General features: G+C 40.1%; 1 protein-coding gene and 1 non-coding gene across 2 annotated transcripts; both read right to left on the reverse strand.

Moving 5' to 3' along the window:
• Window positions 1-8,851: 8,851 nt before the first annotated feature.
• MUC13 (mucin 13, cell surface associated) lies at window positions 8,852-36,193 on the reverse strand. Its single transcript, XM_020899484.2, has 12 exons — window positions 36,052-36,193; window positions 32,795-33,928; window positions 29,009-29,131; window positions 27,640-27,746; window positions 23,786-23,841; window positions 20,055-20,218; window positions 17,130-17,255; window positions 16,688-16,814; window positions 16,004-16,041; window positions 14,302-14,386; window positions 11,324-11,525; window positions 8,852-9,784 (listed from the first exon to the last, which is right to left on the reverse strand). The coding sequence occupies exons 1-11, from the start codon at window positions 36,101-36,103 to the stop codon at window positions 11,324-11,326; spliced, it is 2,214 nt and encodes a 737-aa protein (XP_020755143.2). The 5' UTR covers window positions 36,104-36,193; the 3' UTR covers window positions 8,852-9,784.
• Window positions 36,194-37,147: 954 nt separating this feature from the next.
• TRNAR-UCU (transfer RNA arginine (anticodon UCU)) lies at window positions 37,148-37,220 on the reverse strand. The gene has a single exon. It is a non-coding gene; the product is annotated as a tRNA-Arg (tRNA).
• Window positions 37,221-72,089: the final 34,869 nt, after the last annotated feature.

Here is a 72,089-nt window from a genome sequence, read left to right on the forward strand (position 1 = left end):
CCTATCAATAATTACCTTAAATGTAAATGGGTTGAATGCCCCAACCAAAAGACAAAGACTGGCTGAATGGATACAAAAACAAGACCCCTATATATGCTGTTTACAAGAGACCCACCTCAAAACAAGGGACACATACAGACTAAAAGTGAAGGGCTGAAAAAAAATATTTCACATAAACGGAGACCAAAAGAAAGCAGGAGTCACAATACTCATATCAGATAAAATAGACTTTCAAATAAAGGCTGTGAAAAGAGACAAAGAAGGACACTACATAATGATCAAAGGATCAATCCAAGAAGAAGATATAACAATTATAAATATATATGCACCCAACATAGGAGCACTGCAATATGTAAGGCAAACGCTAACAAGTATGAAAGAGGAAATTAATAGTAACACAATAATAGTGGGAGACTTTAATACCCCACTCACAACTATGGATAGATCAACTAAACAAAATTAACAAGGAAACACAAACTTTAAATGACACAATGGAGCAGCTAGACCTAATTAAATCTATAGGACATTTCACCCCAAAACAATCAACTTCACCTTTTTCTCAAGTGCACACAGAACCTTCTCCAGAATAGATCACATCCTGGGCCATAAATCTAGTCTTGGTAAATTCAAAAAAATTGAAATCATTCCAGTTATCTTTTCTGACCACAGTGCAGTAAGATTAGATCTCAATTACAGGGAAAAAAATTATCAAAAATTCAAACATATGGAGGCTAAATAACATGCATCTGAATAACCAACAAATCATAGAAGAAATCAAAAAAGGAATCAAAGTATGCATAGAAATGAATGAAAATGAAAACACAACAACCCAAAACCTGTAAAAGCAGTGCTAAGGGGAAGGTTCATAGCATTACAGGCTTACCTCAAGAAACAAGAAAAAAGTCAAATAAATAACTCTACACCTAAAGCAACTAGAGAAGGAAGAAATGAAGAACCCCAGGGTTAGTAGAAGGAAAGAAATCTTAAAAATTAGGGCAGAAATAAATGCAAAAGAAACTAAAGAGACCATAGCAAAAATCAACAAAGCTAAAAGCTGGTTTTTTGAAAAAATAAACAAAATTGACAAACCATTAGCAAGACTCATTAAGAAACAAAGGGAGAAGAACCAAATTAACAAAATTAGAAACGAAAATGGAGAGATCACAACAGACAACACTGAAATACAAAGAATCGTAAGAGACTACTACCAGCAGCTCTATGCCAGTAAAATGGACAACTTGAAAGAAATGGACAAATTCTTAGAAAAGTAAAACTTTCCAAAACTGAACTAGAAAGAAATAGAAGATCTTAACAGACCCATCACAAGCAAGGAAATCGAAACTGTAATCAGAAATCTTCCAGCAAACAAAAGCCTGGGACCAGATGGCTTCACAGCTGAATTCTACCAAAAATTTAGAGAAGAGCTAACACCTATCTTACTCAAACTCTTCCAGAAAAGTGCAGAAGAAGGTAAACTTCCAAACTCATTCTATGAGGCCACCAACACCCTAATTCCAAAACCAGATAAAGATGCCACAATAAAAGAAAACTACAGGCCAATATCACTTATGAACATAGATGCAAAAATCCTTAACAAAATTCTAGCAAACAGAATCCAACAACATATTAAAAAAATCATACACCACGACCAAGTGGGCTTTATCCCAGGAATGCAAGGATTCTTTAATATCCACAAATCAATCAATGTAATACACCACATTAACAAATTGAAAGATAAAAACCATATGATTATTTCAATAGATGCAGAGAAAGCCTTTGACAAAATTCAACACCTATTTATGATTAAAACTCTCCAGAAAGCAGGAATAGAAGGAACATACCTCAACATAATAAAAGCTATATATGACAAACCCACAGCAAGCATTACCCTCAATGGTGAAAAATTGAAAGCATTTCCCCTAAAATCAGGAACAAGACAAGGGTGCCCACTCTCACCACTATTATTCAACACAGTTTTGGAAGTTTTGGCCACAGCAATCACAGCAGAAAAAAGAAGTAAAAGGAATCCAGATAGGAAGAGAAGAAGTGAAACTCTCACTGTTTGCAGATGACATGATCCTCTACATAGAAAACCCTAAAGACTCTACCAGAAAATTACTAGAGCTAATCAGCAAATATAGTAAAGTTGCAGGATATAAAATTAACACACAGAAATCCCTTGCATTCCTGTACACTAACAATGAGAAATCAGAAAGAGAAATTAAGGAAACAATACCATTCACCATTGCAACAAAAAGAATAAAATACTTAGGAGTATATCTACCTGAAGAAACAAAAGACCTATATATAGAAAACTATAAAACACTGATGAAAGAAATCAAAGAGGACACAAACAGATGGAGAAACATACTGTGTTCATGGATTGGAAGAATCAATATTGTCAAAATGGCTATACTACCCAAGCAATCTATAGATTCAATGCAATCCCTATCAAGCTACCAACGGTATTTTTCACAGAACTAGAACAAATAATTTCACAATTTGTATGGAAATACAAAAAACCTCGAATAGCCAAAGTAACTTTGAGAAAGAAGAATGAAACTGAAGGAATCAACCTGCCTGACTTCAGACTATACTACAAAGCCACAGTCATCAAGACAGTATGGTACTGGCACAAAGACAGAAATATAGATCAATGGAACAGAATAGAAAGCCCAGAGATAAATCCACGAACCTATGGTCACCTTATCTTCGACAAAGGAGGCAAGGATATACAATGGAAAAAAGACAACCTCTTTAACAAGTGGTGCTGGGAAAACTGGTCAACCACCTGTAAAAGAATGAAACTAGAACACTTTCTAACACCATACACAAAAATAAACTCAAAATGGATTAAAGATCTAAATGTAAGACCAGAAACTATCAAACTCCTAGAGGAGAACATAGGCAAAACACTCTCCGACATAAATCACAGCAGGATCCTCTATGACTCACATCCCAGAATTTTAGAAATAAAAGCAAAAATAAACAAATGGGACCTAATGAAACTTAAAAGCTTTTGCACAACAAAGGAAACTATAAGCAAGGTGAAAAGACAGCCCTCAGATTGGGAGAAAATAATAGCAAACGAAGCAACAGACAAAGGATTAATCTCAAAAATATACAAGCAACTCCTCCAGCTCAACTCCAGAAAAATAAATGACCAAATCAAAAAATGGGCCAAAGAACTAAACAGACATTTCTCCAAGGAAGACATATAGATGGCTAACAAACACATGAAAAGATGCTCAACATCACTCATTATCAGAGAAATGCAAATCAAAACCACAATGAGGTACCATTATACGCCAGTCAGGATGGCTGCTATCCAAAAGTCTACAAGCAATAAATGCTGGAGAGGGTGTGGAGAAAAGGGAACCCTCTTACACTGTTGGTGGGGATGCAAATTAGTACAGCCACTATGGAAAACAGTGTGGAGATTTCTTAAAAAGCTGGAAATAGAACTGCCATATGACCCAGCAATACCACTTCTGGGCATACACACTGAGGAAACCAGATCTGAAAGAGACACGTGCACCTCAATGTTCATCGCAGCACTGTTTATAATAGCCAGGACATGGAAGCAACCTAGATGCCCATCGGCAGACGAATGGATGAGGAAGCTGTGGTACATATACACCATGGAATATTACTCAGCCATTAAAAAGAATTCATTTGAATCAGTTCTAATGAGATGGATAAAACTGGAGCCCATTATACAGAGCGAAGTAAGCCAGAAAGATAAAAGAACATTACAGCATACTAACACATATATATGGAATTTAGAAATATGGTAATGATAACCCTATATGCAAAACAGAAAAAGAGACACAGAGGTACAGAACAGACTTTTGGACTCTGTGGGAGAAGGCGAGGGTGGGATGTTTCAAGAGAACAGCATCGAAACATGTATATTATCTATGGTGAAACAGATCACCAGCCCAGGTTGGCTGCATGAGACAAGTGCTCAGGCCTGGTGCGCTGGGAAGACCCAGAGGGATCGGGTAGAGAGGGAGGTGGGAGGGGGGAACGGGATGGGGAATACATGTAAATCCATGGCTGATTCATGTCAATGTATGACAAAACCCACTACAATATTGTAAGGTAATTAGCCTCCAACTAATAAAAATGGGGAAAAAAAAAAAGTGAGCAATTTCAAACACGGCTTTTGAAAGAACTATCTCACCCAAGGTTGTTTTTTTGCAAGCCACAGGAGACAGCACCACCTACTGGCCATGTAATTTGCCCAGGGGTTAAGAAGGGGGAAAGAGGGTGGCAGTTAATTCAGGGGTAAAACTGCCCCAAAGATTTAAGTTTCCAGCTGTTTTGGTGTTGATGCCACCTGGATGGCTGAGTCCCTTCTCCATAAAGAGGCTCAGAGCCCACTGAAGCTTTCTTGTTCATAAAAAACTCCTGATCTCTAGAATCTCTGGAGAAGGAATGAAAAATAATGTGATCTGGATTTTGACTGTAAGTAGCCGAGCCACTGGTCTAGAGCAATGGTTCTCAAACTCCCCCATGCATTTGAATCACCTGCAAAGCCTCAACAAGCAGGATACGCAGGCCTGATCTAGACCAGTGAAGCACTCTTGGGTGGGACCCAGGTATCAGTGACTTTTAAATCTTCTCAAGTGACTCCAGTGTACAGTCAAGACCTGCTTGGGGCAGTGGCCCACCCCCAGCTAGTTTGCCTGATGCTCATCTCAGCCTTCAGGCTGAAGCAGAGATCAGCAGAATGACGTGTGTGTGCTCCTGTGCTGTCCCGGGGCTGTGATCAGAGGATGCCTTCCTCGGGGTCAGAGAGGCTCCCACATGAGCATCTACACCCCATTTTTAAAAAACAGCTCTATTGAGGTCTAATAAACTTCATATACACAGGTTATAATTCAAGTTTTGCTATACCCGTGAATAGTTATGTATGGATAGGACTGCTTTTTAATACACTGTCTAGGTTTGTTACAGCTTTGCTCCTTGGAAGAAAAGCTATGACAAACCTAGACAGTGTATCCGTACAGTCAAAGCTATGGTTTTTCCAGTAGCCATGCATGGATGTGAGAGTTGGACCATAAAGAAGGTTGAGCACTGAAGAATTGATGCTTTTAAACTGTGGTGTTGGAGAAGACTTTTGAGAGTGGAAGATCAAATGAGTCAATCCTAAAGGAAATCAACCCTGAATACTCATTGGAAGGACTGATACTAAAGCTGAAGCTCCAATGCTTTGGCCATGACTGAGCAACTGAACAACAACAAATACCCGTGAAACTTTCACCACCATCAAGATAATGAGCATACTCTTCGAGGCTGAACTGAGAGACTCCTGCTTTATACTGTTTCATAACTTTTAGTATTCTATGCAAGGCATTGTGCTGGGTGAGAAAGAAACACAGACTTACCTAGGGCAAGACCTCTATCCCGGGGAAGCGAGTTCCAGGTCTCAGCTGACACAAGGGAGGTGATACTTCTACTTAAGAGGGCTGCGTAGAGAAGAGGAGGATTAGAGAAAGTTGGTCAGAGGAGATGGTGGTTTAGCTGTTCTAGACAGATGGAGGTGTATGTTAGGCAGTTGAAGGAAAGGGGTGTGTCAAGCGTAGGACACAGCATAGGCCAAAAGTGGAGGCAGAAGGAGGTGGCATGTTTAGGGAGCAGTTGGTGTACCAGTGTTAGTGCACTGCTGGGGAGGGGACGAGGCATGGGGTGGGCAGGAGTGGCAAAGCTGGAGCTGTTGGTGCCACAGCAGGAGTGATGGAAGGAGCCACAAGGAGTCTGACTGGATTCTCTGAGCTTCATTCTCTCAGGGCAGAGCCCCCGAGAGCCCTAAGCAAGGAAGTGCCATGATCAGACTCACATCTTAGAGAGTTCATTCTGAGAGCCCTCTAGTGTTGCAGGTCAGTTAGAAGACCTTTGCAGAAGTCCCAGTGAGCAGATGGAGAAGGCAACGGCAACCCTCTCCAATACTCTTGCCTGGAAACTCCCATGGACAGAGGAGCCTGGTAGGCTGCAGTCCATGGGGTTGCTAAGAGTTGGACACGACTGAGCGACTTCACTTTCACTTTTCACTTTCATGCACTGGAGAAGGAAATGGCAACCCACCTCAATATTCTTGCCTGGAGAATCCCAGGGATGGGGGAGCCTGGTGGGCTGCCGTCTGTGGGGTCACACAGAGTCGGACACAACTGAAGCAACTTAGCAGCAGCAGCAGCAACAGAGAGCAGAAGCAAATGAATTACAGCATATTATATAAGAATCAAAAGCAACTTTGGAGGCAAGAGCCATTTTCATAAACATTATACACATATATATTTAGAGCATTATTTTTATTCACACAATAGCAATGAAAGACTCCCAAGAATGAGTGTACTCTGGTCCATGAAGCCCAGAGTTTTGAATGTCCCAGGACCTTTGAGAAGTGATGGAAACTGACATAGTGTATTGAAGAGGAGCATGAGACAGGTGGGACTCTTAAAGAAGAAGTTCAAATAGCCTACTTTTAGCACTAAATCCAGAATCATCTTCAAATGTAAAGGAGGTAACATGCGTGTCAGAACTAGAGTCTGTGATGACAAGTTACAGTTGTTCAGTTGCTAAGTCGTGTCTGATTCTCAGCAACTCAATGGACTGCAGCATAGTAGGCTTCCCTGTCCTTCACTATATCCCATAGTTTGCTCAAACTCATGTCCATTGAGTCGATGTTGACATCCAACCATCTCATCCTCTGTCGCCCCCTTCTCCTCTTGCCCTCAATCTTTCCCAGCATCAGGGTCATCTCCATTGAGTCAGTTCTTCACATCAGGTGGTCAAAGTATCAGAGCTTCACCTTCAGCACTTCTAATGAATATTCAGGGTTGATTTCCTTCAGAATTGACTGGTTTGATCTCCTTGCTGTCCAAGAGACTCTCAAGAGTCTTCTGCAGCACCACAGTTCAAAAGGATCAACTCTTTGGTGCTCAGCCTTCTTTATGGTCCAACTCTCATATCCGTACATGACTACTGGAAAAACCACAGTTTTGACTATACACACCTTTGTGAGCAAAGTGATGTCTCTGCTTTTTAATATCCTGTCTAGGTTTGTCATAGTTTTTCTTCCAGGTAGCAAGCATCTTAGTTTCATGGCTGCAGTCACCGTCCGCAGTAATTTTGGAGCCCAAGAAAATAGTCTGTCACTTTTTTCATTTCTTCCCCATCTATTTGTCATAACATGATGGGGCCAGATGCCATGATCTTTGTTTGTTGAATGTTGAGTTTTAAGCCAGCTTTTCCACTCTCCTCTTGCACCTTCATCAAGAGGTTCTTTAGTTCCTTTTCGCATTCTGCCATTAGGGTGGTATCATCTGCATATCTGAGGTTGTTGATATTTCTCTGGGCAACCTTGATTCCCTCTGTTGATTCATCCAGCTTGGCATTTTGCATAATGTATTCTGCATATAAGTGAAATAAGCAGGGTGACAATATACAGCCTTGATGTACTCCTTTCCCAATTTTGAACCAGTCTGTTGTTCCATGTCCAGTTCTAACTGTTGCTTCTTGACCTGCACACAGATTTCTCAGGAGGCAGGTAAGATGGTCTGGTATTCTCATCTCTTTAAGAATTTTCCCCAATTTGTTGTGATACACACAGTCAAAGGCTTTAGTGTAGTCAACGAAGCAGATGTTTTTCTGGAATTCTCTTGCTTTTTCTATGATCTAGTGGATGTTGGCAATTTGATCTCTGGTTCCTCTGCCTTTTCTAAATCCAGCTTGAACATCTGGAAGTTCTCCGTTCATGTACTGTTGAAGGCTAGCTTAAAGGATTTTGAGCATTACCTTGCTAGTATGTGAAATGAGCACAATTGTATGGTAGTTTGACAAGTTACAGTGGTCAGTCAATTTTAAGTTATGTCTGCATTAATTCTATCAACTCATTGATTGATAACATATGTCTTTACTGTGGGCATTAATAGCTCATATGAGTGTGTTTGTTTTATTCTGTTCACCAGTTAGCCTTGAGAACACAAGAGTAAACCCTAGCTGTATCGATTCAGTGAGGCTGCTTTCACCTGCAAGAAGAGAAATAATTTTCAAACTGGCCTAAAAGTAAAATCTAAAGCCTTCAGCTATGGTCTGATCAGAGCACCAGCTCCATTTCCCCATGATTCTCTCAGTTTTGCCCTGTATGTGTCAGTTCAGCAAAACTGAAGCAGTTCAAGGCCTCATAGCTCAACCTCTCTCTCCAGAACTCTCTCCTCCCACAAGTCTCCTACCAACATTTAAGCTTTATTCTAATTGTATCCACTTAGGCCATGTGCTCACTAAGTCGATCACTGTGGCAAGGGGGCATGGGATTCCACTGAAAGGCTTGAGCCAACCAAGGCCTACATTTGAAGCTGAGGGTCGGGGGGGTTGGATCAGTCCCATTCAAAATGCTTGGTTGCTTCATAATGGAAGAGTGGTGGGATATGCAGGGGAAGAAGCCAGAAATGTCTACTCTATGATTAAAAAAAAAAAATTACGTTGGGTAGGGACTTCTCTGCTGGTTCAGTGATTAAGAATCTGCCTTCCAATGCAGGGGATGAAGGTTCGATCCCTGGTTGGGGAACCGAAATCCCACACACCACAGTGAAGCTAAGCCAGCACACCATAACTACTGGGCCCACGTGCTCTAGAGCCCGTGTTCCACAAGAAAAGCCCACATACTGCAATAAAGACCCAGTGCAGCCAAATTTTTTATTTTTAAATTACCTTGGGTAATGCAACCGCACCTAATGACCAGATGTTAATCAATTTGGTTTACCACATGTCAGGTTTGCTATTAAAAGTGAAACTTAACTACCATTTGCATCATCCCAAGTCCCAAACACAAGGAAGGACACCTAGCTTTTAAAGACACTTTATTTGTTATCTTTTATAGTTAACAGTCAAGAACAAATAATAATAATAATAAAAAATAACTTGCAAGGAGACAGAACATTAGACAGAAACAAGGATGCTGTTAACATTAAAGAAAGACTGTGCTCGAGGTGACTGTCCCCATTCTTGGCTGTGTGTATGTTGGTGGCCGCTGCTGAGCCTCTGAGGGAAGGCCGAAGCTTTGGTGAAGTACCTCTGGAATCTGTATCGCAAGGCTCAAGGGACATTTTCAGTCCAGGCCTTCTAGTTGACATTAAGAAGGTCCTGGATTGCCAGTAACTGCTCCTCAAAAACTAAGAGACATGTCTCTTTTTCTGTCCCCTGGGTGTGAGGCCAGGTCACAAACTCCCGGCAGGGGAATGAAATCCCTATATTTGAGGAACAGAAGTAGCATCTCTGTTTTAACTTGCCAGAGAATGAACTTGAGCACCTTGAAGGATGGTATCTCTTCCCATTGCCTGGGACCTCCATAGCTGGTGTGTAAGAGTCTTCCAAAATTACGCCACTTATCTGCAGTGTATCAACTCCAAGCAACATTCTTCTAGACTCTTCCAGGAGTGAATAATCCTGGGGAGCTTCCTTCCAGATAGGAAATGGTTATTGTTGCCCCACCAGGAAGAAAAACTAACCATTGTCCTGACTGGAGCAAATCAACTATCTTGCAAATGCTCACAGTATCTATATGCATTTAATTTCATAGGTACTTAGTTAGCAAACAAGCTGTATTCATTGTAAGTAGTCACAACTTCCATTCGGAGAGGCTAGATGTTGGATGGAAGAGAAGTACCAAAGGCCAGATCTTCAAGGCTGCTCCCTTCTCCATCAGTCTTTTGAACATTCCAAATAAAAGCTCATATGTTAGGTTGAGGGGCTGTGGATGGATCCAAATTCTTACAAAATTCTAGACAAAATGAGAGAGGGGAGGGAAACTCTTAGAAAGAAAGTATTCCAACAGAAACGTATAAGAAAATTTAGTTTCATAAGTGATTAACATTGTTTTAAATATTATTGAATAATATTATTCAAATAGCTCTTTATGCACTTTGGCTTATTTGATCTTTATCCTCTGAAGTAGGCTTCATTTAGTCCATTTCACAGATGAGTAAACTAACCCAGAGAAGTCAAATAACCTGTCAGAGATCACACAGCTCAGAACAGGAAGGGTCAGATTGTGAACCAGGTCTGTCGGATTCTAAATCCCATGCGTACTCAAGCACTAAAGGCCTTTCTTCAGAGGTAATACTTGAAGTAAGCATTCCACCAGTGTAGAGAAAGGGAAGCTTGAAGTGAGTTCAACGGAAGGTTCACCTCAGGTAGGACCAACAGGCGTCTGTGGGACATCCTTTCTCGACTACTGCTGACTGGACCCTGTGTCCAACCCCACATGGTGCGCTTTGTGCAAATCACCCCTTCATGCATACATGAAACACTTAGAGCCCATGACTAAAGGAAAATCAACCATGAGATTTTAAAATAAAAACAACTCAGATTTTCCCAGAATATTCAAAGTGCATTAAGACTCTCAAAGGATGACCTGCTCACTTGGGCCACCTGCAGAAGCTGAGCTCAAACCTGGGAAGTGGGGATGTTGTGACCCCTTCCCCGGCCCTTCGCCCAACCTCCTAGGTCCTCCTTCTCAGCCTCTTTATTTTTCTTCTCTCCTGGGAGGCCTCACCCCTCCTTCTTCCTCTTTCTCCCCACTCTTCCTCTTTTAAACAAGTCATTTTTCTTCTTGCCTCTTCTGTTTCCCCTTCCTCTTCTCCAGCCCCTTCTCCTTTTCCTTCTGACTTGTCACCCTCCTTGCAGGAGTTTCCTCTGACAGGCTTTCTCCTTTCAGTATTTCATTTGGTCACACTGAGCAATGCCGGCTACTGTTCTCTAATACAGATCTCACGAGGACAAGCTATTTACCTTGAAAGTCCTCCCAAGGGAAAGAAAATATTACCAGCCTCACTTGTTACTTTAGAAATTGACCAGGTTGCCTTGTGGTCTGGGTGGGAAGGAGAGGAGAGATTTGCCTTTATGTGGGCTGTCTGGAAAGGACCCATGTAAACAGAACCATGCTTACATCCAACAGTCCTTCCCAGGCCAGACCTAGGTTGGGTCCTAGGGCCTTCAGCAGTCTAGGAATTATCATCACAACCACTGGAGTTATAGCCCAAGAAATATATAATTTAAAGAGACCTTAAGGGCATCTGAATTAAGCTTCCCTTTTTACACCTGAGGAAATAGATGATGAGAGAAATTAAGTGGTATGTCTAAAGTCATATAGATGGTCAGTGTTAGGGACCAATTGGTGGCTAATTATAATAGCTTCCTGATTAAAAATAAAAAAGGTCTACGGGGCAGCCAGGGTTGCTGCTGATATAGTAGCCAGGTACCAAGTCTGCCCTGGGGCATTTCACTCAACAAAGGCAAATAGAAAGCACACAATACTCACCTAATAGTCTGGTCCGGGTAGAATACCCGGCCTTGTGTAGGGGTTCTCTGGCTGGTTGTCTCTGGGCAGGTTCACCCTGATCTTAGGGAAGATGCTCCCCTCTGCGCCTAGATTGCTAAAGCCAGTCTCCTTGAGTCTCAGATTTTGTGAGTCCTTCTCAATCAAGGTCTCTTCTTCCCCATTCTTGCCTTTGTTCTTTAACCTATAATTGGTAACAGAAATTAAGATCTGACAGTGGCGGCAAGTTCCTTGAAGCAAATGTTAATATTCTTTTCTCAATATTTAAATTTTTTTAATAATTTCAAATTTACATGTAAGTTACAAAAAAAAAAAAAAATTACACAAAGCTCCCATACATCTGTCACCCAGAGTCCCCAACTGTTAACATTCCTGAACCATTTAAGAATAAGCTACAGACCTGATGTCCATTACTGGTAATACTTTAGTACTTCATGCAGTGTAGATTCCCTGACTCTCCTCATAAGATCCATGTAACCATCTATTAATAATTCTGCCTGTTATATTACATTTTGCTAGTAATGTTAGTATTCTTCAGTGCGCCTTTGAATTACTTATGGAAATGATAATAAAAGTTAAAGAAAAAGGATGATTTGTGATACAGTTTTTCATTCAAGCAAAGTCAATTCTATAGTAGCACCTCAATGAATAAGATGAATTCAAGGCATAAAGGTCTTAAGGAGAAATAGAAGTTTCCCAGGATCTGCTGCGAGCCCTCAAGGACCTCAAATGTAAGCATTCAATGCCAAGTGAAAAGATTTGAGGTGAGGGAGGCACTTGCCTCCGCACCAGTTAACTCTGATCATGACCCTTCTCTCCTTCTGGCCCACAGTCACCCACAGTGCTGCTCTGTTAGAGTGGGCGGTAGGGCCAGAGGCATCCGTAAAGGCCGCAGGGCAGTCCCAGGCTGACTCTCAGACACTGGGGTGTTGTACAGGAAGACCCACTCACCTGCTGACCCTGATAGCCAGCCTAGCCCACCACAGAGTTCTTCCCTGTGACAACACTCCTGTCTAAGGTGGCTGAGAAGAGGCTCCCTTCCCTTAGGAATGGACAAGACATTCTAATTCTTGGAGGGCTTCGGGAGTAATGAATCCAAGGCTGAGCTAAGAGCAAAACCAGGCTCTGCAGCAGGAAGAGGGAACTGAGAACCAAGGCTGTTTTCCGGGACACAAGCTCTATTGCAGCTCCTGAGGGCCCTGGAGACCATGGCAGTGAGCCAGTCCACCATGGAGGAGGCAGCCTCACTCTGGAGATGAATGTCCTGGCCCCCCTCCCCCTGGGAAAGGGAAGGCCATGTTCCCAGTTCCCAGCTTGGCATCCTTGCAATCAAGCCTCTGGGGAAGAGTTAATAACAAAATGGAGAGAAAGAGAAAAAAAAAAAAGAAGAAACAAAATATTTTAGGAATGAAAACTATTTGTCCTCTCATATTACAGTGCAAGAAAACCTATTTGCCAAAATATAAGCTATGAGCCAAATGCTACTTTTAAAAAGTAGCTTTTCATTTTTTTTTTTTTAATCAGAGTGGCTCCTCACTTGGCATATCTAGAATGGAATAGAAGATAGCATTCCATCCCTGTTAATGGAGGGAACTTATCTAAGTGTAGAATGAATGAATGAACCCTATTTAAGTTTTTTAAAAGGGTACTTAAGGCACCAAACTGAAAAAACACCGTGCAGAGATAATGTTTCTCCTTAAAACCCAGGAGGCTCAGCTGAGGTATCTTTGTCCTTGTGTTAAGTCACTCCATCATGTTCAACTCTATGACCCCATGGACTGTAGCCTGCCAGGCTCCTCTGTCCATAGGATTCTCCAGACAAGAATACTGGAGTGGGTTGCCACTCCCTTCTCCAGGGGATCTTCCTGCCCCAGGGATCAAACCCAGGTCTCCTGCATTGTAGGCATATTCTTCATCATCTGAGCCACCAGGGGTGTTAGGCTATTTGCAGTGAAATTCTGGGCAGGGGTGACTTGATGAAAATTACATTTGACAGTATCAATGGAGTTAAATATTGCCAACAAAATAGTTTTTTGTTTGATTTTTTTTTTTTCTGAGCAAATAAAGATTTCATCGTCATCGTGTCATGAAGTCCCTCATCATGTCCGACTCTTTGCGACTCCATGGACTCCTCAGGTGACGGTTTTTCAGGCAATAGTACTGGAGTGGGCTGCCATTTCCTTCTCCAGGGGATCTTCCCGACCCAGGGATCGAACCTGGGTCTCCTGCATTGCAAGCAGACGCTTTACCATCTGAGCCACAGGGAAGCCCTAAATAAAGGTTTATTGTAGGGCAAACAAGGAGAATGAGTGGCTCATGCTCAAAAATTCCCAAACTACCCAAAGCATTTTTAATGACATCAGAAAATGGTTGCTATGTCACTTTATAGGCTTCCCTGGTGGCTCAGATGGTGAAGAATCTGCCTATAATGCAGGAGACCTGGGTTCAGTCCCAGGCTTGGGAAGATCCCCTGGAGAAGGGAATAGCTACCCACTCCATTATTCTTTCCTGGAGAATCCTGTGGACACAGGAGCCTGGCGGGCTACAGTCCATGGGGTCACAAGGAGTCAGACACTACTGAGCAACTAACACTGATGTCACATTATAGTATTAAGCAAAAACAAACCTCAACAAAAAATTTAAAAGCACAAAAGATACAAAATTCATTTTGAACAGTAGCCAAAAACCTAGAAGGATGTATTCCAAAATGTTGGTTGTTTCATGGTGGTGAGTTTTATGGGTGATTTTTTTATTCTGCTCTCTTACACATGTTCTATTTTCTTTAGTGAATCATGTGTAGCTTATAGAATCAGAAGAAAGTTCTGACGATGAAAGGTCAATGGTATCAGAGAGGTCTCGCCTTATTTTCCTTCTCTTGCCTGGGAAAGGCTGGGTGTGTTTGGAAACCAGAGTGTAGTGCTGGTGGCTGTGACCCAAGAAAAGGACACTTTGTCCCATACCTCATTGAGACGATAAGTGTAATCACCATGCCAAGAATGACGATGCCAGCAATGGTGCCCACGATTGTGAGGATCAGCTGAAATGCTGAAAGGGAAAAGAGAAGAGTAGGAACAGCTTCCCCCAAGCAGAGCCCCCCGTCTACTGCACAGGTGCCAAGAACACAATGGGGCTCTGGTCTGTGACCCCCCTTCCAGGGCCAGGATGAGTGGGTGGCTCACTTCCTTTAACCCTCTGTCCACCGTCACCCCCACCAGTGTCTTTAGAACTCAGTCAGAAGAGACAAACTTGCCAGACAAAAGAAGACCGTAAAGACAAAGGAGGCCATGGTAGCAGGACCTTCCTGGGCTTCATAGGGAGTGGGATCTCACCTGAGGTCCACTCACCTGAGGTCCTTACCTCTGCTGCCTTGCCTGCCGCCATCACTGATTTTGCTGATAAACTTAGGGGAACTACGTTGGAGTTAAATTTGTCACTAATAGAGGAGCCAGGTAAAGGCTGGATGTAGTTGGTGAGGGAAGAGTCTGGAGGTTCATTACCACTCAGTCTCCTGTAGATCTGCTCTGTCTAGTGCTCCTGAGCACTTAAAACGTCATCCTGGTATAGCATGTCAGTGTAAAGTACACAGCAGATTTCAAACACATAGTATGAAAAAACTGCAAAATATCTCTAATAATTCTTATATTGATTGCCTGCTAGAATGATACTATTTTCCATATAGTGAGTGAAATAAAATTTTATTAGAAATCAATTTCACCTATTTCTCTTTACTTTTAAAAATTTACATAGAATTTTTAAAATCTGAAATTAAGTCTGAAGCTCAAGTTGTATTTTTATTGGTGAGTGCTGCTCTAGATACCTTTGATTCTTCCTTCTCCATGACTGCCCTTTATGTCACCTCTCACTAACCAGGATGCATGGGGCCATTGATCATCAAGTCTTGAAAAAAGCCTCAAAGGTCATCTGATTCAAATTTCTCATGTTATAGGTAGAGACACTGAAAGCTCAGAAGGAAGAAATGACTTATCAAACCCAGGCTCACAAAAAATACAGTAGAAAAGAAAAGCATTTCTAATCACTAACTTTGTGACTGGCTGGGAAACTAACAGAAATATTTCCTTCACCTTGGGTCATTGATCGTTTAGTTCATTATATAAAATTTTAAACATAATACAGTTAGTATTGTCCCAGTCTAGTGAGGGTAGGGGAGGAGAGGGAACAAAGCAACTGAATTTACAACAACATATTCCAAACTTGGAAAAAGGAAAAAAATTGTTAAAAAACACTAGTAAAACAAAAGGATGATTTGAGTATTTAAATGTCTGGTTTCTAGTTTTGCTCCACTATGAACATAAACATTTTTGGATTATACTGGTCTTTACCTTTTCTGGTAGCAGACAATGAATATTTAATCTAATGCAGGAAATGAATACAATGTTGGGACAAACTTATTTGGCCTGGGACAAGTCCAGGGGTTCCAGCCTGTCTCTTGGGCTGAGTTCTATTGTTTCCCATAACTGAGAGGCTCTACCTATGACCTAAGTGTGGGCATGGACTGGCCTGACCCAGAAGACAAACTCCAGGCAGATTTTTCTCTCTCTTTATGAAAAAAGTCAGAGACTTTGGGGGACTGGACAGAATTTTGAATGTGGTCAATGTCTGTTTCTCAGAAGCTTAATAACAAAGCAAGCCTTTTCTACTCACAGTCTTTACAATTGATTCCATTGTAGCCAAATGCACACCTAAAATACAAAAAGGAATAGGAAACTGTGGTAAAGAACCTTATGAAAGCAGGTCAGAGTTCCTACCCGACCTCCATGTCTTCCATGCATCCTTCTTTCATTGTCTCCTCCCTGTTCTGTCTCCTCTTTCTCTTTTCTTCTTTCTGCACCCTGATCTTCCAGGTAAGTACCTTTCATGGCTCTTGGGAAGGCTGAGGTGGCATACAATCCTGTGTGGTTCCATTTGCTACCATCTGAGTGCTCCATCTTCAGAGCACTGGGAGGATCCATCGGTTTGGGTGAAGCTGGTTCCCAGAGGCCTAGCACTTAGTGGGACCCCTCAAGCTGTGAGACCACATGGCTCACTCTGCTACTTATTTGCTGCCATGTGAGCGGGGACTTGCCATTCATATTCTCTGAGCTTTAGTTTTATCACTTGAAAATGGGGGAATGAATACATTCCTGAAGTTGTTATTTGAGAAGCAATACCTATTGTAGTTCCCAGCACACAGATAAGTTTTCAAAAATTGATGATGGTGGTGGTGATGCTCTGTACCTTGTGCCAGTGAACCAACTTCCCAACCTAAACTCATACATACATTATAAGCTCTGTCCTTTTCGCCTAGACTTAGCGATGAAAAGATGAAAAAGGTGTGATTTCTCTTACTTTTGACAAATCCCTTTATTTTCCTCGTAGCCTGGCAGGCATATGCAGACAGCACTCGTGCTGTTCTTCACTAGGCATTGCTTCTTGCTCTGTTCATTGCAGGTTTCAGGACATGTTGGACCCAAAGCTTCAAAAGAGAGTGATTTCTGGGTAATTTTCAGAAACAGCCTCTTCAACCCCAAAGTGACACGTCGCAGAATGTAATTTTTTACATTGCTTTTTCTGGGTGAAACTAGGTGCTCAGTGGCTGTGAAGTGGTATGTGGACCTCCTCACCAGCTCGTACCCAAGGCCCCCTCCAGGCCCATAGGACAAAAGCCAAAATTCACATCCCTCAGACTCTGAAATGCACATGGAAGCTTGAGCAGGAAAGTGTGTACTTTGTGAGAATGCAGAAGGAAAGGGGAAGGAGGTGAACCATTTGAAGCAGATGGAACACTTACCAACACACATAAGCATCTGTGGGTTTGGTCTCACCAGCCCCTCTTGGCACTCACATAGTGAACCACTGTCACAGTCATTTTGGTCATTTGGTTTTTTACAACCATAGTAATCACACCGATCTTGCTCTGAGAGGCACAAATAATTAAAAGACATACTTAGCAAGACAATATGGATAAGGTAACTTGTGAAAACACCCTGTTCCATTGTGGTCATCACTGCCTTTTAACACATTTTGGGATTCAACCAATGAAAATCCAAGATTCTGAAATTCAGCTCGCCAGTGGGTCTCTTCTGTAAATATTTCCTTATATTATTCAATTAAAATTAATTCAATCCTATGCAGTAGAACTGTGTTCAAATTCTCTTTTGCATCTAGCTCTTTGCTGGGTTCTACAAAGGACACAGTAGCTGCCTAAGTTTTGGACCCCATCTTCAGAGAGTTACATGTTTGTACCCAGAGAAAGTTGCAACCAGCAACTTGTAGCACAGACTTTAAGTACAATGGGAATTCAGGGACTCAGATAGCTAAAGATAACATGGAGAAGGTGGAAATTGGGCTAAGTCTTGAAAGAGAGGAAAGATTTTAATAGTCCAAGGCAAAGTCTAAGTGAAGTAAACAAGGGATGAAAAGAAAGAAAGGATTGTTGTCTGGGACTGATGGGACTGTACTTGGGCAGGAGAGAGGCAGTGAGGTGAGGTGGAAGAAAATAGAATTCTTGGCTCTGCAGTTGATTGTCTGGAGGCTTTTTGTTCAATCATTTGATTTTTGGTGGGTTCAAGGTCCCTTCTACCTGTGAAACAGGGCTAATGCAAGTGTCTACTATAGGAGACTCAACAAATAATCATTCCTTTGTTCATTTATTGGTATAGCAGAGTTAGAAGGCTAGGTTAAGGCCACTGACTTTTATTCTACAAGTCTGAGAATCCATTGTAGATTCTGAGCAGAAGCATGGCCAAGAGAAAACCATCTTTTAAGAATGTTAGTCTAGAAACAGATTGGAAGGCATTAGGGTCAAAAAGATGAATCTGAGAATGGATTAGGGGGAGAGAATAGGAGCAGGTAGAAGATATGTGGTTACTCTCTTCCAAACATCCCAAGCCTGTAACTAAACTTCCTTTATTGCCTGCTGTTTGAAAATGCCTCTAAATAAAAACTCAGAGAAAGAGATTTTACAACTGTTGACACAGAAGACAGACTCTGTCTTTGCAGCTGAAATAAGAGAGCAGCAAAAGGTGTTTTTCTCTAAAAGTTTTGGGCTCTCCCTTCCACGTGCTGGGCGGTTTGTGCTCCTGTGGCCATCTTTAGCTGGCATTATTTGATAATTTGTTAATATATCTGAGAGCACATGCCTGGTCTCAGAGTGGAGAGATGCCAAGAGGAGTTGTCAAAAAGAGCAGTTCTTAGAGCTGAGGCCGATGGTTTCAAGTCTGCCAGGCTCAGAGCTAAGGCAGTTCAAGTAGAGCCAAATGAGAGAACTGCAAAGGGAACCCTAACTTTATCTTGAAGAACACACTGGATATTTTCATTTGATGACCATTATGAGTGGTCAATCCCCAAGCTGATCAGGACTCTCAACTTCCTCACACTTGCTAGAAATCTCATCTAGCCAAAAGCAAGATGTACAGTAAGGTTTCGTCTTGCGCTGCTGACAATTTCATCTTCCAGGTGGGTATAGCTATTCTGACTACATGAATTGCTACTCTGGACCAAATTTTGACCCCCAAGGAGAAATTTATTGGCAGGCAGAAGTGACTGGTTCCTTGGAAGACAAGGACCAAGTGATAGCCAGAAACAGGAGTATGTCTTTGAGAGAGTAAATATTGAAATGTTCAGAAATGCTAAGGTATAGTTCCATGGTATGAGACTCTGGAAGATGAAAACAGTTCAGGAAAGTAAGAAGCTTTGAAAATGTAATCCTATGCATGAGACAAGTGCTCGGGCCTGGCGCACTGGGAAGACCCAGAGGAATCGGGTGGAGAGGGAGGTGGGAGGGGGGATCGGGATGGGGAATACATGTAACTCCATGGCTGATTCATGTCAATGTATGACAAAACCCACTGAAATGTTGTGAAGTAATTAGCCTCCAACTAATAAAAATAAATGAAAAAAAAAAAAAAGAAAGAAAATGTAATCCTAACTGTGCAGCTGCAAATGACCCCCAATGAGCTATTAAAAAAAAAAAAAAAGTGGGAGAAGCCCAGGTAATTTAAGAAACTGGCATGGTTTGCACAGGAAGTTCTCAGAGGAGAGACATAAACAAAATATAAAAAGAAAGTCCTGAAACCAAAGGTGGAATATTAAAAGTATGACAGTCCAGAGTCCCAAATGAGTTCAGGCTTGTTACAAGCAAAACCCAAAACAACAACAACAACAATCCAATTACAAAGAGCAAAGGGCTAAAAATAAAAAATGAGCAAATAAAAAGTGTGTGTGTTTTCCATGTCACAGGGGCTCATAGAAAGGCCAGGCCTGGTTGGTGAGTTTATAAAACAGCAAAAGTGAACTGTTATAGCTCTCCTGTGGGCATGTGCATCTGCCTAAAGGGGAAATTGTGTAGGTAAACTTTCTATAAGCATTTGGAAAGCTGTAACTTGGTACAGAGCTCTCTTATTTCCTCCTTTCTTCATCTTTCCCAGTCCAGAGGCTATTTATCCAAGGCTACCTTCGAAGAAGAGGAAGAAACTAGTCAGTTTGATGACTTAGGGGATGGTTATAAATGAGCAGAAGTCAAGTGACTGGGGAAAGGGAGGGAGGAAGAAAGGACAGGTTCAGAGAAAACTCAGAGATGTCTGTGGATAATTATCTGGCCCCCTTCACAAGTAAAGTAAAAAATTTACTTATAAAAATTTACTTCTATTTATTTATAATAGAAAATGTAGATAAGTCTTTAGGTAAATGTTGAATAAAATTATTTAATACTTACGGTCATATCCTGAAAAGTTACTTGGTTGTGCTTTAATTGCATTTCTAATGGCATTTGATATGGTTGTCTCATTTTCCTTTGTAGTTTCTGTAAAAATGTTTACTACTGCTACGTCAACACCCTGGTTACCAGCACGCATTTCAGATCTTGCTGAAGCGGATGTGCTAAAAATGAAATGAATCCATCACTTGATGAATTGAACTAAAGCATCATCAAATTGGTCTTCAGACCTCCCTGACTCTCAAATCTCCCAGAATTAGTCCCAACCCATCGTTTTATATCCACAGTTGAGGCTCAAAGAGGGAGGCCTGGGGTTGATAAGATGGCCATTTATAGACTTAGAGATCTCTATTCAATATGCATTCAGAGGAAATCTAGGACTACAGTAAGGTCCTATTGGAAGACACTTAGAAAAATTGTGGACAATCATTTCTAGGTGCCTGGATTGAACCAGAGGTAGAATCAGTGACATGTGAAGTAGTAAGCTGCCATTTTCTGTAGAAAATCAAGAGCAGATCTCCTGATGAGCTGTAAAATCTCAGATTTGTGCCTTGAGAGAGACTAAGGGGTTTGTGCTCCTTTCTGCACACAGAGAGGGCAGTAATCAACCATATTGAGTCTGGATCATTCCCAGAAAGGGCCCAGAAAACCAGCAGGCAGCTTCAAAGTGTGTGTGTGACTAGGCTTGGGCACACCTGACCCAGAGGAGAACTGATCCCAAGAAAGGAGGGGCCGTGGGAAGCATCAGATGTGCATGTGTGCTAAGTTGCTTCAGTTGTGTCCAACTCTTTGTGACCCTATGTACCATAGCCCACCAGGCTCCTCTGTCCATGGGATTCTCCAGGCAAGAATTTTGGAGTGGGTTGCCATTCCCTTCTCCAGGGGAATCTTTCCAACCAAGTGATGGAAACAGCATCTCTTTAGGTCTCCTGCATTGGCAGGCAGGTTCTTTACCACTAACGCCACCTGCGAAGCCCGGGAAGCATCAGAATGTAATACTAAATCACATCACCTTGCTGCAAGACATCATAAGTGTCTTTCCCTCTCTCTAACTAGCACTACAGTTTCGGGTCCTGAGATCGGCTGTGCCAAGTTCTAATTCTTTCATTTATCAAAAACAAAAACAAAAACAAAAACCAAGTGATACAACCACTGAGAGAGAAAAAAAAAACAAGGACTTTAAAAGATTTCTTCCCACTCTGACTTGTGGCCATGTGTTTTTAAGACTCAGGATATATTTTTGCAGTCCTATGTTTTCCTATACTCCATTCAGACTTTTGAATAAATACAGAAGTTTGAAAACACAGCCAACCCTACTTAGATAATATTTGCAGCCATATGGGTTCTGTGGAACAATCCAGAAAATCCAAAACATGAATCAAATTCTGTTTTTAGGAATGATTACCTCAAAAAAAGGAGTCCAAAAAGCAAAGTGGGCTTTACAATCTTAAAGTTTCATGACTTGTTCATGGTAGGACTCAGAGGTAACAGAGGAAGGTACCAGGCAGTGAGAAAGGGGTACATGGTACAAACTCTTCTTTATCAGTTGAAAGATGACCAGAGATCTATGGTATAATTTTGCAGTGGGGCTAGGGAAGAAATGCCATCCATAATTCACTCATCATCTGAAGAACCTACTAGCATACAGTTCAGGAGGCAAGACATTACTCATGGAACAGTTCAAGGATAGGATGGAGAGGCCATGTACTCAAGTGACCAAAAGTTGTCATATACAGAAGCAGGGGAGAAGGCAATGGCAACCCACTCTGGTACTCTTGCCTGGAAAATCCCATGAACAGAGGAGCCTGGTAGGCTGCAGTCCATGGGGTCGCTAAGAGTCAGATTCGACTGAATGACTTCACTTTCACTTCTCACTTTCATGCATTGGAGAAGGAAATGGCAACCCACTCCAGTGTTCTTGCCTGGAGAAGCCCAAGGACGGGGGAGCCTGGAGGGCTGCCGTCTATGGGGTCGCACAGAGTCGGATACGACTGAAGCGACTTAGCAGCAGCAGCAGCATACAGAACCAGAGCACTAGCCTCCAAGTTTAAGAACCCAGAGATCTAGACCCAGGGGAGCCGCCATCTTCTGTGGCCCAAGACCAGTCCTAACTTCCCTCAGCCCAAGTGTCCTCTGTCCGAAGAGAGATTGGAGTGTAGGAGGAATTCTGGGGATCCTTCCAATTCCAACATTCAGGCAGTAAATAAAGAGCTTGGGGATTCTGAGGAGAGAGCACTGATCTGGAGCCTAAGAAATGCCCTCTGAAGTGAGACTGAGGTCCATCTGCCCACCACTGCCCTCAAGCTGGGGGAGTTGCTCCTCTCAGGACACTGAGTTCACAGGTAAGGTGTTGTCACCAAACTCCCCTGGCTCCCTTTCAGTAACTCCCTAAAAATGGAAGGAGTGCCACAGTTTCAGGGAACCACTCCCCACCAAATGACTCCATGGGACCAGCTCTACCATCACACTTGCAGGGTCCCCTATTCTGGAAGGCAAACAGATGGGAACTAATACATGTTGAAACTGACTTCATGCCAGGTACTTTGCACAGGGAAGCTTTCCAACAGTATCTCATTTGCTCCCCACAGGGTTCTGGGAAAGTTGATCAGAGTAAACCAGATATACAGATTAGGTAATAAAAGTTCAGAGAGGTTAAAACACCCACCCAGTCACACAGCAATAAGGTGCCAAGGCTGGGATTCAAGGAGAGGTTTACCTACTACTTACTGCTGTCATACCTCGCTGTTCCTGCTTTTATCCAGTCATCCTGATGCATGAACTCCCTGTTGTCCCCTAAACCAAGCCTAACACCCTTCAATGATGTATAGCCTTCAGTAGTTGTCTGCTGTGTCTCCAGCCTCCAGCCACTGTGTTGGGGCCCAGCCTCTCTGCCTGCTGCCTGTACTGTGCCTCCCGTTAAACTGCCTCCTGGCTACACGTGCCCCTTGCTCATCGCCCAGATCAAAATTCACTACTTTTAGGGGGTCTTGTCTTAATTCATCTTTTTCCACAAAGGATTTGACAAAGTTTATGAATATAGATGTGATAATAAAACCACAGAAATATAAATACATTAGAGCTGCTTTTTCTGCACGATTCTGTTTACCTTAGAGTTCTTTCCTCAGCCTGCAGCACTTGTGTATCAATACGCTTCAGAGAAGGCCAAGATGGAATCACTAACTTCTTGAGAATCCTCTACCTCTTTGGGTTTCCAAATAGCACACAGCCCTGGTCACTACATGCTGATACACTCACTGCATGCCTGTTCTTACTATAGAAAGAGCTCAGAACAGACCCTTCAGTGACCAGTCATGCGACTGGGGTCATCCTGTCTGCCTCATTTCCCCCTATGAAGGAAGAGATGGCCATGAACCATTCATTCTCCTCTGGGCCCCCTGGGATGCACATTCCAGGGAATGGCCAGGTGTGGTTTGTAGCCAAGGGATCAAACCGAACAGATTCATGTGATATCCTGGACCACGTGAGCAAGTTGCTAAGTAGCCAATCACAGGGACAGTCTTACTATCCCCAGGCTACACTCTGCCCACCCAGGCCAGGGTCAATGTGCATCTGAGTCAGGGCCCTTTGTGGTACTCAGACTGACCACCTCTTCTAGACTTGTGACTGGCCACCCTAGGACTTCAGTTCCATACGGGGAATGCAAGAGGAGACTAAAAGTTAAGGAACACAGCCTGCTTACAAAGTACTCTGTGGGTCCACAGCAAACTTACCTTACTTTAACAATTACAGTCTGTCCGTAATCAGAAATTTTAAATGTATCTTTAAACTGTGGAAAAGAAGAACAGATTTAATAACAACTACAGCAAGGGGGAAAAGTAATAGTATATCTAGATTTTTAATATAAACCCATTTCTAAACTCATTTATGTAACACAGCAAATTTATTCTTTACATGTGCTGTGACACCTTTCAGCAATTTTTGCTCTAAAATAGGATGATTCTGGTATAAGTCAGAGCTACCCAGGAAAAAGATGGAAACCCGAAGCACTCAGTCAAATCAATACTCTTAAATATAGGGTGACTGACTTGTTTTCTCTTTTCAAATCATGTGAAGTTTTGCATCTTTGTTAGACTTACCTATATGCATACTTCATACACTCATCAATTTACCCAAGGAAGACTAAAATGCTTACCTTCCCAAGGCATTATGCCAGAGACATAGATTACCAAGATGGGCAGACCTAGCCTATGATCAAGTTACACCATGTGACCTCAGATTACACCATGAAGCTGACAGAGGTAAGTGCCAGAGACAATACAATCTACCATGGAAGTTCAAAGAAATGTTCTTCCAGTCTCAGAGCACAAGACACGGCTTCATAAAGGAAACAGGCCATAAAGCATTTCAGTAGGTGGCATGGGTCCAGGGAGTAGACGAGGAAGGAATAGCTCACACCAATGCTTGGGAGCCGTGTGGCTCAGAAGACAGCTGAAGCATCAAGTTTCTCCACTTGTCAGCATTTGCAAAATTTGACTTCTTTGAACCTCACTTTCTCACTGGGAAATTTGAGACAGCAGTAATTCCCACTGAATAGGGCTCTAATGTGTAGAAAATGAGATAGAATACATGATACATAGCTTTGTGAACTGGAAGGGGCTCCAGCACTGGTAGATCTTATTAGGCCTGAGTTGTGTTCTAAGAGTAGACAACTCTAGATACTTGTAAACAAGTGGCCAGAGATGAAGCTGGGACCTCTGGCAGGGGTGAGGTAGAGGTAGGGTGGAGGTCTCAGCTAGAAAGTAAGTTATTTGATGCCAAGAATGGGTTCATTTTCTCTTTCTTATGATACCATCCACACCTGCCCATCCCCAACTTCCATCCCATAGCACTCAGCATAGGGCCATCTCCATGAAACAATCAACAAACACAAGCTGACTGATGATTGAAGAAATTAAATATGAAATCATAACCTTTGACATATCTTCCTCTCTTTGGACCCCAGTCTTGATATTTATTATATGAATTTTGGACTGGGTTGGTGCAACTTTTTATAATTCAAGAATTTTATTATTTTTGCCACACTTAAAAAGATCATGGAAACCAGTGTAATTTTAACAGATAGTAAAACATTTCTCTTATTCTAGTCAAATTCAAATAAATTTGATACTCTAGTTAAGGCTGAGCAGCTTTGTATCCAGAATATGTCTGTATTCTTTTTAATTCTTTTAAATATCAGGTTCTGTAAACCATCAGAGCACTGGAGTCTACTTAGGATCAAGTCCATTGAATGACCTCCAAGGTTCTATCCAGCTCCACTGTTGACAATTGGCCATTTAAATTTCTTAATCTCCAAAAAAAAGATTTCGAAAATTAACATCTGCATAGGAAAAACGTTTTCCTTTTCTTTTTTCCTTCTTCCAGGTCATCCTTCATGAATTTGAGGATATACACTTACTGATCTGAAGGGCTGAAAGGCTGGGCCTGGGGGCAAGGAATTATGCAAACAGGCCTGCCAGGCCCCACTGCACAACAGAGCCAGCAGGGGAGGAGAAGCAGCCCTGAGGGTCAGGCAGGTCTGGGTTCAAATTCCTCCTCCTCACGCACCAGCTGGGTGACCTTTGGTCAGTTTACTTAGCCTTCCTGATCCTTGACTACCTATCCCATCTGCTAAACAGTATCTTAGTACCAACTTCCCCATGTGGCTACTTTGAGAATTAGAAATATACGTAAAATGCCAGGTACAGCACAACAGGGAAACTTCAAATCCCTATGCAGCCTGTCCACTTGGATCTAGCTGGGGACAAAACAGACCCAAAGAGGCTTCTCAGGGCCTGAGCTGGCACTGCCCCGGCCACACTGTCTGCTAAGAGGACATTAAAAAAAGTAAACTGTCTTTCTTTTTCCTATCTCCAGGAGTTGCAAAGGAGTTCTGGCGTATCCCTTTCAGATTAAAAGTTTCTTGGATATTATAAAGTGCTCTATCCCCTCCCTGGCACCTCTGGGACCATTAGCATCTGACTGAACAAGTCACTAAACTAGTCTCTGAAGACCAGGGGCCTAGATCTGTAGCAGGAAAAGGCTTCTGGATACTCATATACCCAAATAATGTTGGGAAATGCACTGGCCACAGTAGCCAGTGCTCAGTAAAGCCACATGAGACAACTGAAGGATTCCCTGGAAATGGAAACATTGGTGTTGCCTATCCTCAATGTGCCAAATATCGTCTGAGCAGGAGATTGGAATGTAGATCCAGGGTAAGAAGCTCAGTCACGGCCAGCAGGCCCCTCATGCACAAGAGGTAAGGCAAAGGGGCTCAGGCAAGCCCGGGATACAGCAGACACAGCTTTGATCGCTGCAGTGCCAGGCGCCGGCTGTTTGGTCACTATCTGTAAGATCATCTGGATAATATTTTTTCACGTTTTACCAATTCTAATAACAAAACTCTTTTACAATGATGCAATTTCAAATGGAAACACACAGTCATAGAGCAAAATGTTATTTTTTTAAAAAAATTTGTATAAAATGCTTTATTGGTTTCTTTAAAAACACAAAAACCATAAAGCATGGTACCTTCTACTTTAGAGCCTCTAATCTAATCAAGTTTCATTTGAAAACTGAGAAGACAAGATTAAGAGTTAAAGTGTCATGCCAAAAGCACGCACAACTAATAAAACAAAACTCTGACAAACCTCACATTCATTCTCATGCCGTACTCCAAGGATCTTTGACAGCTTTTGATTTTTGACTTAAAAGAGGTGTTTTTCTCCTCTTTACCTAATTTTTAATCTGTCACTAGATGCTGTTATTCTGTACTTTGTGGTCCATTTTCATGGCCACCATGCTTCCTGGGCCCCCATTAAGGCATTAGTTTTTAAAAGTCTTTCTCCACCTAGAGTTCTGAGATATATTTCCAACCTAATATTTTTCCCTTCAAAACTAGAGTTCTGAGTATATTTCCAACCTAATATTTTTTCCCTTCAAAACTAAATTTTGAGAAACACTGACTGGACACCCTCTCTGAGACCTTTCAGGCCTTCCTGGCATATGTGGTTCCAGAATAGAGATCTCCATCCCCTCATGTCAACACACTCACAGTAATCAACATGAAATGAAGCCGTTGTTCATTTTGACCTTTTTGACAACTGGATAAAGAAGTAATGTTTATTAATTCAGACGCAGTTCCTCTTCCGGACATTAAAGAAGCCAGACTAGTCTAGAAATGTATGCAAATTTGACTATAAAAGAAAAAAATACAATTTTTCAATTTTTTTCTCTTCAATTCTATGGAAATCATTTCTTTTAAAACAGCATTAATCAGCCTCTGTAAGAAAGAGTACGGCATGGCTAGAAGTGGCTTCTGAAGGCCCTCAGCCGTGCCAGCTATTACCTCTGGTTGCAGGATCACAGGGAGGCCCCCAGGTCCTAGAGGAAGAACCCAGGCAGCCAGGAAGCAGTGGTGCTGGGAATTTGGAACAGCTACTGTTTACAGACCAATAAGGGTGCATTTCACTGTTTGAAACACTGGGATAGCTGTACCAGCCTGTACCACCCAAATGCCAGTCTATACAAGTCAGTATTAGAATAAAGAATATTTATAGAGGAAGGATGTTTGGAAAATACTTACAAATGTAGTAACTAGAATGTATAATTCCTGATACAGCATAGAAGTTTTATTTTCCAATGCAGCTGTGTATGATATTTTGACCTTAATAGTACCAGGGAATATCTTTCCTGAAATTCAAGCAGAATTTTTCTGTGATATTCAATGTAAAGAAGGTCTATTTTGCTTAAAGCATAGATTATTTTTTAATTCTAAACATATGACGATACTACAGTAATTCTGAAAGTATGAAAAACATTACCCCAAACCCAACCTAACCTATCACAATTATTCTCATTTTGGTATATTTCTCCCAGCTCTTTTGTGTATGTGTGTTTGTGTCTAATTTATATCATTATAATTGCAAGTTTATATCATGAGTCCTCTTTACTTACTCTTAATAGTAAACATTTTTCCAAATCATTACTCAGTCTTCATAATTATCATCTTAAATGCTATATAATATTCTATGAAACACATCTTTCCTTCATTGATGCAGTCACTCTTTGTTTTCAATGCTTTTAATTATTCAAAAGGAAAAAAAATTTGCACAAACATCTCAATGCACAAAACTTTTCTATATTTGGGGTCATTTACTTAGAGTGGATCCCGGAAATGAGATTACTCATGCTAACAATAGGAACAGCCTTTGAAACAACATTTGGCCTTGGGGATATCTCTAATCCCTGTGCCAACACAATGCATTCATTTCCAGTGCAGTTGGCAAGAAGGGATATTTCTTTTTCATAAAACAGACAAAAACATATAGCTCAGGAAACAGCCTTGGACTTTTTTAGCACCCAGCTGATCTAACCAAAAAAGTGTAGCGTCAGTTTGCTGTTAAAGTCCATTTGCAGAGCTGAGAAGTTCTTAAGTTTCCAAAAATAAGATTTGGTGTTATGGTACAAGCAAATCCTATAACAAAAAAAACTGAGCCAAAGTCAGAGACCAGGTTCCTGGCTTGTCTGACTCTGTCGTTATAGGAAATCACCTCATTTTGCATCAGTGTCCCCATGTAACAGCACTGCTGTGTATTTATGCAGTCTTTGTAGTTGTACACACCTACACCTATCATTTTACACACCTACCTTTCTACACCTATCATTTTCATTTTGACCCCATGGCACTGATCCTTCAGCCAGATTAAGTGAAGGGACCCATTCCCTCCCATACCTCTAGAACTAGTTCACATATCTGAGTTGGTCCATTTCCTCTCCCACTAAGTTCCACTGAGATAAAGACAGAAACTTTTTTTCTGCTTGGCTGGCCTTTGTTGCCTCCAAATTTTCCTCTCCGTTTAATATTCCAGAAGCTCTTTTTGTCATTATTTTAAGTTTTCTATTCCCTTTAGGCCTGAGATGCATATCTCCATTGTTCATCCTTTGTAACTCACCTTTATTGCATGTGGAAGAATTATAGTAATATCCCTCTGAACACAGGCAAACATAATCATCATGCAGATTAACACACAAAGAACCACCCTGACAGGAATCCTCTTTGCAAGGTGTGCTGTAACCTGAGATACAGTAGAAAGAGATTAAAAATCCACAAGTAACAATAAATAACACCTGGAAATATACTTTTAAATCTTCGTGTCTCCCTCCTGGGCACTTTCTATTACTTGGCCGTGTTACGCCATGGTATACCCTTAGAACAGCTAGAAACAAACAGATATTTTCTTATGTTTCTAGGAAGATTGTTGCTAAAATTCTAGAGCCAAGCACTTGTCAACAGTAAAGGTCAGAGGTTGGTGAGTAACAGTCTGCTCAGAAAGAGATTCCAGTGTTCTAATTCCAAGGAGTAAGGAAATACTTTGGATCTCACAGATCCTCCAGAACTTTGATGTCTGCTCCTCTAATACTAGGTGAGATGCTCCAAAACCATTTTAGAGAAAGCACCATATTTTTTTAGGAAGAGATTAATGACTGACTTATAGGGAAGACCAGGCAAAAAACTCCCCGCCCCCCCAAACTAGATATTATACTCTGGTTAGCATACATGGTATACAGACCTATGAGGAAAGGGAAGGGAACAAAGTGGATTAACTCAGTGAAAATTCTAAGAGGAAATGATGAAGGGCCATTCTACTTTCTGGCTTTCTGAGTGGATGACTGAATAAATGGTGAGAAGAATATTACTATGGTTTCTACATCACTGGCTAGGATTCCTAGACCAGACAGTGTGCAACATCTTTCCTATCTTTGGAAAACTGATGGGATCTGAGAAGAGAAATCACCAGTTAGCCAAATGGGGATTTTTGACTAGCCATTTCCCTCTGTCAAATGAAATGATTCTGAGCTTTGATTTCAGAATAGATTGAGTGACTGACAACCTTCAGAGTTGTCTTAAAATTCTTATGGTTCCATAGGTGGAAATAGTTGCTTAAAAAAAAAAAACTACATATAAGGTACAATGTATATAACATGGTCTCTTTTTTATTGAAGTATAGTTGATTTACAATATTAGTTTCAAGTGTACAGTATAGTGATTCAGTATTTTTGCAGATTATACTACATTAGAAATTATTATAAGACAATGGTTATAATTCTCTGTACTATATAATATATCCTTGTTGCTTATCTCTTTTATATATAGTAGTTTGTATCTGCTAATCTTATATTCCTAATTTGTCCCTCTCCTCTTTGGTTTTTACCAAAGTTTGTTTTCTCTATCTGTGAGGCTGGAGAGGAGGGAAATTTAGTTTTTACCGCATATACTTTTGCCCCATTTAAGCTCTTTTTCCCATAACTATGGGCCTAGTTCACCTTTATTAAAAAATATAATCGTGCTAGTCAGGAATTCTCATATTGGTGGGAATATAAAGTATAGCCATTTCAGAAGACAGGTTGGCAGTTTCTTACAAAACTAAACTTAATCATATGACCCAGCAAGTGCAAGCCTTAGTATTTACCCAATATAAATGCTAAGTATTCACTTAGTATTTACCAACATTTTTCCACTCAAAACCCTGCAAATGAATACTTAGAGCAGTTTTATTCATAATTGCAAAAACTTGGAAGCAATCAAGATGCCCTTCAGTAGGTAAGTGAATAAACAAACTGGTACAGCCAGACAAGGAAATATTCATGTTCAGGCCTTGAAAATCAACATGGAGGAAACTTAAATGCATATTGCTAAATGAAAGCAGACTATCTGAAAAGGCTACATACTGTGTGATTCCAACAACAGGACATTCTGAAAAAGGCAAAACTATGGCAACAAAAGATCAGCAGTTGCCAAGGGTTAGCAGGGAGGGAGGGGTGAATAGGCAGAGTACAGCAGATTGTTAGGAAGGTGAAAATAGTCTTTATGATGGCTACATACCATTCTACATTTGTCCAAACCTATAGAATATACAACACCAATAGTAAAACCTCATGTAAACTGGACTTTGGGTGATTATGATGTGTCAGTGTAGATTCACCAGTTGTCACAAATGTACCCTCTGATGAGGAAAGTTGATAATAAGGGAGGCTGTGCAGGTATGGGGGCAGGGAAATATGGGAAATCTCTCTACATTTCTCTCAATTTTGCTGTGAATCTAAAACTTCTCTAAGAAATAAATTCTATCTAAAAAGAATATTTTTAAGAGTAAAAGAAAAAAAAGAGGCTACCTGGACACGGGAGGCATAGTGCAGTATCTCACAAACAACAATAAGGGTCAGCACTCTAACAGGGTGTTAACCAATATTCTAAGTAAAGTAAATGGCTTTTTAACAAAGCCTTAACCACACCGCAAGGAAGGTTTGGAAAATCCTAGGGAAGAAATCAAGTGCAGAGCCATTTTGTATATACCGGTCAGATAACTCCTGGTGTGGCTTTCTCCTTGGCGATAAAGGACAGACTCGGTATTTCTGTGTGCCAGGAATAAAGTCACAGGATGTTACAGTGGGAAAAGGATTTTGTGGCTATTTAGTTCAATCATCTCTTATTACAGGTGAGTATGTTGAAGCCAAAAGAGAATTGGTTTGGCCCATGCCCCACAGTTAGTGTAGGGCCAGAACACAAGAAGGCTGCCTTACTCTGAGAGAGGGTCTAGGGGAGCAGAAATGGCATAGAAAAGCTCTCTTTCCTGACTACAGGGGAACCGATTGTGTAGCTGTGTCCCTCCTTACCTAGCTTTCACAGTGGCCCCTCCAAACATGAAAGAAGATTGGGAAGCAGGTTTCAGTGCAGCCTCTGGCTCCATTTCCTTAATCATTCATTTCTTAGATCTACCAAAAAGTACTGAGGAAGCCAAAAGAAGAATGTATAGGAAGACATCAACTTGCTCTTTGACCCTGGGCAAGTGGCTGCCCTCACTGAGCCTCAGTCTCCCTAACTGAGAATAATAGGGTTTATCCAGATCCTTTAAACATAGGTGTGAGGACTCTTTTAGACCAGGGGTTGGAAAACTATGACTCATAAGCCAATTCTTGCCAGTCCTCCTCTGTTTTTGTAAACTAAGTTTTATCAGTACACAATCAGCACATTCGTGTGTATATTGTATATTGGCTGCTTTGATGTTGATATGGCTGAGTGGGGTAGTTGTAACAGAGATCTTATTATGGCCCACAAAACCTAAAATATTTATTAGTTTGCCTTCACTGATAAAGTTTACTGACCTCCATTCTATACCAAACTTTGGGAAATGAAGCGAGTGTTTCCTGTTTCAATAACTTAGGCCGAAGGTCAATCATCATCTCTTAGACAGTATCCCTAAACACCTGTCCTTTGGACCATAGCCCTGGTAATGTCACATGTTTTCAATAACATTTGATGAAGAATCAGGGTAGAACTGACTCCTTTCTTCAGTAGACCAAGGTTCTAGTAGTGGGACTAGAGATCTCATCAGTGCTTATTAGCATCTGACCTCAGAGAAACAGAAACTATAACCAAAAATCTCCTAAGAAAAGGGAAGCTACAAAAGCAGCTTTCACAAAGTCCAAGTTTATAAAAATATTCCACATCTGGCAAATAGCTTGAGGAAAGAATAGAATGGAACTGCAGGTAATCTTTTAGCATCTCTGCCATCACTATTAGCCTGTGTGACCCAGACTTTTTAATTCCAGGGTTTTATATCCAAGGACACCTTGGGTTTCTTTATACACACTTCCCTTCTCTGGAAGAACACACATACATACCATCCTTCACAATGCTGTGACTCCTTAGTGAGGAGCTTCGAGGGACTTGCTCTTACCTGTAGTATGTATGGTAGCAGTAGATGTTTTTGAGGGGGTAGCAGGAATTGTACTACTTGTGGGAGAAGTAGAGGTACTTGTAGCAGTGTTAGGAGTTGTACTCTCCGTGGTAGCAGTAGATGTACTTATGACAGTAGAGGTTGTAGTACCTGTGGTAGTTGTACTTGTGGTGGTAGGAGTTATAGTAGATGTGGTAGAAGTAGGTGTACTTGTGACGGTAGTTGTAGTGTCTGTGGTAGTTGTACTTGTGGTGGTAGGAGTTATAGTAGATGTGGTAGAAGTAGGTGTACTTGTGACGGTAGTTGTAGTATCTGTGGTAGGGGTTGTAGTATCTGTGGTAGTTGTACTTGTGGTGGTAGGAGTTATAGTAGATGTGGTAGAAGTAGGTGTACTTGTGACGGTAGTTGTAGTATCTGTGGTAGGGGTTGTAGTATCTGTGGTAGTTGTACTTGTGGTGGTAGGAGTTATAGTAGATGTGGTAGAAGTAGGTGTACTTGTGACGGTAGTTGTAGTATCTGTGGTAGTTGTACTTGTGGTGGTAGGAGTTATAGTAGATGTGGTAGAAGTAGGTGTACTTGTGACGGTAGTTTTAGTATTTGTGGTAGGGGTTGTAGTATCTGTGGTAGTTGTACTTGTGGTGGTAGGAGTTATAGTAGATGTGGTAGAAGTAGGTGTACTTGTGACGGTAGTTGTAGTGTCTGTGGTAGTTGTACTTGTGGTGGTAGGAGTTATAGTAGATGTGGTAGAAGTAGGTGTATTTGTGACGGTAGTTGTAGTATCTGTGGTAGGGGTTGTAGTATCTGTGGTAGTTGTACTTGTGGTGGTAGGAGTTATAGTAGATGTGGTAGAAGTAGGTGTACTTGTGACGGTAGTTGTAGTATCTGTGGTAGGGGTTGTAGTATCTGTGGTAGTTGTACTTGTGGTGGTAGGAGTTATAGTAGATGTGGTAGAAGTAGGTGTACTTGTGACAGTAGTTGTAGTATCTGTGGTAGGGGTTGTAGTATCTGTGGTAGTTGTACTTGTGGTGGTAGGAGTTATAGTAGATGTGGTAGAAGTAGGTGTACTTGTGACGGTAGTAGCTGTAATATCTGGGGTTGAAGAGGCACTTGAGGATGCATTGTGTTGGACCACGGCTGGAAGAGTAAAGATATCAAGTTTCAGAAAACAAAACACTGAACATATAATGGTAGTTGCAATTATTTAATACTAATTAGTACCTAATCCAGGTTTTCCTGAAAATAAATGCAGTGGACTATATTAAAAATAAAAATACATGACTACTTCTAAAAAAACCCGACATAAATGAAATTAAAAATTGAACAGACAAAACGAAAAATGTTACTGGGGAGTTCTCTGGTGGGTGGCCTAGTGGTTAGGATTCCGGGCTTTCACTGCCATGGCCTGGGTTCCATTCCTCATCATGGAACTGAGATCCTACAAGCTGTGCATCATGGCAAAAAAAAAAAAAGTTACTGAAAAGTACGATGATGGTAGTTGGCCTCTTAGCTCAGCTGGTTAGAAAAATATGAAGTTAATATCATTTATTGTATTAACTGTTATTAATTATAATTTATTACTATAATGTGAAATATAATTATATATTAATATCAACATATATTATTACGAGATGTAATATCATTTATGTCTGTAGTTGCAGAACTGTCAGAGTTTAATATTCCTCATAGTTCTTAGTGAGGACAATTGAAAATGCCACCAGGGGACGCTGTTTACCACCTGTAAGTGGCTTCCTTTTTGTCCTTAACAGTTCATGGCAATTACACCAATTTTCCATTATAGGACATATTAGTTGAGGGATGGTAGAGAAGGGGGTATGCTTAAACAATGATGAAAAATACCCCCATTAAGGTATTTAATGTATCAAACTTTTTTCAAGATGTTTTCTAGTGATGTGTACCCAATTCTTAATTCTAGACATAGGAACTTTTTAAAGAGTAAGATGACATGTTTTAAAATAACTATAATTTTAATTATTTGATGTTCTAATTTAATCATATTAAATATCACTCCCAAAGTTCAATAAATTTCTGTATTGAATACTGCAAAACAAAGCAATGTTTGCAACAGGCATTTTGATGAAGACAAAAGCTCTCAGAGGTCAGTTTCCAAACAAAAGTAGAGTAAGAGAGAAAATATCTTTTATTTTAATGTTTCCAAAATAAAGATTAAATAATAATTTTAATTAATTGCAATTTTAGCTTACAAAGTTAGTAAAAATAATTTTTGTATCTCTGAATCTGATTATTTATTAAACCAGCCTATTTCACTTATTCATATAGGTCAATAAAAAAAAAGAGTAAGATGAATAGACATGATCTTTGCCCTAAGGGCAATGGTAATCAACAAAGTCACCTTTTTGCCACTCTTAGGAATCCCTGGACACATGAAGTGGTAAACTCTTAGTGATCTCATAATCACTTTTCTAGAACCCTTAATAGTCTCCAAGAGCTCTGAGAATGATGGCCAGTTTAAAAGAAATAATTAAAAGTTTTAGTGAGGAAGCTATTCCTAAATCTTCGGATATAGAAAACTGCTGAAGATGCTACCAGATTTCCCCTTGGGTCGGGACACCCCTGGATGGTAGAATCTGGCTCTTCACCTTGAACAGGGCCTGGTTTAACCAGTTGTAGGCGAGTGTTCTCCCAGGAACAAGAGAACAGTTGACCAGCTGGCCATTTTGACTGCTGCTACCCTTCTCCTGCTGCTATTCTCACTTATCAAGGGCTTACCTTGTGCCCAACAGTGCCTGTGGAACAGATATAAGCATCAACATTTGACAGAAGTGCCACCAATACTCAGAGGATTAAGGGATTTGCCCAGAGGTAAACACTAATTCCCATGTATAAGGGGCAGAACACTCTTGATGCCACATTCAGGGATTAAACCAGGTCCATGCTCTGCAATAGGACCCAAATGACATTTGGGGGATTAAAGAGGAGATTCTAGGGCACTAAGCCCTTGGAACTACTAAATTGCTCTTGTCTGGCCTTAGGACTTTCAAGGGCAAATCTCTGGCTCTCTGAACCCCAAATCCAGGTCCAGAAATTTCTTTTCACTACTGTTCTATCTGCCTTCATCACAGACTGAAATGCCTTGTGCCTTTGAGCCCCTAGGAAACTTCATCCACAACACAGTCCACCTAATGGGGCCGTGGGAATTAGTAGCTTAAGCCTGCTGATTCTATCTCAGAGACAACAAACATGATTAAAGGAATGAAAAAATTTTAAGTGTTCCTTACCTAAGGATGGACAAAGGAGGGCAAGAAGAGCGAGGTGAGCGAAGGCTTTCATTTTGGATGTTCTTGCTAAGTAATCCAGGAAGGAAATGATTTGCCTCCAGCTATCTTTCTTTTAAACTCTCTCTCGGGTCCAAAGTCCAGTCATCAACTGACGTCAAATCCAACAGAGGCAATTACTAGTTAGGGTTTGGTCGTATAATATCGGTCTCTGTAGAGCTTTTGAGATCAAAGAGGTGAACCAGAACTTACGGATTATTTTTTCTGTCTCATAGTCCAAAATAACTCAGGACAGTCCATCCAAACGTCCTTGGGAGATTATGGGGTGGAGGGGGGAATGTTTATGTCTTTATATCCCAAACATCCCCAAGTTATCACATTTTAGGAGGTCACCATTCCTCTAAACACCCAGCAATAGAGTCTGGGCCCCTCGTGCTGAGTTGGAGTGCAGGAAATCCAGTTTCCTCCAGCTGTAGTTCTGAGAAGCCCTGAGGTGTCCTCATGTGTTTCCCCAGACTGATTTTTGCTGAGCTTTTATCACCTTTTGCTGTGGATCACTACTGTGGGTATCTTAGAGGACCACTTCCAACAACTGTGTATTCACATCTCCAAGTTTCCCTGGCTCCCCACATATCACTGTAAGTGGACATGGCCCCCCACTAATGTTCTCAAAAGCAGTTAATATAATGTTGTAGCATTTAACTTTACTGAGAGCTTGTGGGTGACAGGTCAAGGAGGGAAAGAAAGAGAATAACTAAAAAAAGATTACTTGATATCATGACTCCTGCTTGTTCACAAGCCACGTCCCCCCTTGAAGTTCCCCTACTCACGTCTTGTTCCTTAGCCCCTGACCTCTCATGTTTCAGGAACCAGTTTATCTCTTGGATGAGTCTTTTTTTTTTTTCAAACTTTGCTGGCTCTTTTTTTTTTTTTGTAATTTATTAAAAAAATTTTTTTTTGCTGGCTCTTTAAAAATATATATATATATATATATATATATACATTTGGCTGTGCTGGGTCTTAGTTGTGACACATGGGATGTGGCTTGTGGGATCATTAGTTGTGGGTTTCAAACTCAGTTGTGGCATGTGGGATCTAGTTCCCTGACCAGGGATCAAACCTGGGCCCCCTGCATTAGAAGCACAGAGTCTTAGCCACTGGACCACCAGGGAAGTCCTGGATGAGGGTCTTTTTAATTCAATCCTCCCTCTTTAAAAGTCCAGGATCCCAACTCCCTCTGCAATTTGGCCCCAGGCAGAGGAATGAAGCCAGTAACACCTCATGAATATTAGCCAGAATGTTAACTCTAATCTTAGTGAAAGCAAAAATTTTTATGCTATTACACAGCAGGTGAGTTTACTGTTGTCCCCAAAGTCTTCCTTCAGGAATAGGATTTGGGATTAACTCCTACATAGCTGAGAGGCCCATTTAAGTAATTTTTCCAAGCAAAGATACCTCTCAGGCCCATATGTTTTGTGTTATTCTCAGCTTGAATGATTTCTGGAAGCAAGAGTTAAACAAAGGCGTTTTAAAATTCTTTTTAAACTCACTTTATTGAGGTAGATATAATTTACTTCAATACATGAATCCATTTAAAGTATAAAATTCAATGAGCTTTGATAGATGTATATTCATGTGAACCCACTATTACAATCAAGATACAGAACGTTTCTATCACACCCAAAAGTTTCCTCTTGCCCTTTTGCAGTCCATTCTTTCCTCCACCCTCTAAGTACAGACCTACTTTCTGTCACTGGAGATTAGTTTGGTTTTTCTGAAATTGTATATAAACGGAGTCATATGACATGTACTATTTTAGTGTCCGGGTTCTCTCCCTCAGCACACTGTTTGTGAAATTCATCCATATTACTGTGCATCAGTTCTTCCTCCTTCCCTACTTCTTTTTGCTTTCTTTTACAATTTTATTGAGGTATACTTTATGTAAATGGAACATGTTAAAAGCTTTGACATGTGTGCGTATATATGCTAACTTGTTTCACTCGTGTCCAACTCTTAGCAACACTATGGACTGTAGCCCACCAGGCTCCTGTATTCATGGGATTCTCCAGGCAAGAACACTGGAGTGGGTTGCCATGACCTCCTCCAGGGGCTCTTTCCAACTCAGAGATTAAACTCATGTCTCTTATATATCCTGCACTGGCAGCCAGGTTCTTTACCACTAGAGCCACCTGGGAAGCCTTTTGACATGTATACACACCCATGAAACCATCAGCATAATCAAGACATCAAATGTTCTTATAATTCCCAAAAGTTTTCTTGTGTTCAACCTTTATACCTGCAATCTAACGTAACCACTGATCTGCTTTCTGTCACTACAGGTTAATTTGTATTTTCTAGAATTTTATACAAATGGAGTCATACAGATGTACTGGGTTTGTTGCTGTTGTTCAGTCGCTAAGTTGTGTCCAACTCTTTGTGACCCCCCTGGACTGCAGCATGCACCAGGCTCCCCTGTCCCTCACTACCTCCTGAAGTTTGCTCAAATTGATGTCCATTGAGTCACTGATGCCATCTAACCATCTCATCCTCTGTTGCCCCCTTCTCCTTTTGCCATCAATCTTTCCCAGCATCAGGGTCTTTTCCAATGAGTCAGCTCTTTGCACTAGGAGGCCAAAATATTGGAGCCAAAGTATTGGGTTTGGAAGGGGTTTATTTTTTGATCTAGCTTCTTTGACTCAGCATGGTTATTTTGAGTTTCATCCATATTATTGTGTATATTTAATAGTTTTGTTTTTTCCTACTTCTGAACAATATTCCATTGTGTAGATATGCTGGACATACCATGGTTTATCTATTCATCTCTTGATGGACATTTATGTTGTTTCCAGTTTTTGACTATTACAAATAGAGATGTTATGAGTATTTTTACACAAGTTTCTGTGTGGTCATATGCTTTCATTTCTCTTGGGTAAATACTTAGGTGTGGAATGGCCACATCATATGATAGGTATATGTTTAACTTTTAATAAACTCTCAAATTGTTTTCCAAAGTTGTTCCACTTTACATTCCCATCAGTAACATAGAAGTTCCAGTTGCTATCCAGCCTTGCCAATACTTGGTTATTACCAGTTTTTATATTAGCCATTCTAAAGTGTATGTAGTGGTATCTCACTTCGGTTTTAATTTGCATTTCCTGATGACAAATGATATGAAGCCTCTTATCATGTGCTTATTAGCTACTCATGTCTCTTAAAAATATTTGCTTCAAATCATTTGTCCATTTTTAGTGGACTGGTTTGTCTCCTTATTTTTGAGTTGTCAGTGTTCTTTATATATGTCTCACAAATATGTTCTCCCTTCCCACCATTTTTACATGCTATTTCTACATAATACATTCACTTTACAAAAGGCTAACCAGGATTTTAGGAAAATTAAGAAAGTAGCCTGAGGTCACATAATTAGCTGCTGTGTCTCAAATCCTGTTTCATAAACAGGAAGAGCCCACCGCTCTACCTTTTCCTGGGTTCAAGACATCAAGAGAGCAGTATACAGAGTCCTGCTGCCAACGTCTGCTAATGACACTCCACTACAACAGTGTCAGTGTCTGCCGTGGCTTTCTACTCCAGTTCTCTACTGAGGACACAAGAAAGTGTGACCAGGAAGAGATGGAGCTCTGCTAGGCATCTGCCTTCCTGACTCTTCCCTGGCAAAACAAGAAGGTCAGGCAGTCCTGAAAGCATGAATCCACAGTCATCCTTTCTTAGGCCTTTTTGAACCCAGGCCACACCAGCCGGCAACACTCCAGGACTACAGAGACAAATCCATAGACCTTCTCAGGAGGGGAAATGCTTCTTGCTCCTTGCTGATATTTCCTTCCATGTGGAGCAGCTCAATAAGTGCCATGCTCCTGGCCTCTCAGAGCCTTTATTCACTCTGCCCCAAGTGAGGTGTACTGACTTATCTCAGAAGAATAAATTGGGACTACTCACCTCTGATCCTGCCTTTCCCTTCTGGGAGAGCACCTGGGTACGCAGAACTGTTGTAACTGGGAGGGTCAGGATTCAGTGTTAGCCCTAAAGCAGGGACTTACCTGGTGGTCCAGTGGTTAAGAATCTGCCTTGCAATGCAGGGGACAGGGTTTGATCTCTGATCAGGGAACCGAGATCCCACATGCTGTGCAGTAACTAAGCCCGTGGGCCAGAACCACTGAGTTCACATGCCTCAACTAGAGAGCCCACATGCTGCAAACTACAGAGCTCATGCGCTCTGGAGCCTGCAGGCCACAACTAGAGAGAAGCCCAAGCACTGCAACCAAGAGGCCACCCGATGCACCCAAGAGTCAACACAGTCATAAATAAATCAATCTTTTAAATAAGGAGGCCCCCAAATCACAATCTCCAAAATGAGCTCGTATTGCAAGTGATATTTGCCTCCATTTGCCATATTCTGTCTCATTTCTCACACGATTCAAAACCTGGGCAAGGAAAAGGGGTGATATTAGCACCACACCAGCTATATTTTTTGTATTTACCTATAAGTCGAAAACACAGACTCCACTTTGCCATAAAAACAATGTGATATGTAGGTGATGTCACAGAATCAGCTAAAAAGAGCTAAGTTTACCTGTAATTACTTGGTTACCACAGAACCATACTTCAGCAGAGGTCTTATCAATGATCTATTGGCTACAGAGACGGACATGTTCATTAATTTAAAATTATATCTGAATATTCAGACATAGAGTAAACAGAAGAGTGCTGAGTCAAAGACATTTAGGATTTGAATCTGATTTGTCAAGAGCCCCTCTTCAGCTACTTTGATTTCGCAGCATAACGCTCCAAGGCTTTGGGGAATCATTAGAAACCAAAAATCTCTATCAAGATCAAATAACTAGCCCACAGAACTTTTTGTCTACAGAATCAAATGTCGCAAGAAATTCTAACTGCCCTTAACTACTTCTCACTAATTCTAGTCCCTTGACACATAGTCTTCTCAGATTCACTAATACTATCAATATCCTATTTGGATAATAAATAAAGTTGATCAGTTATTTTCCTATTTTAGTAAACCATCCCCAGAGAAATGCCTTGTGGAAAAGCAATATTCCCAACTCAAGTGTTTAATGGTGACGTTTTGACAAAACCATTGCCAGTCCTGGCATTCTTATCTATTGAAATTAACTTCTCACCTAATGGATACTTTATCGGAATAAAGTCAGGTGATATTAGATGTCTGGGGCAGTTCTGTATATCTATCAATCAGACACATCAATGAAGCAGTGAACAAGATGGCAATGGTTTCTACTCGCCTGGAGTTTATAAAAGCAAAAGGGTGGGCAGCAAACAATTAATTTTAGAGAGAGATAAATGCTATGAAGAAAATAAAACATAATAGGATAGTGACTGGTGGGTTAGAATGTACTTATTTATATAGGACAGTACGCAGAGTCTTCTCATGGGAGTTGATATCTGAACTCAGACTTGATATTAAGAAAGAGGCTGCTATTCAAACATAGGAGAACTTTGAAGGCAGAAGGAGCAATGAGAACAAGTTTGGTGTTTGAGGAGCACTGTCATTTAGAAGGAGATTGGAAGGAGGTGATGTCAGAGAGGCAGACTGCGGCCTGATTCTGCAGGGAGTACAGATCTTATTCTAAGTGCAAAACAGGAAGCTGTAGAGATGGCTTATTTTTTTAACAGGTGAATGACAGGGGGGTTCTCTGTGGTCTCCTCTAAGAGAGCCACCTGACTGTCCATCTGCAGTTCATTTCCTCCATGTTCTCACCATGTACGAAATGACTTTGTCTCTGTTGGTTTGGGTGTCTGTTGCCCACAAGAGCTTCCCTGCCTCATTCACTCCTCCATCTCCAGCAGCCAGAACATGGGCACACAGCAGGTGCTCAGCAAATATTTATGGATTAAAGGAAAGAATGGACAAACGTCGTCCAGTTTGTTGAAGGTGCAGGGAGCGCAGAATGCAAGTAAATAAGATACTGTTCTGTGTCTTCAGACTCACCATAATTTATTTTCCAAAAGTTGACCGACATAATCAAATTATTCAGAAAGGGAAAATAAAATTAGTTAAGAAATGTGGGAAAAGTACTCAACTTTATACTCATTTTAAAGATCTGCTGCTAACCAGAACAGAAATGAGATGACATCATGCTTCTGTTTAAAATATTCACATTGATAATAATAATTTCTGGTGAGGGTATAGGTAATTTAACATGCTGGTCAGTTCTACATCCTCCCTCCCCCAAAGGTGATTCAGCTGCCAATATTCAGTTCAGTTGCTCAGTCGTGTCCAACTCTTTGTGACCCCATGGACTGCAGCATGCCAGGCTTCCCTGTCTGTCACCAACTCCCAGAGTTTACTCAAACTCATGTCTGTCGAGTCAGTCATGCCATTCAACCATCTCATCCTCTGTTGTCCCCTTCTCTTCCCACCTTCAATCTTTCCCAGCATCAGGGTCTTTTTCAGTGAGTCAGTTCTTCGCATCAGGTGGCCAAAGTATTGGAGTTTCAGCTTCAGTATCAATCCTTCCAATGAATATTCACGACTGATCTCCTTTAGGATGGACTGGTTGGATCTCCTTGCAGTCCAGGGGACTTTCAAGAGTCTTCTCCTGCACCACAGTTCAAAACCATCAATTCTTCAGTGCTCAGCTTTCTTTATGGTCCAACTCTCACATCCACACATGACTACTGGAAAAATCATAACTTTGACTAAACAGACCTTTGTTAGCAAAGTGATGTCTCTGTTTTTTAATATGCTGTCTAATATGGTTTGTCATAGCTTTTCTTCCAAGGAGCAAGTGTCTTTTAATTTCATGGCTGCAGTCACCATCTGCAATGATTTTGGAGCCTAAGAAAATAAAGTCTGTCACTGTTTCCATTGTTTCCCCATCTATTGGCCATGAAGTGATGGGACTGGATGCCATGATCTTAGTTTTCTGAATGTTGAGTTTTAAGCCAACTGTTTCACTTTCATCAAGAGGCTCTTTAGTTCTTCTTCACTTTCTGCCATAAGGGTGGTGTCATCTGCATAGCTGAGGTTATTGATATTTCTCCTGGCAATCTTGATTCCAGCTTGTGCTTCATCCAGTCCAACATTTCTCATGATGTACTCTGCATAGAAGTTAAATAAGCAGGATGACAATATACAGTCTTGATGTACTCCTTTCCCTATTTGGAGCCAGTCTGTTGTTCCATGCCCAATTCTAACTATTGCTTCCTGACCTGCATACAGATTTCTCAAAAAGCAGGTCATGTCGTCTGGTATTCCTATCTCTTTAAGAATTTTCCACATTTTTTTGTGATCCACACAGTCAAAAGTTTTGGTGCAGTCAATAAAGCAGAAGTAGATTTTTTTCTGGAAATCTCTTGCTTTTTTGATGAGCCAATAGATGTTTGCAATTTGATCTCTGGTTCCTCTGCCTTTTCTAAATCCAGCTTGAACATCTGGAAGCTCACAGTTCATGGCTTGGAGAATTTTGAGCATTACTTCACTAGCATGTGAGATGAGTGCAATTGCGTGGCAGTCTGAGCATTCTTTGGCATTGCTTTTCTTTGGGATCGGAATGAAAACTGACCTTTTCCAGTCCTGTGGCCACTGCTGAGTTTTCCAAATTTGTTGGCGTATTGAGTGCAGCACTTTCACAGCATCATCTTTTAGGATTTGAAATAGCTCAACTGGAGTTTCATCACCTCCACTAGTTTTGTTCATAGTGATGCTTCCTAAGCCCTACTTGACTTTGCATTCCAGGATATCTGGCTCTAGGTGAGTGATCATATCATCATGATTATCTGGATCATGAAGATCTTTTTTGTATAGTTCTTCTGTGTATTCTTGCTACCTCTTCTTCATATCTCTGCTTCTGTTTGGTCCATACCCAAAAGCAATTCAGCAGCAAATACTAAGAGCCTTCAAAATATCCTTACCTTTTGACTGAGAAATCCACTTCTAGGCATATATCCTATGGAAATATTTTCAACTGAAGGGAAAATTATGTGTGCAAATACATTTGTTGCACTATTATGTTTATTATAAAAAATTAAAAGGAACATTTTATAGTCAAGACCAGAGGAATAGGGACTTCCCCAGTGATCCAATGGTTAAGAATCTTCTTTGCAATGCAGGGGATGCCAGTTCAATCCCTGGTCAGGGAACTAAGATCCCATACGTCTTGGAGCAACTAAAGCCCACACCCCACAACTACTGAGTTTGCCTGCTCCAGAGTCTGTGAGCTGTTACTAGACAGTCCGTGTGCCCCCAGTGAAAGATCCCACAGGATGTAACAAAGATCCTGAGTGCTACAACTAAGACCCATTCCAATCAAATAAATAAAAGAACAGAGCAATAACTGTGGTGACTATCCTTGATGAAGTGAATGATACATGGCATAAGAGAAGCCTAGATACAGCAGTAAAGGAAAGCATTTCTTCTACTGTGACAGTATGTGAAAAAAAGCAGGGTTCTCCTTCCTACACTGTTGGTGGGAATGTAAATTGGTCTAGCCATTATGGAGAACAATATGGAGGTTCCTTAAAAAACAGAAATAGAAAAAAAACAAAACAGAAATAAAATTGCCATATGACCCAACTCATGGGCATATGTCTGGAGAAAACACTAATTCCAAAAGATTCATGCACCTCCAATGTTCATAGCAGCACTATTTATGATTAAGACATGGAAGCAGCCTAGATGTCCATCAACAGATGAGTGGATAAAGAGGATGTGGTATACATAGACAATGGAATATTACTAATTACTCAGTAATTAGTGTTTTCTCCAGACATATGCCCACAAGTTGGGTATATTGGAATAATGGAATATTATTATAAAAGTGAAATAATGTCATTTGCAGCGACAAGGATGAACCTAGATATTATTGTACTGAGTGAAATAAGTCAGACAGAGAAAGACAAATATGATATCACATATATGTGGAATCTAAAATGTGACACAAATGAACTTATTTACAAAATAGAAACAGACTCACAGACATAGAGAACAAACTTATGGTTACCAAAGGAGAAAGGGGTGGAGAAGGGATACATTAGGAGTGTGGGATTAATAAACTATTGTATATAAATTAGATAAACAACAAGGTTTTGCTGTTATAGCACAGGGAAATATATTCAATATCCTATAATAAAACATAAGAGAAAAGAATATGGAAAATATATAAATACACATAAAACTGAATAACTTTGCGATACACCAGAAATTAACACAACATTGTAAATCAACTATACTTCATGTACTTCAATAAATTTTTTTAAATGGCCCCCTCTAGGGCCGCTTGATCCTAGAGGAAAACATGTACCAATTAATGTGTTTTGAATTGTTGGGAGGCAGTATTATGGTTGAGCTCTCTCAAGATTTTCTATTCTCACAGACAGTTGATGTCAAGGACTCAGAGGAAGGTTCCAATGCTGACACATGGGCATTCTATCACTGGAGCTAAGTTTCAAACACCTTGGCCTTCAAAAGAGGGAGGCATTAACTTTAGGAGGTTGGCTTGTAAAATTCCACAATCACTTACCTACTCACCTCACTGAGTTTAGTCAGTTCTCAAAAAAAATTTTTTTTTTTTGCATCATGGACAGAATCAAATTTTGTAAACTCCTTAATTCCATTTGATTACCAGTATTCAGGAAATTCAGCTCTGGGAGAAGTCATACAGAGGGGCTTTCCCAAGGAAGGCTTCTCACCTACTTCCTCCTCTGCTCTTTGATTGTGGGGAGGTTTTATAAAGGCCAGAAATCTCTCTTCTGGTCACACACTGTAATTCAGTTTTCCTTCTAGAGGAAGTGAGTGGTTCTAGACTGTAGCACTGCTCTCTGGATGCTATAGCTGGACCTGGGCTTGCTGCACTTTGAGAGGAAAATGGTCACAATGAATGGGAGTAGGTTTGCACCTGCTGGCCTTCTTCAGCCAGTTTTTCCTAAAGTGAGAGCTGATACAGTGAGGCCTGTGCTTCTTGGAGTCTGTGATCCAGACTTGCAGCACCAGCATGGCTTGGACCTTTTTAAAAGTGCACATTTCAAGTGCTAGCCCAGACTTAACGAATCAGTGATCTGTGTTTTAACAAGACTCCAGGAAACGCTGATGCATGCTCGGGTGTGACAGACACTGTGCCCATGGTAAACAGATGATTTTAAGTTGTCTGTGGACACAGTACTAGAGAACATTGGTTTACTTAGAGGGGGTAGGTAACTGCACTTTCAAATTTGTTTCAGTCATTCTGATTGTGAAATCTCATCTATTGCCAGCATATCTCTTTCTTGCATTGTTTCCCATGACAAGGAAGAGAATTGCTCAAAGAGCCTTTGACAATCATAGATACCCACCCAGAATCCAATCACACTTTATTTTAATTGTATTTACTTTATGGTGACTTTCTATTCATGGAAAACGAAACTAGTTTTTTTTACTTGAGGTGAGGTAAAGTTTATTTTAAAACTAAATTTATTTAGGTCTTGAAAAAAATAAGTCAATTTCAAGAAGACAGATTACGGAAGACAAAAGTAGAGATGATATATGGTTTGTCAAGAATCCACGCAATGCCAGGACACATCACTGCATGCGTGTTGAAGAAGATGGTCTTTAAAAATAGGGTAGTGGGGGAAGCAAACAGTTAAATAAACTGAAAAGGAAATATGAAATATCAATAACATGACAAATGTCACATGAAAGTAGTAAAAGAGAAGACTGAACCAAGCCTGCATTGGAGCTGAACTCTGAGCTACTTTCTGATAACTGAGTTATTTTCAGATAAGCGCCTGTTCCAGGGGAGTTGCTCCCCTCGCTGACTGTCAGTTTAGGGAGAATGTAATGACATTTAACCTGACATTCAAGGCTCAAACTTGATCTTCAACTTTCCCAGTGATCTTTCACCAGACATTCATTTTGGTTGCTGTTTTTCTTCGTCACCTATAAAATGTCTCTTTCAAGAAGGAATCTTTGATCTTGCTTTCTCGGTAACAGTTTTCTTTATGACAAATTTTAAATAAAATTTGGGAAGGCATTCATAAGCAATCTCCTGAGAGGCTGCATAGCTTCAGGAATCAATGAGATACTCTGTGGGCCTATTTTACTGAAAAGATGAAGAAAATGACGATGCTTGCCAAGGGCAATGTGTGTAAGAAATAGGTTTCACACACAGTCTTTGGGGGAAGGGAAATTTGGCAATATGCATTGCAGACCTTTAACAACAGACCTATCGTTCCACCCAGCAATGTTCCATTCTATTCTAAGAATTTATCCTAAGAAACAGTGAGACTTGTGCTCAGAAATAATAGTGGGATGTCCCTGGTTAAGAATCCATCTGCCAATGAGGGAGACATGGGTTCAATCCTTGGTCCAGGAAGATCCCATGTGACGAAGAACAACCAATCCCACGCACCACAACTACTGAAGCCTGAATGTTCTAGAGCCCACGAGTAGCAACTACTGAGCCCATGTGCTGCAACTACTGAAGACTGCTCACCTACAGCCTGTGCTTACAAATTTTCAACTATGTAAATGTCCAAAACCTAGAGCCTGGTCAAGACAAATTTGGGGAGTTTGTGAGAAGAATACTACATAGTCACTAGGACAAAGGACATTTTCAACAATTCTATATTTACTAAGCATAAGTAAATGACAAAACAATATATACAGTGAGGTACTATGCTTGGGTTCATTGAGCCAGTGTCAACTTCAGCTTTTTTCCTCATTCACCAAATACTTTAGAGAATCTACAAATGTCAGATATTATTTCCGACTCTAGAGGACAGAGCAATGACTGAAATTTACATTTCTGAGGTAACTGTGAAAGTGCTACAAAGGACACACTTAGGGGGTGGTAGGAGCACGTAAAGAGGAAACCTCACCCTGAAACACTTTCTGCGAAGTGCACCCAGTAAGCACAACACCCAGCAGAGGCCAGTGCATGCAAGCGTGCAATAAGCAGCCACCAATTGGCAGACTTCCTCTGGGGGCAAATCTCTCCACCCTGGGCAGCAGTCACCATACAGGGCAGGACCAGAAGCCACCTTCCCCTCTGATGTCCTGCTGTGATCCAGGGTCTGCCTCTTCAGGGAGACTCCTCTTTCCTTTATGGTATCTATCTCCCAGTAGCCCTGATCCTTCTCCCCAGAAGGCTCCTTGGTGTCTCTGGAAATTGCAGAGATGGGGAGCAGGTGGTAGGAGGTGGGGCTGGGCAGCAATGTCCATAGAACTTCTCTCTGGAAGTGAGCTTGTCCTGGCTCCTGCTGAGTCAAGATGCTTTGTGATCATCTGCCCTGTAACTTGGGCTTCTCAGGTGGCACTAGTGGTAAAGAACCCACCTGCCAGTGTAGGAGATATAAGAGACTTGGGTTTGATTCCTGGGTCAGGAAGATCCCCTGGGGGAGGAGGGCATGGCAACCCACTCCAGTATTCTCACCTGGAGAATCCCATGGACAGAGGAACCTGGTGGGCTACAGTCCATAGAGTCATAAAGAGTTAGACATGACTGAAGTGACTGAGTATACGTACATACATTATGTAACACACATGGCACACATGTATTTAACATATGTTACATGTATGATATGTCATTTTCTATGTATATGTATACACATACATATATTTAACATATGCACACATGTGTGTAACATATGTTACATACATGTAACTCTTTTGCCATCCCTTGAAAAATATTTACTCATTTTTCAATGATGCCCACTCTGAGGGTGGTATGAATGTGTGAGTCTGTGAATTGAAAACTAATTACCAGTTGAGCACAATCTCTGGGAATCTTTTCTCCTCTGAGAAAAACTTAAGTTTTAGTGGAAATATCCTGATGCTCTTGCAGGGCTGGGCCCTCAGGGTGTTGTCTCCTCATGAACCCAGCGTGGAGTGGTGAGAAGAGTAGTTTTCCCCAATATGTCATCCCGGAGAATTAAAAGTGAGCCAGATATCACTTTATCATCACTAAGATGGTTATAATAAAGAAGACAGATAATTGCAAGTGTTGGTGAGGATGTGGGGGAACTGGAATCCTCATATACTGTTGGCAGGGATGTAAAATGGTACAGTTACTTTGGACAAAAGTCTGGTCCCATTTCACGCAGAGTTTCCATTTCATGCAGCAATTTTACTTCCAGATACATTCCTAAGAGAAGTGAAAAAAATGTCCACATAAAAATTTGTACATGACAGTTCATTCATTATTCACAATAGCCGAAAGATAGAAACAACCTAATTCCATCATCTGATGAATGGTTTAACAGAATGTGGTATATTCATAAATGGAACATTATTCCTCCATAAAAAGGAATAAAGTACAATATGTTTAAGACTTGAAAATAATATGCGAAATGAAACAAATCAGTCACAAAAGACCTCATCTCATATGAAAGCGAAAGTGTTATCATTCAGTCATGTCTGACTCTTTGCAAACCCATGGACTGTTGCCTGCCAAACTCCTCTGTCCATGGGATTTTCCAGGCAAGAATACTGGAGTGGGTAGCCATTCCTTTCTCGAGGGAATCTTCCCAACCCCGAGATCGAACCCAGGTCTCCTGCATTGCAGGCAGATTCTTTACCATCTGAGCCAACAGAGAAGCCCAGTATAGTTCCATTTATATTAAATGTCCAAAATAGGCAAATAGGATTAGGGGATGATGGTTAAGAAGTATGGGTTTCTTTCGGGGATGAAGAAATGTTCTAAAATTGGTTGTGATGATGCATTGAATTTAAATCAGTGAATTATCTGGTATGTGAATTATATCTCAATAGAGCTGCTACCAAAAAATAAAAAAGCAAGCTGGGATGGACAAGGTGGAATTTCCTCCAGTAATTTTAAAGAGGACTGTCTTTTAAAGGAAATTTCTATTCACCAAAGACCTCCCTCTGACTACAGATAATCTTTTGTAATGGCCACAACCCTGTATAGTTCAGAAGAGCTATAGAAATATAGTTATTAAGAACAACTTAAACTTTAAAAGCATTTACCATGTGCCACTATTCTACACAATTTACTTTACATTAATTTACTCAAAATCGTGAAGAAGATTTACCATTATAATATATATATTATAGCTAGGAACCTGAAGCACAGTTAGGACTGTGACTTGAATCTGGGTCAGCAAACTTTTTCAGTAATGGGCTAGATAGGAAGATCTTGCTTCTCATTTTATATTTTGGCTACATGGGTCATATAGAAACTAGTTTGACAACAATTGTAAACTACACAACACTATTAAATTGCTGTTAAGATGACTTAACCGTAGTATAAAATTTGCTGTTTTACCTTGTTATTGTAAGTTGAATTCATTAAGAAGCATTACCAAGTCTTTAGCAAAAGTTACCTTCAAAAGTCATTCTTGTTTGATAGTTGTTCAGAGTGGTTCTTCTCACTCAGAAAGATTTTAATCTTAGCCTTGCGCTTAAAAATCTGCAATAAAACTTTTTACTACTGCTAGCCATGACACTGCTATAAAGCAGGGTAAGTCAGGATATTAGCTTCTGTGTTAGACAAAAATTCACAGAACCAATGATGGTTAAGTCCATTTACAGTGAATGAAGTTCATTGTTACAGTACTGGCTTCATAACACATGATATACTCAAATATTTTCCACAAAATATTTACTCATAAATAGTATAATGAATAACCATAACCTTTATTTTTTAAATTAATTTATTTTAATTGGATGCTAATTACTTTACAATATTGTAGTGATTTTTGCCATATATTCACATGAATCAGCCATAGGTGTACATGTGTCCCGCATCCTGAACCATCCCCCCCCACCTCCCTCCCCATCCCATCTCTCAGGGTCGTCCCAGTGTACCAATACCCTGTCTCATGCGTCAAACCTGGACTGGCAATCTATTTCACATATGGTAATATACATGTTTCAATGCTATTCTCTCAAATCATCCCACTGTCGCCTTCTCCCACAGAGTCCAAAAGTCTGTTATTTACATCTGTGTCTCTTTTGCTGTCTTGCATATAGGGTCATCATCACCATCTTTCTTATATATGCATTAATATACTGTATTGGTGTTTTTCTTTCTGACTTACTTCACTCTGTATAATAGGCTCCAGTTTCATCCACCTCATTAGAACTGATTCAAATGCATTCTTTTTAATGGCTGAGTAATATTCCACAGTGTATATGTACCACAGCTTTTTTATCCATTTGTCTGCCAATGGACATCTAGGTTGCTTCCATGTCCTGGCTATTGTAAACAGTAGTTTGATGAACACTGGGGTACACGTGTCTCTTTCAATTCTGATTTCCTCAGCATGTATGCCCAGCAGTGGGATTGTTGGGTCGTATGGCAGTTCTGTTTCCAGTTTTTTAAGGAATCTCCACACTGTTCTCCATGGTGGCTGTACTACTTTGCATTTCCACCAACATTGTAAGAGGGTTCCCTTTTCTCCACACTCTCTCCAGCATTTATTGTTTGTAGACTTTTGGATAGTAGCCATTTTGACTGGCATGAGATGGTACCTCATTGTGGTTTTGATTTGCATTTCTCTGATAATAAGTGATGTTTAGCATCTTTTCATGTGTTTGTTAGACATCTGTAAGTCTTCTTTGGAGAAATTTCTGCTTAGTTCTTTGGGCCATTTTTTGATTGGGTCATTTATTTTTCTGGAATTGAGCTACAGGAACTGCTTGGATATTTTTGAGATTAATTCTTTGTCAGTTGCTTCATTTGCTATTATTTTCTCCCATTCTGAAGGCTGTCTTTTCATCTTGCTTATAGCTTCCTTTGTTGTGCAAAAACTTTTAAGTTTAATTAGGTCCCATTTGTTTATTTCTGCTTTTATTTCCATTACTCTGGGAGGCGGGTCATAGAGGATCCTTCTGTGATTTATGTCAGAGAGTGTTTTGCCTATGTTTTCCTCTAGGAGTTTTATAGTTTCTGGTCTTACATTTAGATCTTTAATCCATTTTGAGTTTATTTTTGTGTATGGTGTTAGAAAGTGTTCTAGTTTCATTCTTTTTTTTTTTTTTTTTTTTAGTTTCATTCTTTTACAAGTGGTTGACCACTACTATTCAACATAGTTTTGGAAATTTTAGCCACAGCAATCAGAGAAGAAAAAGAAATAAAAGGAATCCATATTGGAAAAGAAGAAGTAAAACTCTCAATGTTTGCAGATGACATGATCCTCTACATAGAAAACCCCAAAGACTCCACCAGAAAATTACTAGAGCTAATCAATGATATAGTAAAGTTGAAGGATAAAAAATTAACACACAGAAATCCCTTGCATTCCTATACACTAACAATGAGAAAACAGAAAGAGAAATTAAGGAAACAATCACATTCATCATTGCAATGAAAAGAATAAAATACTTAGGAATAAATCTACCTAAAGAAACAAAACACCTATATATAGAAAACTATAAAACACTGATGAAAGAAATCACAGATGACACAAATAGATGGAGAAATATACTATGTTCCTGGATTGGAAGAATAGTGAAAATGAGTATACTACCCAAAGCAATCTATAGATTCAATTCAATACCTATCAAGCAAATAACTTCACAATTTGTATGGGAAAACCTCAAATAGCCAAAGCAATCCTGAGAAAGAAGAATGGCATAGGAGGAATCAACCTGCCTGACTTCAGACTATACTACAAAGCTGCAGTCATCAAGACAGTATGGTACTGGCACAAAGACAGAAATATAGATCAATGGAACAAAATAGAAAGCCCAGAGATAAATTCACGCACCTATAGACACCTTATCTTTGACATAGGCTTTAAATGTGCAACATTTTCATAAGCTTTGCAAATTAACCCAACTATAGTTTTTTCTGCTCCACACATATTTCTACCACATTCAGTTAAAACATACCTGTTCAGTTCCATTCAGTTCAGTTGCTCAGTTGTGTTCAACTCTTTGTGACCCCATGGACTGCACCACACCAGTCTTCCCTGTCTGTCATCAACTCCCAGAGTTTACTCAAACTCATATCCATCGAGTCAGTGATGCCATCCAACCATATCATCCTCTGTCATCCCCTTCTCCTCCTGCCTTCAATTGTTCCCATCATCAGGGTCTTTTCCAACGAGTCAGTTCTTTGCATCTGGTGGCCAAAGTATTGGAGTTTCAGCTTCAGCATCAGTCCTTCCAATGAATATTCAGGACTGATTTCCTTTAGGATGGACTGATTGGATCTCCCTGCAGTCCAAGGGACTCTCAAGAGTCTTCTCCTACACTACAATTCAAAAGCATCAATTCTTCAGTGCTTAGCTTTCTTTATGGTCCAACTCTCACATCCATACATGACTACTGGAAAAACCATAGCTTTGACTAGACGGCTTTGCTTTGTTGGCAAAGTGATATCTCTGCTTTTTAATATGCTGTCTAGGTTGGTCATAACTTTTCTTCCAAGGAGCAAGTGTCTTTTAATTTCATGGCTGCAGTCACCATCTGCAGTGATTTTGGAGTCCAAGAAAACAAAGTCTGTCACTGTTTCCATGTTTCCCCATCTATTGGCCATGAAGTGATGGGACTGGATGCCATGATCTTCGTTTTCTGAATGTTGAGTTTTAAGCCAACTGTTTCACTCTCCTCTTTCACTTTCATCAAGAGGCTCTTTAGTTCTTCTTTGCTTTCTGTCATAAGGGTGGTGTCATCTGCATAGCTGAGGTTATTGATAATTATCCCAGCAATCTTGATTCCAGCCTATGCTTCATAGAGCCTGGCATTTCCCATGATGTACTCTGCATAGAAGTTAAATAAGCAGGATGACAATATACAGTCTTGATGTACTTTCCCTATTTGGAGCCAGTCTGTTGTTCCATGCCCAATTCTAACTATTGCTTCCTGACCTGCATACAGATTTCTCAAAAAGCAGGTCATGTCGTCTGGTATTCCTATCTCTTTAAGAATTTTCCACAGTTTCTTGTGATCCACACAGTCAAAAGTTTTGGTGCAGTCAATAAAGCAGAAGTAGATATTTTTCTGGAAATCTCTTGCTTTTTTGATGAGCCAATAGATGTTTGCAATTTGATCTCTGGTTCCTCTGCCTTTTCTAAATCCAGCTTGAACATCTGGAAGCTCACAGTTCATGTACTGTTGAAGCCTGGCTTGGAGAATTTTGAGCATTACTTCACTAGCATGTGAGATGAGTGCAATTGTGTGGCAGTCTGAGCATTCTTTGGCATTGCTTTTCTTTGGGATTGGAATGAAAACTGACCTTTTCCAGTCCTGTGGCCACTGCTGAGTTTTCCAAATTTGTTGGCGTATTGAGTGCAGCACTTTCACAGCATCATCTTTTCGGATCTGAAATAGCTCAACTGGAGTTCCATCACCTCCAGTAGCTTTGTTCGTAGTGATGCTTCCTAAGCCCTATTTGACTTTGCATTCCAGGATGTATAGCTATAGGTGAGTGATCATATCATCATGATTATCTGGGTCGTGAAGATCTTTTTTGTATAGTGCTTCTATGTATTCTTGCCATTTCTTATTAATATCTTCTGCTTCTGTTAGATCCATACCATTTCTGTCCTTTATTGTGCCCATCTTTGCATCAAATGTTCCCTAATTTTCTTGAAGAGATCTCTAGTCTTTCCCATTCTATTGTTTTCCTCTATTTCTTTGCACTGATCACTGAGGAAGGCTTTCTTATCTCTCCTAGCTGTTCTTTGGAACTCTGCATTCAAATGGCTATATTTTTCCTTTTCTCCTTTGCCTTTCACTTCTCTTCTCTTCACAGCTATTTATAAGGCCTCCTCAAACAACCATTTTTCCTTTTTGCATTTCTTCTTCTTGGGATGGTCTTGATCCTTGTCTCCTGTACAATGTCATGAACCTCCATCCATAGTTCTTTAGGCACTCTGTCTATCAGATCTAATCCCTTGAATCTATTTCTCACTTTCACTGTATAATTGAAAGGGATTTGATTCAGGTCATACCTGAATTGTCTAGTGGTTTTCCCTACTTTTTTCAATTTAAGTCTGAATTTGGTAATAAGGAGTTCATGATTTGAGCCACAGTCAGCTCCCGGTCGTGTTTTTGCTGACTGTATAGAGCTTCTCCATCTTTGACTGTAAAAAATATAATCAATCTGATTTTGGTATTGACCCTCTGGTGATGACCATGTGTAGAGTCTTCTCTTGTGTTGTCGGAAGAGGGTGTTTGCTATGACCTGTACATTCTCTTGGCAAAACTCTATTAGCCTTTGCCCTGCTTCATTCTGTACTCCAAGGCCAAATTTGCCTGTTACTCCAGGTATTTCTTGACTTCCTAGTTTTGCATTCAAGTCCCCTATAATGACTGGATGTTAGTCATTGGGTGTTAGTTCTAGAAGGTCTTGTAGGTCTTCATAGAACTGTTCAACTTCAGCTTCTTCAGCATTAGTGGTTGGGGCATAGACTTGGATTAATGTGATATTAAATGGTTTGCCTTGGAAACGAACAGAGATCATTCTGTCATTTTTGAGATTGCATCCAAGTATTGCACTTCTGACTCTTTTTTTGACTATGATGGCTACTCCATTGCTTCTAAGGGATTCTTGCCCACAGTAGTAGATGTAATGGTCATCTGAGTTAAATTCACCCATTCCAGTCCATTTTAGTTTGCTGATTCTTAGAATGTCAACATTCACTCTTGCCATCTCCTGTTTGACCACTTCCAATTTGCCTTGATTCATGGATCTAACATTCCAGGTTCCTATGCAATATTGCTCTTTACAGCATCAATTATTGCTCCACCCATCAACATAAAATTGGTTTAAAGATTTACTGAGCATGGCCCTGCCCATCAGAACAAGACCCAGTTCCCCCCTCAGTCAGTCAAGAGAAGTTTCCATAAGCCTCTTATCCCTCTCCATCAGAGGGCAGACAAAATGAAAACCACAATCACGGAAAACTAACCAATCTGATCATGTGGACCACAGCCTTGTCTAATTCAATGAAACTATGAGCCATGCTGTGTAGGGTCACCCAAGATGGACAGGTCATGGTGGAGATTTCTGACAAAAGATGGTCCACTGGAGAAGGGAATGGCAAACCACTTCAGTATTCTTGTTTTGAGAACCCCATGAACAGTATGAAAAGGCAAAAAGATAGGCCACTGAAAGATGAACTCCCCAGGTTTGTAGGTGCCCAATACGCTACTAGAGATCAATGGAGAAATAACTCCAGAAAGACTGAAGAGATGGAGCCAAAGCAAAACAACACCCAGTTGTGGATGTGACTGGTGATGGAAGTGAAGTCCGATGCTGTAAAGAGCAATAACTTACCTGAGGAGATCCTTATGTGGTTCATACTAAAAATAGGTTTTTCACAATTACCTTGAAAATTTTTTTACAAAACAGCTTTATTGAGATTCAACTCATCTATCATATAAATCACCCATTTGAAGTGTATAATTTCATTTTGAAAATATTATTTCTTGCAGGTTGTGCCATAGAAGCTATCATAAACCCTAATTATTCAGTTATTTCAAACTTGTAACTGACTCCTTGAATAAACCACAACTGAGTAGTATTGGTAACATCTATCAACTCATCAAGATTCAAGAGAAAACACTCAAAGTTATTTGCCTTGCTTATTAATTGATTATGACATTGCTCCCAATGTTCTCAACTCTCTGAACAACTGTTCTGGCTAAAACAGTCTTAAATAAGCTTCTTTCTTCTGAGCGCATTTCTCTGGCTGCTACAATCTAACACAACTTAATTAACTCATCCCTAAATGGCTTTCCTTGCCTGGCTAACACATGAGCCATTTGAAAACTTGCTTTTATTGCAGACTCATTTTCATTATTCAATTTTATGAAGAAATTTTGCCATAATGAGATAATTCATTTAAAATTTTCTATTTTTCCTGATGGTTGCTTTCCTGTGAGTTGGGAATACTAGGATACATCCTTAGTCTGGTAAATTAACACAATCTGTTATTTTAGCCCATCAGTAGTGTCATTGTATAATAAATAATGTCTTGTCATTGAATTTGATAACAAAATAATCCATAATCCATACTCCAAAATAATCCATACTGGGATATTAAAGTATGGCATTTGAAGTCAACTTTTCTCCCCCCTTTTTTTTGACATGATGAATATGCTTTGGTGATTTTAAAATGAAAATGTTGAAGTGTTGGCATGTCCTTAGGGACCAGAGATGGGACACAAAACTCATTTCCCATTGCTAATACAAAGTCTGCTATTAGGTGAAGCCAATAGAGGGGAGTAGGAAAAACCTGACCTTACTTCCTCCCATGGACACATCAAAATTACTATTTGCAAAGCAACTATTGATTAGAATAACTTGAAAACCAGCAGAAATGATTTTCTATAATTAAAGATATAAAGAAGAAACCAAAATGATATAGGTAGGAGGGACAGGGATGCAGCATACTTAAGATTCACACCCTTGGAGAGACAACCCACAAACAGGAGGATAAACACAATGTTCAAGATTCTTCCCAAGGAGCAAGGAGTCTGAGCCCTACACTGGGTTCCCCAGCCTAGGGGTCTGGCACTGGGAAGATGAATTTCCAGAATGTCTGGCTTTGAAGACCAGCAGAACTTATGTTTAGGAGAGCTGTAGGGCTTAACGAAACAGAAATTCCACTTTTAAAGGTCTCACACAAAATCTCACATGCTCCAAGTCCCAGTATAGAGGCAATACATTGAAAGGGAGCTGGGTCAGACACACTTGTTGATCTTACAGTACCTCCCAGAGAGGCAGAAAACAAAGGGGAAATGCTCTGGGGACACAGACGCTGGCAGAAGACATTTGGGGGAACTCCTTCTACCAGGAGCACACTGGTGCTGGCAAATGCCATATTGGTGTCCTCTCTCTAGCTTATTAACATCACAGCTTTACCTGCCTACCAGTGGACAGACACAGCCCCAGGACCCAGCCCTGCCCATCAACTGGCCAGAACCACCCTTGGAACTCCTTGGACCCTGTAGTCAGCTGCCCCAGGAATCAGTCTCACTCACCAATGGGCCAGCAGCCTCTGCATGAGACAAGGCCTGGCAGCCAACCAGGCTAAGTGCCAGGCTTGCCTACCATGTGCCCACAGCATTTGGCCTCTCTATAACAGAATAGCTCCTGCAGCCCACATATAAGGCACCCCTAGAGCATTTAACTCTAGTGACCAGAGGGAAATGTCTTGCTGGGCCCCATAGGATGTCTCCTATATAAGGTCACTTCTCCAAGACTGAAAAGTGACCAGTCTAATACACACAAATAAACACAGAGAATTAGGCAAAATGAGGGGACAGAGGAATAGGTTGCAAATGAGAAAAAAACAAGACAAAACCTCAGTAAAAGAACTAAGTTAAGAGGAGATATGCAATCTACCTGATTAGAGTTCAATCTAATGATCATAAAGATGTTCAGATGAACACAATGAGATTTCAGCAGAGTTAGAAGATACAAAGTAGAAACAAACAGAGCTGAAGAATACAATAACTGAAATAAATAACATACTAGAAGGAATCAACAGTAGATTAGATGCTACAGAGAAACAGATCAGTGGAAGACAGTAGTGGAAATCAAAAAAGAATTCTTAAAAAATGTGGACTTCTTTGGTGGCTCAGTGGTAAAGAATCTGCCTGCCAAAGCAGGAAACACGGGTTTGACCCCTGATCTGGGAAAATCCCACATACCAAGGGGCCAACTAAGCCCAAGTCACAACTACTGAAGTGATGTTCTAGAGCCCAGGAGCCTAAACTACTGAAAGCCCCTAGAGCCTGTGCTCTGTGACAAGAGAAGACACATCAATGAGAAGCTTGTAAACCACAACTAGAGAGCAGCCCCCACTTGCTGCAACTAGAGAAAAGCCCATGCATAGCACAGCCAAAAAGAAAAACAAGCATTTTTTAAAAAGGAGGAAAGTTTAAGAAATCTCTGGGACAACATAAAGCATACTAAAATTTGTATTGTAGAAGTCCCAGAAGGAGGAAAGAGACAGAAGGGGACAGAGAACTTATCTGAAGAAATAATAACTGAAAACTTCCCTAAACTGGGAAAGGAAAAACAAAATTCAGGTCTAACAAGCAGAGAGTCCTCAACAAGATGAATCCAAATTGGTCTACACCAACACATACTATAATTAAAATGGCAAAAATTAAAGACGTAGATAGAATATTAAAAGCAGCAAAAGGAAAGCAACTACTTATGTATAAGGGAACTCTCCTATGACAATAAGCTGACTTTTCAGCAGAAACTTTGCAGGCCAGAAGGAAGTGGCACAGTATATTTAAAGTGACGAAAGAAAAAAACCTATAACCAAGCATATTCTACCTGGAAGGGTTAATATTCAAATTTGAAGGATAGACAAAGAGTTTTACAGATAAGCAAAACCTAAAAGTTCATTGCCACTAAGCTGGCTTTGCAGGAAAAGTTAAAGGACTTCTCTAAGTAGAAAAGACCACAACAGAAATTTGAAAATTACAAAGGGAAAAAAATCTCATTGGTAAAGGCAAACATAGATTAAAGGTGGTAGACCAACCCCTCATAAAGCTAGTAGGAAGATTAAAAAACAAAAGTAGTAAGATCATTTATATACCAATACATAACAAAGGGATATACAAAATAAAAAAATGTTAAATATGATACCAAACTATTCAATGTTGTGGGGAAGGAGTGACAATGCAGTGTTGTTAGAATGTATTTGAACCTAAGAGATCATCAACTTAAAAAAATATGTTGTTCTATATAACCTTATGGCAATTGCTAATCAAAAATATATAATAGATACACACACACAAGAGAAAGGAATCCAAACATAACACTAAAGATAGTCATCAAGTCACAAGCGAAAAGAGCAAAAAAAGAAAGGAACAAAAAACAACAAAAATAAAAAGGAAAAATGAACACAATGGCAATAAGTACATATCCATCAATGATTACTTTAAATATAAATAGACTAAATGCTCCAGTCAAAAAACATAGAGTAGTTGAAAGGGTGGGAAAGAAGAACCGTTTATTTGTTGTCTACAAGAGATTTACTTCCAATCTACAGACAGACAGACAAAGTGAAGGGACAGAAAAGGTATTCTACGCAAATGGAAACTAAAATAAAGCTGGTAGCAATATTTATGTCAGTCAAAATAGGCTTTTAAACAAAGACTGTAACAAGTGACAAAGGACAATACATAAGACAAAGGGACTAATCCAATAAGAAGGTATAATCATTATAAATATATATGACCCAACAAAAGAGCACCTAAAATTCATAGAACAAATATTAGTAAATCCAAAGGGAAAAACTGGCAGCAGCACAGTAATAATAATGAACTTTTAACATCCCACTTACATCAATGGACAGATTATCCAGACAGAAAATCATTAAGGAAACTGGCTTTAAATGGCACATTAGACGAGATGGATTTTATATATTGCTGTTGTTTAGTTACTTCCATCCAAAAGAAACATAATAGGAAAGAGTTGAGGGGGGCTGGATCAAGATGGTGGAATAGAAAGATTTGGAGCTCACCTCCTCCCACAAATACACCAAAAATACATCTACATGTGGGAACAATCTCACAGAATAACTGCTGAAAGCTGGCAGAAGATCTCATGAAACCAAAATCACAAGAAAGATCACCATGTAACCAAGAAGGATGAAATAAAGGAAAAAAGAAAAATGGGATAAGACCAGCAGCCCTGGGAGGGAGCTGTGAAAGAGGAAAGGTTTCTTGGTCCTGGAAACCTCCTTCAACACCTGGGAGATCAGCTGGGACAGAAATGGAACTTCAGAGGCTCAGAGAAGAGCACAGCAGTCAGCTTCTGGCAGGCGAAGAGAGAGAGAGACCAGTAAAGGGGATCCTGGTCACCTCCTTGCACCCCAGCCCAAGAAATAAATCTGCTACTGTGTGTAGGGGCTGGGTGCTAAAACTTGGGTCTCAAAGGACAGACCTGGGGAGAGAACTGGGGTTGGCTATGCAGAGATAGCCTGAAAAGGCTGGAATGTGGTCCAAGCAGCAACTGGGGATGGGCACAGGAAGAAGCTTGTGTCTGCCATTGAAGCCTCATTGTTAATGCGCATACTTGAAGGGAGAGGCAGGGCCAGTCATAGCAGCCTCATTCCTATGGTGGGTACAGCTCCATCTTTACAAGCTCTGAGAGCATGCAAGCATTGGCAGGTTGTCCACACATGTAGCTGGGGCTAAAATCCAAGCTGATCCTCAAGGGCCACGTGACTTCAAAAGCGGGGCTAAAATCTGAGCTGTGTCCCAGCAGCTGTGTGATCTGCAGATTTATGTGCCATTGGCAGCTTTGTAAACTTAGGGGGATATTCAAGCAGATTACTGGAGCTCCGGTGGGTAGGTCGGGTCTGGCAATAGTGGCTGAAGGCTCTGTGGGAACATACAGAGGTAGGGCTGAGGTCTGGACTAACTCAATTGCTCCCGTGGTGAGTCCAGATGTATGACTACAGCAGTCCTGGTGCCTGACCTCAGCGGTTCTGCACCAGTGGGTCCACGCTGCTGGCTTTGTGAGCTCAGTGCCTAGGAGACACCCAGGCCAACCACCTGAATTTCCATGGTTGAAGTGGGGCTGGGGGCAGTGCCCCAAACTGTATTCTATGAGCCTGCACAATGGGTGACTGGCAACACCATGGAGGGAACGTACCAGAATGTAGTTTCTACAGAGGAATCCTCAGTGGCTCATCTCCCAGTGGGAGTGCTCTAGTCCTGCCTACTACACACTGCAGTTCAGAAACAGATCTGGGGGATGTCTCCTCCAACAACTGGGGAGCAGATCCTGCCCCTGATAGGGCTGTGACAACCACAGACCAAAGAGGAGGTCCCATTCAGTGTCCAGTGCAGGTTCCGGTCACCACAACAGTAATCACACTCCCCTGTCAGGGGGATAATGGCCAACATACACTGAGGAAAGATGTGGCAGGCATCCATACTAAAAACAGCCCTCACACAAAAAACATGAGACTCAAGGAGGCCACACAGAGACATTCTCACATTAAAAAAACCCTTCAGGACCACAGTAGATAACAGTTTCTCCTAAATTCATAGAGCCAAAGAAGTATAAGTAAAACAAAGAAGCAGAGGAACCACTCCCAATTAAAATGTCAGGAGAGCTTCCCTGAAAGAACAACAAAACAGACCTCTCCACTCTACTATACCCCAAGTTAAAAAGGAAGTAGTGAAAATACCAATGTTATTAAGAAAGACTATCCATAGAAATGAAGATTACTGTAAAAAGGAACTAGAAATTATAAAGAGACAATTCAGTTCGGTTTAGTTGCTCAATCAGTCATGTTTGACTCTTTGTGACCCTGTGGACTGCAGCATGCCAGCCTTCCCTGTCCATCACCAATCCCAGAGCTTGCTCAAACTCATGTCCATCGAATTAGTGATGCCATCCAACCATCTCACCCTCTGTTATCCCCTTCTCCTCCTGTCTTCAAACTTTCCCAGCATCATGGTCTTTTCCAATGAGTCAATTCTTTGCATCAGGTGGCCAAAGTATCGGAGTTTCAGCTTCAGCATCAGTCCTTCCAATGAATATTCAGGACTGATTTCCTTTAGGATGGACTGGGTGGATCTCCTTGCAGTCCAAGGGACTCTTAATGGTCCAACTCTCACATCCATACATGACTACTGCAAAAACCATAGCTTTGACTAGATGGACCTCGGTCAGCAAAGTAATGTCTCTGATTTTTAATATGCTAAGTTGGTCATAGCTTTTCTTCCAAACAGCAAGTGTCTTTTAATTTCATGGCTGCAGTCACCATCTGCAGTGATTTTGGAGCCCAAGAAAATAAAGTCTGTCACTGTTTCCATTGTTTCCCCATCTATTTGCCATGAAGTGATGGAACCAGATGCCATGATCTTCACTTTTTGAATGTTGAATTTTAAGCCAGCTTTTTCACTCTCCTCTTTCACTTTCATCAAGACGTTCTTTAGTTCTTCTTCATTTTCTGCCATAAGGGTGGTGTCATCTGCATATCTGAGGTTATTGATATTTCTCCCGGCAATCTTGATTCCAGCTTGTGCTTCATCCAGCCCAGCATTTCCTATGATGTACCCTGCATAGAAGTTAAATAAGCCTGGTGACAAAATACAGCCTTGACGCACTCCTTTCCTGATTTGGAATCAGTCTGTTGTTCCATGTCCAGTTCTAACTGTTGCATCTTGACCTGCATACAGATTTCTCAGGAGGCAGGTAAGGTGGTTTGGTATTCCCATCTCTTGAAGAATTTTCCACAGTTTGTTGTGATCCACACAGCCAAAGGTTTTGGTGTAGTCAATAAAGCAGAAGTAGATATTTTTCAGGAACTCTCTTGCTTTTTTGATGATCCAATGGCTGTTGACAATTTGATCTCTGGTTCCTCTGCCTTTTCTAAATTCAGCTTGAACATCTGGAAGTTCTCGGTACATGTACTGTTCACATGCTTTGTGGAAAAATCACCTGCTGAGACAAATGCTGAGCTAAAGGCAGTAAATAGCAAACTGGGTGATGCAGAATAGTGAAGAAGTGAACTGGAAGGTAGAATAATGGAAATCAGTTGATCAAAACAGCAGACAAAGACACACACACAAAATGAAAGCAATATGTGAGACCTATGGGAATATAAAGCATCCCAATCTATGAACTATAGGGATCCCAAAAGGAGAAAAAAGAGAAAAAGGGGTAAAAAATGTATTTTTTTAAATTGTGGCTGAAAATTTCCCAAACCTAAAGAAGAAAAGAGATAACCAGGTATAGGAGGAACAGAGGGTCCCCAACAAGATGAACCCAAGGAGATCTATACCAAGACATATTATAACTAAAATGGCAAAAGTTAGGGATGAAGAGAGGATTCTAAAGGCAACAAGAGAAAAACAAAGTTAATTACAAGGAAACCTCCATAAGTTGATTGCTCTCTAAAAACACTGCAAGCCAGAAGGGAGTAACAAGATATATTTGAAGTCCTGAAATGGAAAAGCTTGTAACTTAGGATACTCTACCCAGCAAGATTATCATTTAAAATAGAAGTAGTGATAAAGAATTTCTCAGATAACCAAAAACTAAAAGAATACAGCAAGACTAAGCCTTTTAGTTTATTCTTTTAAAATAAAAGAAATATTGAAAGTTCTTTTCTAAACATAGAAGCAAGAATCTATAAGAAAGAGAAGATCATGATTGGAAAGTAGATCATTTAAATTAGCTAGTACACAGATTTTTAAAAAAATTTGTAAAAGCAATGATAATTACAATGAACAGCAAAAGAATAAATATGAAGTTCTAAAAGACATAAAAATCATAAAATGTTGGGGGGAGAGTAAGAAAATATAGATTTTCTTTTTAAAGAATGTGTTTGAGCCTATATGATTACCAGTTTAAAGCAAATAGATATAGTAATGCCTTAACATACTTGAAAAACAGGGTAACAAAAAATAAAAAACACACAGTTCAGTTCAGTCACTCAATCATGTCCAACTCTTTGCAACCCCATGGACAGAAAGCATACCAGGCTTCCTGTTTGAGCTTACTCAAACTCATGTCCATCAGGTCGGTGATGCCATCCAACCATCTCATCCTCTGTCATCCGCTTCTCCTGCCTTCAATCTTTCCCAGGATCAAGGTCTTTTCAAATGAGTCAGTTCTTTGCATCAGGTGGCCAACAGATTCACAAAACCAAAAAAGAGAGACCATAGCACAATATAAAAGAAAAACCTCAAACTACAAAAGGAAAAACAAAAAAGAAAAAGTACAAAGAAGAAATATAAAAGCAACTAGAAAACAAGGTTTCAAGTGGCAATAAATACATATCTATCAATACATATCAATTACCTTAAATGTCAATGAACTAAATGACAATCAAAAAAATAGAGTGGCCGATAAAATTTTTAAACAAGAGCCTACAATAAGCTGCCTACAAGAAACCCACTTTAGGGCAAAGGACACACATAGATTGAAAGTGAAGGGATGGAAAAAGATATTTCATGCAAATGGAAATGACAAGAAATTAGTAGTAATACCCATGTTAGATAAAACAGACTTTAAAAGAAAAGCTATAAATAAAGGTAAAGAAGGACACTATATAATGATAAGAGGATCAATACAAGAAGAGGATATTAAACTCACTGATATATATGCACCCAATATAGGAGTACCTAAATACACACAAAAAATACTAACAAACATATAGGGAGAAATTGATGAGAATACAATAATATTAAGAGACTATAACACCCCACTCACATCAATAGACAGATCTTTCAGAGGGAAAATCAATCAGGCAACAAGATCCTAATGATACAACAGAACAGTTAGACTTGATATTTTCAGTGTATTACATCCAAAAAACCCAGAATGCATATTCTTTGCCAGTGCACATAGAACATTTCCTAGGATTGACCACATACCACGACAAAAAACAAGCATCAACAAATTTAAGAGGATAGAAATTATTTCAAGCATCTTTCCTGATGGCATGAAACTATAAATCAGTCACAGAAAAAGAAAAGATGTATAGAGACTAAACAACATGGTATTAAAAACCTAATGGATCAATAAAATCAAAGAGGAAATAAAAATACCTTGAGACAAATGACAATAAAAACATAACCACACAAAATCTATAGGATGCAGCAAAAGCAATTTTTAGAGATAAGTTCATAGCAATGGAGGCTTTCCTCAAAAAACAAGAAAAATCTCAAATAAACAATGTAAACTACCACTAAAAAGAATTAGAAAGAAAAAAACAAGGCCTAAAGTCAACAGAGGGAAGAAAATAATAAAGATCAGAAAGGAAATAAAATAGAGGTTTTAAAAATAGAAAAAATTTCAATAAAATGAAGAGCTGTTTCTTTGAAAGGGTAAACAAAATTGACAAAATTTTTGCCAGGCTCACCAAGAAAATAAAAAGGCTGATAGGCACATGAAAAGATGTTCAACATTGCTAATTATTAGAGAAATGCAAATAAGAACTACAATAAGGTACCACTTCACATCAGTCAAACTGGCCATCATTAAAAAAATCTACAAATAACAAATGTTGGGGAGGAAGAAAAAGGAACCTTTCTATACTGTTGATGAGAATGTAAATTTGTGCAGCCACTATGGTAAACAGTATGGAGGGTCCTCAAAAAACTAAAAAGAGAGTTGCATATGATCCAGAAATCCCATTCCCGGGCATATATATGGATAAAACTCCAATTTGAAAAAATATGTGCATCCCAGTGTTCATAGCAGCACTATTTACAATTGCCGAGACATGGAAGCAACTTAACTATCCATCAACAGATGAATGGAAAAAGAAGATGTGGTATATGAACACAATGGACTACTATTCAGTCATAAAAAAGAATGAAATAATGCCATTTGCAACAACATAAATGATCTAGACATTATCTCACTACATGAAGTCAGAAAGAGAAAGACAAATATCATATGATATCACTTATATGTGAAATATAAAAGGTAATACAAAATAGCTTACTTATGAAATAGAAATAGACCCACAGACATAGGAAACAAACTTATAGTTACCAAAGGGGAAAGGAGTGGGGGAGTTTTGGATTAGCATATGCAAACTACTATATATAAAATAGATAACAACAAGTATAACACACTGTATAACACAAGGAACTATATTCAATATCCTGTAATAAACCATAAGGGAAAAGTCTATGAAATAAAATATACATAGAGAGAGAGAATAGAAAAAAAAATGTAACTGAATCACTTTGCTATACAACAGAAACTAGCTCAATATTGTAAATCAACTATACTTCAACAAAAACAAAAATGAAAGGAACAGAATAACACATTCTTCTCAAGTGCATATAGAACATTCTCTAAGATAGGCTATTTGCTAGGCTACAAAACAAGTGCTGATAAATTTAAGAAGACTGAAATCATAATAAACATCTTTTCCAACCACAACAGTATGAGATTAGGAATCAACCACAAGAAAAAACTCCAAAAGAACATAAACACATGGTGCTTAAACAAGATGCTATTAAACAATGGTTGGGTCACTGAAGAAATGAGGAAGTCAATAAACACCTGGAGACAAATTAAAATGAAACACAATGATCCAAAACTTGTGGAATGCAGAGAAACCAGTTCTAAGGGGGAAGTTAATAGTGATACAAACCTACCTCAAGAAACAAGCAAAAATCTCAAGCAACCTAACCTTACGTCTAAAGTAACCAGAAAAAGAAGGAGCAAAACTCAAATTTTATAGAAGGAAAGAAACAATAAACATCAAACAGAAATAAATAAAATAGATACTAAAAAGACAATATAAAAGGTCACAGAAATTAAGAGCTGGTTCTTTGAAAATATAAACAAAAATTGATAAACATTTAGACAGACTCATGAGGCAAAAAAGGGCCCAAATCAATAAAATTTGATATGAAAAAGAAGTTACAAGGGACACTGCAGAAGTGCAGAGATTTATTATGAACACTCTATGACAATAGAGTGACAACCTAGAAGAAATGGAGAAATTTCTGGAAATGTACACTCTCACAGGAAGAAATAGGAAATATGAAACAATCAACTATCAGTCATAAACTAGAATCAGCAATTTAAAAAAAAAAAAGCCCAACAAACAAATGTCCAATATCAGGTGACTTCACAGGTAAATTCTACAAAATATTTAGAGAATAATTGACACCCATCCCTCTCAAACTATTCTAAAAGTCTTGAAATGGAAGGAATGCTTCCAAACATTCTACAAGGCTAGCACTGCCCTGATAATAAAATCAGACAAAGATACCACACACAAAAAAAGAAAATTACAGACAAATATCACTGATATTTGCAAAAGTCTTCAATGGAATATCAGCAAAAAGAATTCAATACTACATTAAAAGAATCATACACCATGATTAAGTGGGATTTTCCCAGGGATGCAAGGATGGTTCAATATCTTTAAATAATCAATGTGATATATTAACAAACTGAAGAATAATATATGATCATCTCAATAGACACAGGAAAAGTTTTTAACAAAATTCAGCAACATTTTATGATAAAAAAACTCTAAATCAAGTGGGTATAGAGGGAACATATCTCAACATAATATATCCTGTATATGACACCCTAGAGCCAGCATCATACTCAGTAGTGAAAAGCTGAAAGCCTTTCCACTAAATCAGAAACAAGACAAAGATACTCACTTTTGCCATCTTTATTCAATACTGAAAATTCTAGCCACAGCAATCGGCCAAAAAAAATAAGAGGAATTCAATTTGGAAGGAAGAAGTAAAACTGTCACTGTTTGCAGATGACATTATAATACATAGAAAATCTTAAAGATGTTATCAAAAAAACTATTAGAACTAAAAAATTCACTAAGTTTCAGGATACAGAATTAATACACAGATATCTATTATCTTTCTCCCTTTTATTTGTTGAGTGGTATTTCACTGTATAGTTGTTCCCTAATGCATCAGGTGAAGGGCTTTCTAGACTATCTTTCAATTTTTGGGTCTACAAATGCCTGCTTGAGCCTTGTTTGCTACGAGAGATCTTTGCTAAGAGTTTCTGTTCAGTTACATGCCATAGCTATATATTTTTCTATCATCAGCCAGTCGTAAGCCTGCAGCTACCAGAGGGGGTAGGTCTCCAGGAATTTTAACTTTAATTTTAACTGGATGATTCATCCACCCACTTACCAATTCTTTGTTTAGTGAATGCCTACTAGGTGCCAGGCACTAATTCCTACCCTACAGAGCTTACACTTTTTAACCAATTAATCCCTTTATGATAGGGGGAGCAGGTGGGAGAAGGAGGGAAGGAGAAATGACAGCAAAGCTTTGATGGCAAGTCCAAGTTACTAGTGAGTCAGCTTTGAAGTGATACATTAATCCTATAATTGCTTGTTTTCTTTTGGTGACAGGATGGCCCTATTGAAGAGAACCTGTTATGTTTCTTTGTAGTTTACAGAGTGTTTTCATATGAATTCACCCTTTTCATCCTCACAACTCTGGAAGGCAACACAAGTGGAAATCCCACTTCCCTGATCATGTCAGGACACTGAGGCTCAGGGAGATGAGCAGACTCTTAGGCCTGACATCACAATCTGGGAAAAACAGCCAGGAAACTATTAGGGAGTGTCTCATACCAGCTGGTTAGAGCCTAAGCCTTCTGATAATGCTGTAAGTTTTTATGAGGTCAATAAATATCCACCTGCATTTCTTTCTCCTGGCATCTCTCTCTTGTATCTTGCTGATCTGAAGTTCATATGTGCTGCATCAGGTGTCTTCATGTCATTCAATTTTGAGGGTTTAAAGTTGTCCTGACTGAGCAATATCCAAGACAGGAGGACTCTGACTAATGTAATCTCTATATTGTGCCCCTTACCTTTCATTACTTCTCAAACAATTGGAAAATGAGTGTGTCTTGCTGGAGTTCTTTAAGTCCAAGGGTCTAAAACTATTTTTTAGATTTTTACTTAATGGCAAATCAAGTTCTGTTGTGAAGGTTCAAGATTGTCAGATGACCAATCTTGCATTGGTTGTTGCAGTGACCAACATTCAGGTAGGACAAGCACTCAGGCCAGCTTTTAGGTGGACAGCAGAAAGTCCTGCCATTTTTAGTCCTAAACAGTTCCCAGGGGTGAGTGGGTGTGGAAATGCTATGTTGTTTGCAGCATTATTTACAATAGAGAAAATATGGAAGCAACTTAAGTGTCCAATTGATATATGAATAGATAAAGAAGATGTGGTGTATATATACAGTGTATTATTATTCAGCCATAAAAAAGAAATGTCACATTTGTGACAACATGGACAGGTCTAGAGGAAATTATGCTAAGTGAAATAAGCAATACAAAGACAAATATCACATCATCTCACTTATATATGGGATCAAAAAAGCAATCACACAAACAAAATGAAAAGAGACTCATAGATACAGAGACTGAATTGGTGGTTGCCAGAAAGGAATAAGATGGAAGATGAAGGACACAGGTGAAAGGGATTAAGAGTTGCAAAACTTCAGTCACAAAATAAGTCAGTCACAAGGATATAACATACAGCATAAGGAATATGGTTAATAACATTGTATCAGTAACTTTGTATGAGGACAAATGATTGCTAGACTTATGGTTATCATTTTACCATGACTTAGCTAAGTCATTTCAGCTGTGTCTGACTGTTTGCAACCCCATGGACTGTAGCTCGCCAGGCTCGTCTGTCCATGGGATTCACCAGGCAAGAATATTGAAATGCCCTCCTCCAGGGGACCTTTCCAACCCAGGGATCAAACCCACATCTTCTGTGAATCCTGCATTGCAGGCAGATTCTTTACTGCAGAGCCGCTGGGGAATGCAAATGTCAAATCATTATGAGATACACCTGAAACTAACATAAGGTTGTACATCAATTATATTTCACAAAGTGTCATGGTATTACTACACATGGCATCTGAAACACTACTGGGTTATAACTGGATCACTATGGTGTTTAGTGTGCTGAGTAGCAGTGTGAAGTGATCAGAGTGCCGTCATGTCCCCATAACCTCTTATGAGTAATCGACCCTGCAACTGTAGCATGTAAGCAGCTATAGACAACATACAAACAGATGAAGGCGGGCTGTGTTCCAATAAGGCCCTGTGACACTGAAGTTTGGACTCCACATAATCTTTACATCTCACAAAATACAATTCTTCTTTTAATTTTTTCCAGTTTAAAAAAAATGTAAAAATCACTCTTAGCTTGTGGGCCCTACAAAATAGGCAGCTGACTGACTTCAGCCTAGGGCTGTAGTTGGCCAACCCATGCTCATGAGTGCAGTCAGCCCACTGGGAACAGGTCCTCCCTCACAAGGTAGGAGCATGACATATCCAAAAGCATTCTGAAGACGGACAGAAGGACAAGTGCTCACTTTCAACCTCCTGGAAGGACCATGAGATCTGACCTCAATGAGGAGGGCACCGACCACCATCTTCCGGAATTCTTTCCTGGTGCTGAGCTGAAATTACATCCACTGTCTCTCTTAATTTAATTCTGTGAAGTCAAGTCTATGGGCAAGTTTCTACAGACCAAACACTTGGATCTTAGAGAAGTTACATAACGAAGGGATATTTGGCAGTCCAGAGATTGAATTCCAAGTTTTAAAGGTCAGGCTCAACTCACCTTATCATACTGTTTTTATTTTGTCCACATATTTGTCCAGGCCTTCCCCCCTCACCCACCCATGCTGTCCAACTAGGCCATCTCACACAATCCCTGCTGACTCTGCCACCACTATGGAGCTCTGCCTTGTCAGTCACCATGGCTGGGCTCACTGTCCTCACTGTCCCCATACACTTCCGCAGTTCACACGCTCTGCTGACACAGACTTTTGAAGACAACAAGTGCCCTGGAAATCTTAATGAGCTGGATGCCTAGACCGTGGACCCTTATCCCAAGAACTGGCTGTGCCACTTTGGGAAAATTTTCTCTCTCTGGTCTTCAGTTTCCTTATACGTAAAATCAGAGTGGAGCATGAGTGATATCACCATTTCCTGAGTTCCTTCCCAGTTTTAACTTTCTATGAGTCAACTGGCTTTCCATCATGTTTTATTACCCCCATATTACCACATCCCTCAGTCAGTAATAGTTACGGAAAGCAATTACTGTTGATAGGCCCAGAGAGGCATGGACTCTGAACCTTGCTTTAAGGTACATGACACGAGAGTCCTTTAATAAATATAGCACTCCTGAAATGTAGACTGGTTGGCACATACACAAGGATATCTATGAATAAATCAACTGAACCAAAACACCAACTTCAGCCAAATGCGCAGACTGAAGAGGGTAGAGAATGGGGCATTATGGAGTGGGAAGCGGCTGAAATGACAGCCAATTTTATAAATATCTATGAGGCGTCTACTGTGTGAGTGTTCGCCATACGGGGTAGAGGAGGATGTAAAAGAGAGATAAGTAAAGTCGCTGCCCTTGAGGGGTTCACAGTCCAGCGGGTAATGACCGAAGTGCTAATAATAGAAACTTAGGCTAACAGAAATGTAGAAATCAATGGCAATGAAGTCAGGGGGCCTTTGATCCGCCTTCCTCTGTAGAGAAGTGGGCTGAGAAAACTTCCTTTATTGTGATACCTATTAATCAAAGGACAGAGAGCCTCAGGGGACATTAATGGCCTCAAAGTTCC

Source organism: Odocoileus virginianus, chromosome 4, assembly GCF_023699985.2.
Source record: "Odocoileus virginianus isolate 20LAN1187 ecotype Illinois chromosome 4, Ovbor_1.2, whole genome shotgun sequence".
Classification (NCBI taxonomy): domain Eukaryota; kingdom Metazoa; phylum Chordata; class Mammalia; order Artiodactyla; family Cervidae; genus Odocoileus; species Odocoileus virginianus.

Coding starts and splice junctions, on each gene's coding strand:
- MUC13 (XM_020899484.2), bottom strand. CDS start 36,103: ATGAAAGCCTTCGCTCACCTCGCTCTTCTTGCCCTCCTTTGTCCATCC. Junction 16,042..16,687: donor AATAAAGGGATTTGTCAAAA/GTAAGAGAAATC, acceptor TTTGTATTTTAG/GTGTGCATTTGGCTACAATG. Junction 11,526..14,301: donor ACACTTATCGTCTCAATGAG/GTATGGGACAAA, acceptor TACCAATTATAG/GTTAAAGAACAAAGGCAAGA.